Source organism: Erithacus rubecula (genome assembly GCF_903797595.1).
Source record: "Erithacus rubecula genome assembly, chromosome: 5".
Lineage (NCBI taxonomy): Eukaryota > Metazoa > Chordata > Aves > Passeriformes > Muscicapidae > Erithacus > Erithacus rubecula.
Genome location: NC_136687.1, coordinates 48824048 through 48896136, shown reverse-complemented (window position 1 = coordinate 48896136; position 72089 = coordinate 48824048). Strand labels below are relative to the sequence as shown.

The following is a 72089-nucleotide window of genomic DNA, read 5'->3' as shown; positions in this document are numbered from 1 at the left end:
TTGTGGATGTGTGCCTTATACTGTAGGACTATTACTGACTAGCAGCCCAATTGGAAAACATCTGTTAAGTTTAATTAAAAGTAATTTCAGCCTATTTTTACTACAGGTAGGAGGGAAGCACATTGCACAAAAAATGTTGTTTTACAACTGTCATAACTCAACAGTGGTAACACTACTCAAATTACAGGTTATAAACAAAAGACTATAACGCTGCACCAGGACCCCTGTAAGATATGTCACAGGCACACAGAAATTATGGTGCTTGTTCCAAGAAGTCTACAACCCAACTCAGAAATTCATCCCACACAGAGTAAGACAGCATGGGAAAACAGCTCATAGCAACAGGGACCACAGCAGAATACATACCTAGCCTCAGTTTAAATTGCAAATCCTATTCAATGGGCAAAGCTCTTTAAATGCTACTCTAGTAAAAATGAAGTTGTGTCCTAGGGACAGCATTCATAAGGAATGTTTTGTTGATTCTCAGCATCACAGTATCCATATTATACATTTTGCCTTGTTTCTTGGAAACTGTGGTAATTGTGTACAACTTAGCATAGGTGCATGTATATCAGTATATAAGTACATGGTAAGAAAGAAAATGCTCTTTTGTAACTGGGAAAGATATATTCTCTTTGTTGCCTTTGTTACATTTCATAATCACTAACAAACCCCCAAATCAGTGGTATGCAGATCATTAACAAACCCCCAAATCAGTGGTATGCAGCTGTCTAGGAGCTGGCAGAACTTTTTTCCCCCCAGTCGAATAGAAAGTTCATATTTCCTCTTTTTAAAACATAAAGTTCATTAGATGGATGAAAATAATGCAATGGTTTGGAAAGAAATCGTAATTTCATTCCTTTTCTAATAATCTGAGTAATATCTTACTGACACCTATAATTTTTCCTTGCGTATCACCTTTCTAAAGACAGTACATTAAAAATTGAGGAAATGCATTGAGATCAATAATTGACAAACTGAGTTTCTGCAAACCTGCTCCAAGCACAGGCATGAAAGCACTAACAGACTCCAGGAGACAAGTCCAAGAGAAGGCTGGCAGCATTGGGAAAAGGTCATTTTGCAACAGAAAAAGCTTCTGAGTTGAAAAATTCCCTGCTCCTGCACACCAAAACTCTATCCAAAGTGGGCAGCCTTCAAATCACACTAATCAAACCTGCTGCTTCTCTCCTGAGTACAGATTAGTAAGACTCTGCTCTGCCATATTACTCATTTATTTGGAAGATGTAACTCTGCCTAGGAAACAAGAACTACTTGTTTCTTTTCCTACAGAAAATACTGTGTGCTGCATACCATACTGCATAAATCATCCAAGGAAAACACTAAAAATAATACACAAATTGATTTCCTCTCTCAGCAAAGCCATATTAACCAAGAGGAAAAAAAAGCAAAAACTGAAAGTCCTGTAACAATGCAGTTAAGAGATTGTGGGTTCTTAAAGTGCAAATTATTCCAGGTTCAGACCTACTGAAATTTAAATAAATACCACACTCCTTTCATTCAAGATCTTCAAGGATGAAAATAAGTTTTATTTAAAATTATGGTTGCACATGTCAGAATGGACCAGTTTAGAACAAATTCTTTCCTCTGCTAGTTGAAATTCATATCATGCTCACCAATTCAGAGGCTGCACCTTAGGTTACACTTCTCCTTACTGGTATGGCAAATTGGCCCTGTGCCCTGCCTCAATCATGTCAGATTCTTAGTCAAGTCAACAAGAGCAGATGGAAGCAAAAGTGCTGTTTCATGGGCAGAGGACTCAAAAATATTTAGATTCTCTTCTTTCAGCTGAAAACTTTATTTCCCTCTCATATCCCCATCAGGCATCACACCAGACATTAACTTCCTGCAAACACTCCCCAGAGCTGCATAACTGGATGGGAATTGCAAGGAAAAGCAGCACATGCTGCTTACTCAAATCCCAGTAGAAAGCACAAGTATAACATCAACTACAAAAAGTTTGTGTCTGTTTTCAGTGGAAATTCAGGAACAGCCTGTCCTTAGGACTTCCAGTTTCTTTCAAGTGCTTCACACATTGTTATCCAAATGTCTTGTTTAAACTGCTTGCTAATTTTCCTCTGAATCATTTATCTTTTCATGAGATTGATAAGCCAAATGCTATCAGTAAAAGTCTGTTTTGCTTTTTTATTTTGCTCATTATAAAAATGAAAGGCAACATTTCAAATTTTTTAGACTTTTTTTTTCACTTTTTATGCAAGTAGCTGGCTTTCCATTACCAAAAAGGCAAATATAACTTGACTTTCTTTTTCTGATGCTTTGCCATAAGTATCTCAGAAAAATAAACAATGTCATTACTTTCTAGTACAGTTCACTTCTTGTTCTTCAGAAAGAGCTGATCTATTTCTGTAGTCAATTTTGAATAACTGGCAGAAATATTTCATCAGTCCACTTTTGATATCAACATTTTCAGGGAGAATGGGCCTAACACAACTATACCCTCAGTACATTTTTATTAATAGTATTGCCTCACAGACTTCATTTGTATTAAACAGATTCTGCTACAGAGACTGCTTCCATTTCTATTCTGTCAAACAAATGAGGAAGCTATGAATATTCATGTTTCTTTCAGCTAATGATCAATTCAAACATGGACTGCACCTCTGTGCCAAGCTGAAACACTGTGAATCACTGTGTGGTTGAAGAGCAATAAGGAATGGGAATGGGAAAAGGATGCTCTATTTATTTCATACCCTGGATTTAAGAGCATCTATATCATAATATAGCCCATTAATAACATTACTCTTTTAGATTCAGATTTTGCAGATTCCATGTCACAGATGCTATGTTCATATCATTCTCACTGCCAAGCACTAATATTATATTATTTTACAGACATGCAACAAGACAGCCTCAAACTTGCATATGAGATGTGGCCAAGAGTTTTTAAATGTTTCAAATTATTTAAAGAAAGAAACAGAATAATTACATCTTAGAAGGACAAGAAAGAAAGGCTGAACATGAGCAAAAAACATGCAGCTAAAACCAATTGAGCAGATTCTTGTTAAGACAAGTGAGACAAGCTGAAAAACTCCTTAAAAAACAACTTCACAATAATGCATCCAGAGTATGCCTTCATGTTGGAAGATGTGTTGGCAGCACATCTCAACTACAGCACAAAGACAGCCATGGTTTACAATGAACATTGAATTTGAAGCTACTACAAAGCCATGGACAAGGTGTTCCCAGGTACACGGAACAAGGATGCTGAACAATCTCCACTCTTCAGAAGTGAAGGAAAGCTGATCATAGGAGACTATTGCTTCCATAGATGTCTTTCCCTGAGTTCTCCCTACCTTTTTTTTTCCCCTTCACCTCACCTGCAAAAAACTATTTTCATATTTGTCTATGAAAAATTGCAGATAAACGACCAGCCTTTATGATCACCTTCATATGTTCCCTTTTGTCTTCTCATCATTTATTTGTCTTCTACTCTCAGCACAAGGACCTGAAACAGGGCTGATTCATTATTTCTAATCTCTCAAACATATTTTACCTTTTTTTACCTCTTTACTGTAGAACTAATATCTGAACTGATTTTACCCTATCAGGGACTTTACCCAGTGTCATGCAGACAGGGGAAACAGACTGAAGCATTATAACTCAAGGTTCTGTACTCTATTTATCTCTTCACAGGTGATCAGAAGTGCTTAAGCTGAAGCTTCCCTGCTGGATGCTTGTGTGATATGTAGTCAAAGTCAACAATGTGCAACAAGGTTGAATTAACTTAAAAAGGAACAAAAAAACAACCAACACAATTCTATTTTGCACCTTGCAACCTGAAACAAAAATATCAATGAAAATTTTGAGTTAGGAAACTATAATTTATGTTTTGTACATGTGCAGAGCACTTCTGTCTGTAAATCCCCAAAACACTACAGCAGCAGACTCAATCCTTTGGGAAAAACAAGAGAAAAATAAATATTCTTGAGCTCGAGGACCAAGAACATATCTTTATTGTGTATCTTTATCATATCTACTATAGCTTTATTTTATTCTATATCTCTCATATTAGAGCATGCTTTAAATGAGCAGGCAGCCATAAAGCAGCCCTGTTTTCCTTTGGAAGCATTTTAATACTAGCAATAAATACAGTACACACTTTAAATGCAGAAATACTGCCAATGTGCAAAGAATTTGTCTCCATTATAAACACAGCCACCTGTTTACTGTCTTTAATTCTAAACTATGAGTCAGTTGGAAAAGAGGAATTAATTGGCAAAAACTTTCTGAGATGTCAAATATTTGGCTTGTATGAAGTCAGTGCTAACCTGGAGAGAATCCCCCTCTCTCCTCCTGTTGCACTGGAAATAGGTACCACAGAAGTCACATACCTTTACACTCTTGGCCCAGTGAGGCATTATAGCATTTATGATAGAAGAAAATAGGTATAAAATCCAGTATCTTGTTGGGAACAAGACACTTTTTAGAATTACAGAATGGTTTGTGTTGGAAGATATCTTAAAGATCATCTGGTTCCACTCACCCTGCCATGGGCAGGACAAAATCACCTTGCTCAGGGTCCTATCCAGCCTTGCCTTGAACACTTCCACTCAAGGGACATCCACAGTTTTCCAGTGTCTCACCACCCTCAAGAAGACAAAAAAATTAAAAAAAAAATGAAGTGGAGGTTCAGCACTAAGAGACTCCAAAGCTCCTAAGGTTCTGATTCATGAAGTTAATTCTGCCTGCTTGGATTAGATCTGCTGATTTCTGTAGTACAAGTCACAACATAGGAAATTAAATGCTCATAAGCATGTTTCATAGTTATCAGTAACACTGGAGAGTTCATAATAGTTACCTTGCAGTGTTCCATTAAAGACATGTTTGTAATATAAAAATGCAAACAAGTGTATCTGCCTATAGAGTGACAGATCAGTTATGTTGATATTAGTCCCATCTTTTCCCTCATACTAGATCATCTTCAAATGATTAGACAATCATCTCTTGGCTGTAAAAATTTGATTTGAGATTTGAAACACAAAATTACATACATTCTTTAGATTTTTCTCAAAACCCAAATGAAATAAACAGATTTGTTTTTTGTCATTGCCTTAATTTAATGTTTTCTTGTAGTTCTGCCTATGTTGTACAACTGAACTGTGCAGGTGCCAAATTAAACCACTTTTAAAATTTCTCATCATTGAGAAATACTTAACTTGCTTAACAAGTTACTCATGGAAATTAACAGAGATTTCCTTGGGATGAGGTTATCCTTGCTTTATAATACTTTGCCTGATGGCTTCTAATTTTCATCAGGATAGTCCTGCAAGAGAAGGGGTGTTTAAGCAATATCATCCTTTGCAGGTTACTATTACTGAAAGTATATGCAAAGTAAAGTGATGGTACATCTGACAGGCAATACACAATAACCACAGACACTAATTAGTACTCCATTGACTTTGTTTTCCAAATACAGCTAGAGAGCTTTATATACATCCCACTCTTGTGTCCTCCCCTCTCCTCATTCCTCTAAAGCTGCAGAATTATCTCACTGACCAATCCCAATGTGCAGTTACATGTACACATATAGTCCATGGGTAGTTACAGACAGAGAATCAAACTCAGGATAAATCTGGTGCTTTTCTGTTGCCTGTCTGAGAGGTTTTTATTGACTTTTTACTGAGACAAGTGAGGAAGGAAAGGGGAGAGGAGGAGAGGAGGGGAGGGGAAAGGAGTAAGGGGAAAAAAAAAAAAGGAGAAAGGGAAAAAGGAAAAGGAGAAAGGGAAAAAATAAAGAAGGGGGAGGGGGGAAGGGAGAAAGGGAAAAGACAGAAGGCTAGTGAATTCCCAGCCTCTCTTCCACCAAAACTACCTGTCACACCAAAGTGTGTGACATTTGACAGTGTTTTTTGAACTGAACATATAGAGATTTGGACTGGTTAGAAAGGAAACATTTTCTTCATGAGAACACTCAAGCAGTCCCAGACAGGCTGTGCTATCCTTGCAGATTTTCAAAACCCAGGAGAATAAATCTGTGAGCAACCTGGACTGACTCCACAGCTGACTCTGAGGTTACACAGGATATCTTCTGAGGCCTTTTCCAATCCAAGTTATCCTCTAATCCCTGTGGTCAGAGGACAGTCATAGAAGTCTACTAGCTGAAGATTAAAGAAATTTTGAGGCAGTTATTTTAGATTTTCCAGTACTGGTAAAGCTGTAGTGCTCTGTCCAAATCTCCTCTTTTTTTCTGGTGGTTGCTACTGAGGGTAGTTTTTGCACATTTTCATGTGTGAATTACTGTTAGTGAGGCAGCAGCCCTGAGCACTCCCACTTAAGAAACAATACTTGTTCTGTAGAAGTAGTGACAACGAATTAAAAACCAAAACAATCAAAAATCCCCCAAAAATCTGCTCAAATGAATCTATAGAAAAACTAAAAGACACTTCTTCACTCTGTTTAAGATTATTAGCATGCTTCACAGAGAAAAGGAAAAAAAAGGATAGTATCCTACCTTCTTAAAATTGTTGAATAACACATTGTCTCTTTTCTTAATGTAGTCAACAGTCATATTTTCTACCTACTCTCAAAAAGCATTCTGTATGAAATAACAGATAATAAAGATATTTTCAAATAATAGAAGTTTCTTTTTGTGGTAATTCTGAGAAATACAATGTAATGTGCCATTAAGGGAAAACTACCAAAGACTAGAGATGCAATTAAATTTGCTCTCTCTGCTGAAACTCACAGAACACTAAAAAGAAAGAGTTTTCATGTTTACTCTTCCATTTAAAGATAAAATATTATACTCACCTCAAATATTCTCCTTTAAAACTCCAGCACAAGGATTGCCATCAGTAGCATTGTTTCTATTTCATGATCAATTCAGAGATGCAAGAATACAATATCCCAGCTGATATACCAGAGCCAAAATTCCCAGTGAAGGCATTCACTTGAAATCATCTCCATCTCTATAAATAGTGTGCCTGCAAGAGGAGAGGGCAGGGGGACTCATTTCCTTTCATTCACCATGTCTGCCTTGTCTCCTAAACTAAGCAGTTGAGATCAAAGGCTTTCTCATACTATTTAGTAACACAGAGCACAGCACATGAGCACTTGAATCCTATTTGGGACATCTACCTGCCACATCTTGACAAAAAAAATATTTAAAATAAAAAGAAAAAAACAGCTATAGAGAGAATACAGGCAGATTAAACAGAAGCTTTCTCACCATAGAGATGGTTTTGCAATGGTAAACAAAGAAATTTCTATCAAACCATGGGCCATTTTCCCTTGTTTCACTAGACTGCATAAAATGAGGATTTCCTGCACTTAGTCATTTTTAGATGCTCTGCTCAGAATCTCACAGAAGAAATGAACAGATTTGATGAGGTCTCACAAGTACTGTAAACAAACTTTGCTTCAGTGAAACTTTATGAACCACAACAGAAACAGGCAGTAGAATAGCAAAAATGATGATGGCTTTAGATGCTACATCCTAAGGCTACTTATTACAAGACATGGGAGAAGGAGTGGGAAAAAGGAGAAATACCTGAGAGCAGGATTCAGGTACTTGGTGAATCATTTTAAACCAACACAAGGAAATGCTAAGGAGAGGGATGATGCCTCATCCACATTTTAGGTTGACTTCCATAAGAAACTCCCAGTGATGTGCCTGCTTGCAGAGTTCAGCCCTTTGCACCCTGCAATCCAAAAGTGATTTCCTGAAGAAAAAAAGAAAAAAAATCACCCTTTCTATATATCCTTGTGGGGAATACCTCCACACCCACTGGAGAGATCCTATTTTCTTCCAGATGAGTGCTCTGAACAGCAGCCCTATGGGATTTCCTCTCTTTGCCCTAATGATTATACTGCAGATGTCCTTTACCGAGGGCTCTCCCTCCAGGTTATTAAGCAGGTGATGAAGGCTGAGAGGCAGTGCACAGCTCCACTGCAGCCAGCCCAGATCTGCAGATTTATCTGGGTTGTGTCTACAGGCACTGTGTGAGCATGGCTGAGCTGCTGGCAGGCATTGACCCAAGTCAGAGCTCTGCACCTCTCTCAAGGCAAGACAGGCAGCTCAAGAATATTTGCATTGCCTTCCAGAAAACAGATCATCATCATCATACACAGGATAGAGCAGAGAAATTCCACATAGACCAAGGCCAGATCTGGGCTGTTTGTCCTTCAGATGGAGCTAAAAAGTCTTGCTGGACCTGTGCCATGAATTGCAGAGGCAGCTTGGCAGAAGAAAGCACCAGTACACTCAGGGCTGCCTGAATTACCTATGATTCTCTAGGTTGTTTTTGCCCTCCATTTTTCCAGATATTAGTAATATATACCTTTGTAAGATCTCATACACAGTGAAAAAGCTTCTCCAGAAGAAATAAAGAAAACCCTTCCTAAAAATTTCCTTTCTTTTAGGAGCTAGGATTTTCTTATGACTGGAAAAGCTTGAGTCTTACCACTTCTCTAAGACTGGGTGACCAATAATTTTATTGTTAGTCTTTCACATCCTAAATGAGTTCCCTAGCTGTGTTCCAGCAGGAGACAGCAGTTATTCCAGTGTTTAGACAGCCCATGCTCCTCAACACACAGGTATGCCTCTTGACAGGCACAGCTAGACAATATATCCCAGACTACACTATGGATGATGCAGTAAAAAGAAAAACCTGCTTTTTGAGACCCTTCAGATATAAGCACAGAACTGCTTGCCACTATGAGAACAGGAGCAAATGGCTGGGAAACTGCATATCTACAGGATTTACTGGTAATGTAGTAAAGGCAAAAAATTCAAAGTATCAGAATTAAGGACACAAGACATCTCTGCCCCCTGGTTCTTTAGACATGGAATTCTGCTGTATAGTTAGGCTTCAGAAATTGACTGCTGGAATTATATAACTAACTTTTAAGAGAAAGAAGTCTATAAGTATGGTCACAGCAGTAGGGTTACTGAGTGGCCAAGCTCTTACTCCAGCTCTGATTCACATTGCCTCTGCACATACTTCTCATTTATCATTTATCTGCCTCCAGTTCCTTCATCTTTAAAGGGAAGGTAGTACTGTTTCATAAAGAGGTGCAGGAAAGTCAATACTCAGTACTTGTAAAGTTTCTGGTGCAAATGGACCACTTGCTTTTCCCCAAAGTCTACAGCAGGGTGGGTCCCATCTCAAATTGTGCCAGCACAATGCACCTGCAAAAGTTAAGGAGCTGTGAAGAGCTGGTGTGGCTTTATTTAAATGATGACCACCTGAGGTCAGACGTGTGCAGCTAACGCACTCCCTGCTGTTGACACCTTCACCAAGTTTCCAGAAGACAAAGAACTTACATTGGAACAAGTTCAGCAGAATACCAGTGAGATGGTTCCAGGTGTGAGAAAAGGCTGGGGAAAGCAGACTTGTCCAAGATGGAGAATAAGGGCTCTGTTGGAATGTAGCAGCAGCTTTACAGTACCTGAATTGCACTGTGACATCTTTCAAATCCCTTTCTAACCCTGTCAGCTGAGACTCACTGCTCACCTAATGCCCAGAGACAGCACTTCATAGAGGAATAGTGGATGCTGCTCCACAGGAGCCTCCCCTACAGTGTTGTAAGAAAAAATGCCACATCTTGAGGTGTTGGGGGAGGTGGAGGTGCCTGTCTTTGATCAGTGGCCCACAATATCAAAGAGAAGATTAAGCAGAGAACAAAACAGGGCCTCTCTCCAAACCTTAGTCTCATACCCATCACCAAAGCCAGACTGTCTTCTTACAGAGCTGTGTGTGTGCCTTGTCATATCCCTGCTTGTATCATACAGACATGAAAAGAAACAAATTCTTATGATTTCATACAGAGATTTTACTTCATAGGCTCCAGGCAAATGTCTCCTCAGTTGGAGGAGAAAAAAGGAAGAAGAAAAATTCTTCAAGTCATCAGCTTTGCACACATCTTATTATAGCAGCCTCTGCAGTGAAATTCATGCATGCTGATGACAACGCTGGTACACACATGTCATCTGAGCTGTTTATAGCCATTCTTTCATTTAATGCATCTCATCTGCCAGGTTTTCTTGCAGGTTTTGTCTGTTTTACCATGTTACCATTTAAGCCTTTATCTATAAATCAAACTGAACTATAAACCGCTTTGTCATCTTTTGTTTTGCAACAGATGTACAGCAAGCAGAGACTGCTCCTGAATAGGAAAAGATGTGAACACAAACACAGGCTGGGGTATGCACAGAAACTCTATACAACCAGTGTGTTTTTTCTTGCTGATAGCCAATGGTAGAGAAGGATGAGGTAGAATAAACCAAGATGATAACACTCTTTAGATCCTCCCTAGAAACAGGGCAAGGATATCAATCTGAGGGAGTGAAACAGATGATTTAAAGTGGAAATGTTTCCAGAAGGCTCCTAGAATTATGACACTGAAGTGACATTCAGTTGCATCAAAGAATAACCTGATATAGATTTATATTATGTTAATAAGCTTTCATTGGCAAGCTCTGATATTCAGCAGCACACTTTGCCCATTCCAGCATCCTGTGACACCATTACTACTGAGAAGGTCCTGTTGCAGCTACATAGCTTTTGCTCTCAAGTCAGTAATAGAAAATACACAACCAATGTCCAGTTCACAGAACTTCAGAACATCTGACTTTGTGCTGATGGAAAAGTTCTCCTCTGCAATACAGAGGTTTTTAGGTTTTCTTGCTGTGTTTTGGCACTATTAATTTCATTTATTATTATCACTCCTTCTCTGGTGACGTTGAGTTGATCCAAAATACAAACCACATATTTCTCCCAGAAAATGGGCAGATGCTAAGGTGCAGTGCTGTAGACAAAGAGCAGCCTGGCTGACTTTGGCACAGACAAAATTCAAGCCAAAATCATGCACACAAGGTTGGACATCTCAGTAGATGTCTTGCCTGAGACCCAATGTATCCCATAAATCCTTAAAAGAAAGAAAGGAAGGAAGGGAAGGGAGAAATAAAAGATATGTCTATAGCAAAATACATATTACAAAAGTAAATAGAAGCTATAAATAGGAATTTTCAGCAACATCCCTTATGACAGGAATAGTCATTAGGGATTGTATAGTCAGCAAAAATCAGAAGTGCTGATTAATTTATCATCTTTCTTTACTCTAGCAAATTGCTTAAAATAGAAAGTATAATAGCATGTACATTTTTATTTGTAATTTCAGGCCCGTCCATGTTCTAATCTTCTGTAAGACTGTGCCAACCACTGGAAATTTCCAGAACATTTAAAAGCCATCCTGACTGAAGATTTGGGCTAGACAAGTAATTCATGACAAATACACAAGACATCCATACAATTGGATTTCCATTATTCACAAAGCCATTAATTGCTATTCCCATATGCTTCAATTTGTACTAAGTCCATTAAATTGCTAGGAAAAAATGCCTAATTTCTCATCTCCCATCTTCAGCTGATATTCTCCTTAAAGACCTAACTTAGACGCTTAATTCATATGCTGACATTTTTCCTCCTCTACATGGGAAACAATTCAGCCAGAGATTTCTGAAAGAATGTAGGACACTTTGAAGTTTTTCAGAAAGCAAATCAAAACAAAAGCCCACACCTCCTTCTGTAAGAGAAGTTTTGTAACCTCCTCCATCTTCAAATGTAAGACACTTGACTTGCCTGTGGGATATATAATCATATTCATTATTTCTTTCTGCCCAGGAATTGTATATATGTTATATATTTTACTCAAAAATATAATCCAGTTATCAACTGGAAACATTCAGAGAGGTGTAGGGCAAGGCATGTATTTGAGAAAAATTAATCTTGGACCTAAAAATGCCATTCTAAAGTAAAATTGAATCAGTTGAAATTGTTCCACCAAAGTCTGAACTTTGACTCTATTCCCCAACAAAAACTTGTATTCTCTAAGAAATCCTCGGCAAGGTTACACAATTGTCTCCTCCCAAAACTGAAATCCAATGGTACACTTGGACTTTACTGGATTCTGATAGCAAAATGATGCTGGAAAAACTTGTTTTAGAGATGCATTAGTTCTAATATTTTTTATTAAATACTTTAGAACCCAAAATCTAATCTGGAGTTACAAAGTAGATCTAAAATTCAGCCTTAAGACAGTTCACCAGGCACAAGAAATAGGCCCTGGCCTGTGCATTCCTTTCTTTCACTTGAACAGGATTTCAGACTTTAATGCAGTGTTCTGGTTATCTCCAAAACCACAGACTGAGCAGCCAACCCATTCTTGCCTATGTGGGCAAGTGAAGAATTCAATCAGCTTTCCTAATTTCCTTGCTTTTAACAATACAGTCTTATGACTGTGTGACTGCAATTTGGTATAGTCTTTCTCCAAAATTAGTTTAAATACCTTCGTATTTCCTTCCAATTAAATAGTTGTGGTTTGGATAGATACAGTATTCTGAGATTTTTCAGTTCTCACACTGTATCAGTCTCACTAGGAGCAGAAGTATTTATTTGGGGCATTTTTCCTCTTCCCTGATTAAAAATCATTAGCGTGCAAAGGGGGGAGGAAGGGAACCATCAATATAAGATATTATTAATGTTAGTACTCATGAAGTTATATTTAGTTTTGCTCACTTAACACACTATACCTAAAACAAAAGATATTTCAGTCCTGAGAATTTTGTTTCCTTATTTATTTATTTTAAATTAGATTTTATTTAAATTTATTCAAATTTATTTATGACAACAGAAGACAGAAGCCATCTTTGCCATAGGGTACTGCAACTGGGGATTTAAATCTGATTCTGAATATTTCATATTGGTGGGTTTTAACATAAGAATACCGTATAAATATACTATATATATTGCAAAATATATACACTGTACAAAAAACACTGACAAAACAGTATTTATTGTAAATTAATTTCTCTGGCCAAAGTATTATTTATGCTAAAACAACCATCAACACCATACAAAATTTTGTAGTCCAGCTGATGCCTGTAATTTTACAGAACTAAAAGCTAATTATTCTAGTCTTACAGTCAGAGCAGTTTTTGAACAATTATCAGCAGTTTTGGGGGTTTGCATGTATTAGTACAGATACAACTGTTTTAACAACATTTGGTGCTTGCCTCCTACAATAAAGCTCTTAGGCAATATTTACAGACACTCTAAAGATGATTCAGGTTTGGACTAAAAGCATCTCTGAGTGTCCAAGTGAACAGATTCATAATGCTTATAATTTTACCCCAGGTGTTAATTTGTGTGTTCCTGAGTGCTGTCAGTGTGAAACACCACTTTGTAAAGTGGAGGCAGAGTTGAATACTTGGGGTTGGGACACGATTTAGGTCCTGCTAGAGAAATAGATGTGAACACAAGGCAAGAAGGCACAGATGGAGAAATAGCCAGCCTGGTAGGAAATCAGAACTCCAGTGCCTGCAGCTACCCAGGGCATGCAGCAGCAGCCACTGCACACCAGCCACCAGCATTGATCTGCATGAGAACACAGGGACTCAGGAACGAGGGGGAGATGAGACAAAATGAGAGATAACAACTAGCCTAATAATTACCTGGTTACTGAATGGAAAAATATCACTTAAGAAACAAGATGTTGTCACTGAGCTGAGAAACAGAAGCTGCTGGTCTCTGTAGGATCCAATTACAGCGCTTCAAGTTTTGCTTTCAGACGCTGTGAGATGCCTGCTGGTAACAGAATCTTGTTGGACTTCACTACATCTGGAAATTCTGCAACCAAGCCATGACAAGACATGGTACTTTTATTGAAGACAATGTTTTATTTAATTTTCTCAAAGCTCCAGAGCACAAGTCAATTAAGACACAAAAGTTTCTCAAACTGAGGGGTTATACTGAAGGGCAGCTTACATCACAGTAGAAAAGATAATCATCTTAAGTACTTTGCAAAGCCTCAAAACAGGCTTCTCTGGCTATCCAAAGATCAATACTAATGTGCCATCCCTCCACCCAAGCCAAGCACAATTCACTGGAATGTTATTACTCTGCAAAAAGGAAAATAAAACTTTATTAGGCTGAAGAGTTCCATTTAGGGATGCAGCTTTCACAAGAGCACAGAGTGCAGAAATACCACCCTGTGTCCTGGTTTCAGCTGGGATGAAGTTAATAATCTTCCTGATAGTGGTATAGAGTTGTAGTTTGGATTTGGGATGAGAGAATGAGGTTTGTAATACACTGATGTTGTGGTTGCTGCTAAGCAGTGATTAAGGACTTTTCAGCTTCTCATACTGAGAATAGCCAGGGAGGGCATAAGAGGTTGGGAGGAGACACAATGTGGATAACGCATCCAAACTGATCACAAGGACATTCCATACCACATCATGCCTTGTTCAGTATATGAAGCAGGGAGAAAGATGCCTGAGGAACTGCTCAGGAACTGGCTGGACATCTGCTGGTGGGTTGTGAATAATTACATTGTGCATCACATGTTTTCTATACTGTAATTATTTTACAGTCGTTGTTTTTCTTGTTATTATTCTTTATTCCCCTTTCTCTTCTATTCTATTACATTTTCTATACCTCAACACATGAATTTTTGTCTTCATTCCCCTGGGGTGGTGAGAGGAGCTGTGGTTTGCAGCTGCCTGATGCACACATCTGTATACAACTTATTCTATGCAGTCATCATTGTTGGAAGCTTTATAATATTGGTGTTTCAAGTAAAAGACTCACAGAAGGACATCAGACTGAGCTTTTTAATTCCCACACGTCCATAGTCTCTCTCACTTCTATAGGTTTTGTAGACCTATGCATAATCTTGATTACCTATGCACAACTATCACTGAAATCAATCAACAGATTTTGCATCTCTATAAATGGCCAAAGGCAAGAAAAAATGCATTAGTGCTGAATTTTTAGATGTATAAAATTCAGACTCCGTTTGTCCCATTGAAGACAAGGAGAATTTTTACATTGACTTTTTGGCAAGGAACACAGATAAATCAATTGCAAATGCTCACCCCTAATTTGCATGTATTGCTGGTAGCATAATATCAATATCACAACAGGGCAAACAGATAAAACTCTTGGGCCTGTTCCCTGTCCAGCATACAACTGCAGAAAGCTACAGCACTGGTAAAGAAAACCAGCAGGTTGAACACAGGCATCCAGCACAAAACCCTGGTTTCACACAGACTTTCCAATGTATCATAGCTGACAACACATGTAATCTTTTATAGGAATACTACTCTGCACCTTATTTTTCAGTATCCTTTCTTTTTATCAAACAAGGGGTTCAGCACTAACCCATGCAGACAGAAACACCTCATACCTTCCCAAGAGAGCAAAGCAGTGACATAATTGCTGTGTCTCCACACACCCTAAGGGAATCTCAAAATAAAACAATGACTGTTTCAACATGTTTTTTATGTTTTTCAGCTATTCAGTATTTCCTGAAGCTCAGGAATCCATGTGCTGTGAAATCTTTTAAATCTGCTCTTAGTATTTCAAGGTACATAATCATTAACACCTATTGTGAATCGGGCCTTAAAATCTCTAATACTCCAGTAACTCTGTTATCTTCTTTTAACACAGCTTTCAGATGCAGCAAGATTTGTAGCTTGAAGTAATTTAAATGAAAGCATTTTTATTTTTCTCTTGTTTTTTAACATAAAGTTTCCATTAGGTTATAATTTAATATGATAGCAAAGGAAACCACCTTTTAATTAAGCTCTAGCCAAGTCTTCAGCACACTGAGAACTGTCTAGGCCAAGATTATTGTTTACTACAAGTGTTAGTGCTTCATTGTCTGCCCTGCTTACAGATCTCCCTTGTGCTGAAAGCTGACCCAGCCTGGACACCAGTTCTGCAGTGGTTCATCCATCACTTCTTGTTAACCAGTGAACAGCAGTTTGCTGCTCATTGTGATCCAAGCTCCAAGCCCTTTTCTACCCAATGACTAATTCCACCATCAATCCCATACTGCCTAATGAAATGTATTTGCCTTTTCAGTGGTACTGTGTCACAAAGCCTCCCTGAAGTGCTAATACTTTATATCTTTTTCTTTACCCCTGTCAAGTCCCATTGACCATCTCTCCTTCTCAGAGAAGTTAATTGAATATGTGAAGCATGACCTTCCTTTCATTAACCTGCACTGACTCCCTGTATCTGTCCAGCTTTTCCCCAACTTTATTTTAATTAGTGGCTTGAATCTTTCCTAATTCAAAGGTTACATGTGCACATATGCCATTTTCTCATTTATCCTGTACTTCTTTCCAGCTACAAGCTTTACATCATGGTGAATTCACAACTGATAACTGATCACAACTTGAGGAATCTCCCTTTTCCTATGCATAAACACACACACTCTCCAAAGAAAACAAAGAGAAAATAAAAAGTGCCACTTTTTCTTTAAACTCAGGTACACCATTTAAGCTAAAAGAAATCTTATTTATCTTGAATTAGCAGATAATCTGTCTATTATTCTAAGCAGATCCACATTATGCTACAGTGCTGGCAGTTAAATTACCTGCTTGCCCAATTTCTCTCTAAGGCTTTCAAAAGTTCAGATTCTATAGCAAATCCTGTGTCACACAGGAGGGTCAAAGCTTCAGGGATTAAAGAGAACATTGTTAGGACCAAGTGAGCATATTTTGATTAAATCATACTTTACAGAAGTCTTTTATTACATTTTACCTAGAAGTTGACTCCTGTATCTATATTAAGGTACTTTAATAATACAGCTTAATTTACTTTAATGCTTTACAACCAGCAAGTCTAATTAGCTTCTGGATATTATACTTGTGGAACATAAATCTGAAATTTAGTGAACTTCAGTGCTGAAATCACCAACTTAGATATTTCAGTTTCTACCTTCAGCTTTCTGTATCCTGATCCAAGGTTTATACACTTGGATCACATCTCAATTCTATAATTTTATCTGGTTTTTACTGTCCTTTCATATCTTGAGATCCAGTTGACATTTCCAGGAGATTTACTAAGGTTTTATCTGTCTACAGGATTAAGAGGAAGACATCTGTAGTCCTGGGCTACTATGGCTGTAGAAGAAACTTGGCGAGTATTGAAAGCTTTGATCTAAGGACTGGATCAAATCTCTCTATTTTCAAAGTGAATACTCCACAGAACCAGCATTCCTCAACCCAGAGCTCCAAAACTATTTCTAAAATTAACAAAAAAAATAGCCAAAACAAAACCCAACTTGTCCTAAATTATACATCTGAATTCAAATTAAAATACCTTTACCCTGTTCTCTGCCAGGCTTTTAAATCCTCCTGAAGTAAAGGTGTTTTCCAGAAGTGGAGTTTTGCTCATTACTATTTCAACTTAGAAGCAGGATGAAGAAAAAGTCTCTCAATAAGTTTCATGATGTCCTCTGTTTTCATCAACTGATACTTGAACATATAAATCTGTGTGAAGTTATTTTCCCAACTACCCAGCAAGCCACATAAAATCATAGAGTCACAGAATAGTTTGAGTTGGAAGGGACCTTAAAGATCATGGAATTCCAACCACCCTGCCATGGGCAGGGATGACTTTCACTAAACCAGGCAGCTCAGGGCTCCATCCAGCATGGCCTTGAACACACCCACAGATAAGATATCCAGATAATGCTAAAAATAAAATAACGTGTATGATTCAAACCACAAAGCCTCCAAGCCTCCTTGCCAATCAGCCTAGTGAACATTGAGTCAAAGATGTCATTGCTTCATATAAATATCACCTCTTCTGTGAAAATTTCCTTATGGCCTCACAGTGCCTGCAGTCCCTCTCATCAACCTCTTGCCTCTTCTAATTTACATTTGTATATGACATCTTATGTAATTTTCCTTCTACTTTTGATCTCAGTTTTCTCGAAAACTTCCTTGTATTTTTTTTCTTTTATCTCCTATACCTTCTATTTCAGAGCTATCATTTCTGATTTATCCCAAAGGATTTCATGGAAATTAGATGTTAGCTCTCAGTGGAATGATTTTTTGTCAAAACATATTTTTTTAAACTTTATACATCTCAACTGCATTTCTTCTGGTCTTCATTTCCTCATGTAGTTCTCCAGTCATTGATATTGATCATTTTTGCCACTTCCTGAAACTGCCAGAATATCAATGTTCCATTTGCCAGTCTGTTCTAGTATGGGTTAGTAATTTATGTTGCAGTAGATAATGCACTTTGCACACTCTCCCCTTCTGTGTGGTACCAAATTCTGCCAACGTCTATGGTGAGATTTTACCAGTCACATTATTTAAAGAACCATTTTCTCCAGAACAAAAGATAATTTAAAAAAGCCAAAATTCTCCTTGGCGCACTCCATCTGACTACTACACACTATTTTTTATATTACATATTATTATTCTTATTTTGTGGGGGAGCTATTACTTGACCTTCACCTCCTCAGAGGGAGGAAATGCCACTGTAATTTTGTATTTCTCAATTCTTCCATGCGTTAAACTGGTGTGAAGAACCTCCTTGGCATTTCAGTGCTGGAACAGAGTATCATTGCAGTACAGGCTGTGCATTTCACTGTGTTGCATTCAACCCTTTCATGTAGAAAAAGAGTATCAAGACCTCTCATGAATTTAAGTTGTCTTCAATCTAAGACAACAGCACGGATTACTAACTGGAGCTCCCTCCTACTCCCCCAGCTACAGAATTTGCATCCCTACAGCAGGGAGTACTACTACAAACCCATGTAACTCATCTTGACAGCTGAGGAGAAAACTTTGAAAATGCATCAAAAATTCATGTACTCTGAGCAGTGTGGGATATCTAAAATGCCTCTGCTCTACATATGTTTTTTTCATACCTTTCTTATTAGCTGTGTGGTAGGTTTAAATAGAATGATGTATAAACAGGAGAGGTGGATACATGGGGACCATGTGTATGTGGATGGATAAATGTGGAGTCAGGAGGTGGAGAGAAGAGAAACACTTGAGTTTGTAAAGAAACAAATGTCATACTGGAATTTTCTTCAATATTTTGAGCACTAAAGGAGTGAAACTAGCATTTTGACATTTCCCAGAGAGATAAAACGCATCTGTATTGCACTCACTTGTATTATTTAGGTTCTCTTATTACTTCACTACTTTGAAAACTTGCCCTTTGTTCTCTCTTTGACTGCTGACCAGTACAGGGGTTTCTCTACAGAGGGCAGGCAGATGGAGTCTGCAGCCTTGTGCTATACAGAAAGACAAGTTCTGTCTGATCTGCTGTCTGATGTTGTAAAATGGTGAATACACTGATGAAGGCACTGCAGGTTCTGCTGGAAGTTGCAAAGACTCAATATCACTTAGATTGGGCTTTTTGGTCCTAGGATGCATTTTGGCCACTGCTGGCTCTCTCCCAAATGACATCCAACTCCTACCAACAAGAAGGGAAGTCACAGAGCTTCAGGTTCTACAATCTCCAGGACAAGGATGGTTGGGCCTGGGATTTGGGTTTGAATCATCCCAACAGACACTGGTGAAGCAGCCGTTATAGGCAACCAGTATAACCACAGTCAGTTAAAATATGAAGTGTGCTCATGCCCATTCCAAAATTTGAATCACTGAAAAGGAATGTTGGATTTTGGGGATGTTTTGTTTGGATTTTCCCCCTTTTTCCGTATTTGCAGCCACATGACCCAAGAGGGAGGTTTCTCTGCTCCTCATAGAAATAAGCAGAACAGTCAGCAATTTACACAGAGGTGGTTTTCACTTCTTCACAGAGTTGTGAAACTCAGGGTATTAATAATGTAACATGTCCTTAAGTGAAATGCACTGTCAATTTTGCATCAGAAATTTTCTGCATCATCACTGTCAAATAGCATTATGTTAAATGTCTCTTGAACTGGATAGTATGGAAGAATACAATGTGAATAATGTCACACTATTAAAGATTATCCTGTTTAAAGAATACCAAAATGACAACTAAACCAGAGCTCTCATTTTGACTAAGTGCTGTATCATCTTCACTTCCAGTAAAATATTTTTCTGTGCAACTGACTTATTCAAAGCCTACTCTAAGTTCCCCAAACAGGACTTCAGCACACTGTAACCACATTTAGTCTTTTTTGCCCAAAAAAGAATTTGTTTTCATATTCCTCCTTCCAGAACTGCTCATTTTTACAGAAAAAAAAACACCTCATTTGAAATGCAGTAAGTGGTAGGAGGCAGCAAAAAGATATCTGCAGAGAGAGCAACGATGTTTCAGGAACACAAAGTGATTCAAAGATACATTCATTTTTATTCTAATCAGGAATTTCTTGTTTTAAATCACTGTGGCCAAAGGTGCTTTTCATGTTGCAGCTCTGCTAGAGTCAAGGGCTAACATGGTTCTTTAATTTTTTTTTTTTTTTTTTTTTTTTTTTTTTTTTGTTACTAAGAAATGGCTGGTTTCCATGCTACAAAAGATTTTTAAAAATTTCTTTTCTGAAAAACAAAGGTGTATTCAAGCAAGTTGAATTTTCTGAATTTTTTTGATGAAGAACAGCTCATCATACTTTATGTTATGCAATTTCCCAACAAGAGTTTATTCTAAAAATATATCACTGCTCTAATTTTACGATGTATATACATGGGAAATTGCAAGTTCATTTAATTAAAAATCATTTTAAATGAACACAATAAATTCTGCTGGACACTGGCTGAGTATTGAAGAATTGCCCCTTTATGGACATTTATTCTACATGGTTTTCCTGGTACTGTGCACTTTTTAAAATACTTCCATAATGTTTTCCTTTGTAGGTATCAACTTTATAGGATGATAATTAAAGCTAAGAGTAATACAAAGGGAGGCAAAGACAACAACATTTGCACATTTGATGGCACTCTGCTCAATTCTACCAACAGTGTTAATATTGACAAGTTACTGGCACAGATCAGACATCCTAAAATACAATCTTAAATCTCAGTTTCCAGCTCTAGTAATAAATTGCAGTGTGTTCATTTTTCCTTTCCAACAGTGACCACAGATATCATTATAAATTACCAGTTATTTAAAAAAAAAAACAAAAATGTACAGCACATCTGTCTTTATACTGGAAATGGCCCTGTTCTTTATTTTAAATTCAGAAGGCAGTGGCTTTTGGCTTTTCTTCCAATTTAGGGGATTTTTAAATTTTTTTTATTGATTGGGTTGTTTTGTGGTTTTGTTTTGGTATTATTTGGGTTCTTTAACATAGTTTTTGAATACAAAAGAGGCCAAAACTTTTCAAGTAAGATTTTCCTGATATAACTCAATGAATCTGCCATGTAATAGTAATAGATGTCATGGTACTCACACCACTCAAGCAATAATTTGGGGTACAGCCAAAATTTCACATATTTTCCCAATTTTCATCACTTTAAGCTTAATAAACTAAGAAACTTACAACAATTCTGTGATTCTGTAAATGTTTGCTATCAGTTTTTTCCTCTCCTTTCAATTCTTATGACAAACTTTTAAAGAATTACTCATGTGTCTACCTCTGGTCTGAACTTTAATTTGTTGACAAACAACATTATTTCTAAATAGTCGAGATGTTATTTCTAAAAAGAAATGTTATTTCTAAAAGAAATATCATACTATAAAAGAAAATGTTATTTCCAAAATAACAGTCATGTTCATCCCACCTAAGGCATCATAATTGCCCCTAATTTGACACAATGTTAACCATTCACTTTTTCTGCAAATGTTCTACCCCACTATGAAAAATAATCACAGGATGATGCTCAGCTCACCAATGTTAGCCCACTGTGTGTATCAGCAGGAGGCATTTTGGCTCACATGGCCCCTTTCTGAGGTGAGTTTTTGATAAGTGGGATCTAACTGGCAAGGGCAAAAAACCCCAACAAAACTAAACAACCCAACCCAAGACATGAGAAACAATAAGCAGGAAAGTCAGAAGTCCCATTCCTGACTTTCCACAGGTGACACACCTCCACACAAGGTTTTCTGCAGAGGAACCAGTTTCAGAAGAGCCCCCAGGCTGTTGCCCCATCCCCAAAGCCTGGCTGTGCAGCAGTGGAGTGTCTGTGCCAGGCTGTGACCAGCAGTGTGGAAAATGACATGGAGAGCTCACCCCCACCCCAGCCACAGCAGGGCTGGGCTGAGCCCCCACACTGCAGCCACCTGCCAGCCCAGCACAGCCACCCTCCCTGCCACACGCTGCCCTGGCTAGAGACCACCCCAGCCTGGGAGGGGACACTGGGGACACCTGGCAGCAGAGCCAGAGGCTGCTCTGCTGAGTGATGAGACCAGACAGGGCACTGCAGGCCCCTGAGAGCCTCAGCTGTGCCCTTTTAATTGAATGTGGCACCAACAAGGACCTACACTTGTGCCACAGTATTTGGTCTGAGAGAAACAGTCATTCTGAAATAATTGCTGTGGCAGAGAGCTCATGGCCACTGAGGATAACCTGCCATGTGCCATTTGAGGGGAAGGCAGGGAACACACTTCACCTTCCTCTTCACCAGGAACACTTCATCTCTCCCACCTGCTTCACCAAGACCAAACACTGCTGTGCAGCTCTGGTTTGCCTTTTCCATTTCATTGAATGATTCTAAGGATGATTTTTGCAGTTTTCTATATTAAGTGAAAGAGACACCTTTTTTTTTGTTCTAAAAGAGCTTTTGAAATTAAGTGATCCATAATTAGATGAGTTGAGTGCAAATGTAAAACACCAGGCTGCATCCCCAGTGTTTTACTGTTGATTGTACAGCACAGTATTCACAACCTACAGACAAATGTGAAGTGGCTAGAGGAGAGCATAGGAGCACCACAAGCTTTTCCAGATTCTCCAGATTTCCACTGGACCAACTGCCATATTTGCTCTTTCCTCTTGGATTTTTGAAAAGATCAGAGCACAAAGTATGGCTCTGCTGGTTCTATAAAAGAGTCAACAGCACCCCTGTTCAAAGAGTTGCTCCTTCACAACAAACTGCTGTCAAAAGTAAGAAACAAATGTGGCTAGCAGCACAGAATGGACAAGATTGTCAGAAACTCAAAGATTAGAGACTGGCAAGGAGAAACTTTGGAAAACTCAAATAGGTACACAAGTATATATATATATACACACAAGTATACACCTCTATATAATCATACAGGCTTTGACTGTGAGATCACACGAGTGGTCTGAGAGGTGATGCACCCTTACTGAAATAAAGGGTTAAGAGAAGATACTCCCAAACATTGTGAGCTTGAAAGACTAGACACTCTCTTACAGAAAGGGACACGTTTTGCCAAGTACAAGACCATAGACTCCCACACCTCCTGCTCTCTGTGTGTCGTGGTGCATCCCTCCACCTCAGGCCACACTGTCATCTGCACCAGTCCAAAACTATGCTTTTCATTTCTTTTCCCTTGTCTTTAGCACTGATTTTTCTGAATAATCCACAAAATGCACGCACTTTGAAGGAGGAAGCTGACCCTGGAGCTGACATATTTTCAAGCCCTAGGGCCAAATTCTCACATTTATTAATGTTTTTCAAAAAAATATATGGTGCTAATCAACATAAAAGTGTATCTTATATTTTAGGAGTTTCCAACAATAATATAAGCTTTATTATTATTGCTGCTGCTGTTTGACTTTCCTTGTATCAATTACTCCTCATTGTAGTATGATGCTTTAAGTAGCTCAAATTATTTTTGTCTGATATCAAGGCTCAACACAAAATAAAGGCATAAATGAAAAATATAACTACAAAAAGGACATAGTTTGTACCATGTGAGCTCTTTTTTAAAAATAAAATTTCTTTATACCATATCAGATCCATTTATTGATGGTCCATTTTAATCGGGTTTCTTTAAATTATTTTAGTTCAAGTTCCCAATACAGTAATGTACATGCATACTCCCCTAACCTGAAACAGAACCCAAATACCCTCACCAAAAAAGACAGACAACACTCACCAATAACTGCTAAAGCAGAGCTCCTTTTTAAATAAGTTATGCTCATCTTACAGATAGACAATTTGATCCTGGACCAACATAACAAACAATGAAGCACAAGCTTTGGAATCAACAGGCATACACATTTTGGGGAACAGGATATGAGCTGCAGCGCTCTGCAGTGCAGAGTGTTTGATAAAGTGATTATATTCACACAGAGTACACCATAGACAGAGCTTTGTGCTGAAGATATTAGTTTACACTCTATGAAAGCAGAAGATGACAAAATTGCTTTTCTTTGTTCTTATGAGGTTTCTGACCAAGTGATGTGCATCAGGAGAGATGCAAGCTCACACAAAGCAGAACAGAAAATCTGTTCTGAATTCAGGTTTGACTCACGAGCTGGATTTTGGATCTCATATATAAGTTGGCTGAACAGCCTACAAAAGAGAAACAAGGTGGAAGTCATTTGTGTTTTCATTATGGGAATAGAAAAAATGGAAAAAGCTTTGAAAAATTCTCTCACAGCCTTCCTAAAAGATTAGGTTGGGGTTAGCTCCCTCATTCTTGAGGTGTGGGACTCAGCCCCAGGGGCTTCCTCATGCAGATTTGAAATAACAGCTGAGGCTGGTGCTTATATCCCAGGTCCCCTCTCCTTGTACTAAAGACCATCAGAGCCCAGAAATTATTACAGGGGGTTGTTGTTGGCTAAACACTGTGATTTCACAAGGAGATTTTAACTCAAGTCTTTGCATCAGTATTTTGTGTATCCCTTTGTACAGTTGCCCATGACACTGAAGTTTTAACAGGAGATTTTGCAGGGAAATCCTACAACAGCCCTTTCCTCTTCAATAAGAGCATGCACTCATTGTCCACTTTTACCCAGCTCCTCATCAAAGGACCCTCTACTGATCATAGAAGATACTCCAATGTTGCAATATCTAAAAAAAAGAAACCAAAAAAAAGAAAGAAAACCTTTCTAGAACAGAAAATACTTCAAAGCGATCTAAAACTATCAGCTACTTTAAAGGAAATGGAAGATATATAAATAAAGCAATTACCTTGCCTTCCTTTCATATTATTTTTCTGCTAGGCTTTTTTCTTTGCATCTGGTCAGCCTGTCATGACACTGTCCAATTAAAATTATATATTATCACAGGTATCCTTTCACTAGTGCCAATGTTCCCACTGGACAGAAGATTCTTCTGATAGCATTTTGATGCCCTCTAGTCAATGTTTTAATTTCCTGACAAATTTATCTTGTGTAATTTATCATCATGGGTGTTCAATCCCACTATAATAAAAGGCAGAGCTTGGTGTTTCCCACATCTTTTAATGTATAGACTCTTCTATTTTTATTTAAACTAGCATTAAAAGTGCAGATTCCAGTAATATATTCCTTTTTTTAAATGCCATGTTTTGGCATTTGGTGGTGTTCAGAAGATGTCATTGGTCTGTTTAACTAAACAAATGTAAGAAAATATTTTATTACTGTTTCCGTGCCAAAAATCCAACTTGTATGTAGTCCACAAGGACCACATCAATAAATTGAAGGAAGATGGTCATTTTAAAAAGTCTGTAACTCAAAAGTGTAATAGAAGTAATATTTTCCTCATTCTACAGTGTGATAACAGTAGCATTGAGATTAATAGAGGAAAGGAATAGATTAAAGGCATTTATAAGTTCAACTGAAAGTTTGCAGAAGAACCAAAAACTTGATAACAGTTCTGTACTTTTATGACAAAGCTCATTTGTCCTTTCATAAATGTCAAGTAGTGTTTAAAAAAGCAGGTGACTTTCATAAGATTTTATTCCTTCCTGACAATTATCTACAGCCAAAATCTGAAATTCTATAATTCTATCTCAGTGAATATTTCAGACAATTTAAAGAATTTCCATTCTCCAGAACTTCTTCAGAGCCATTACCTGAAGATTAAAATACTTTTTCTTTTGTTCCATCAGTAGTGATTCTTCTCTTTTAACCCAGAAGTGGGATAATTCCCACAAATGTGGGATAATGCACATTTTGAAACCCGACAGAGGCAAAAGACAATAATAAAGCCAAAAGAACCACTATGCACTGCTGGGATGGTGATTCACAAAGGAAGATGAGAGTCAGTGACTGCAGTTCTGGGTATTGTTCAATTCCCAGCATGCTTAAATTAAAGGCTCTTGAGCATTGAATATTCCAAACTTACAAAAAGTACCTGTGGTATAAGAGAATCTTGCCTTAAAGCTTCTGGGGATCAAGGCCCATGTAAAACAAAAAGACAATATGCCCAAGATTAGCACCAAAAAAAAAAAAAACCCTGAAGTTGGATTTTGCTTGTCTACACAAAAGTACATCAAGACACGTACAGACCCTTACATGAACAGAGACATCTGCATAATAAGTGTGTTCTAAGAAATTAAACTAAACATGTCAGCACATTATATTGATGCATTTCATTCACCATTAAAGATTTTACAGCCTGATTTGAGAAACACATGTGCTCCACAGTACTTGATCTTCTACAATTCAAGAAGCTATTTTAAACTTCAGTGTCCCAACTGTATGCAACTGCTACTAAACTTTCTCTGAAATTACAGCCTAACTAATACATAAACTCTTTACCAAACTTCTCAGTCAGTATTCACTTCTCTTTCCCCCAGTTATCCTGACCTGAGCCTACAGGATATATGAGGAATCTACACGCCTACCAAAACCCTACAGAATCATGTTTCCTGATTTTAGAGAAAAAATTTGCAAAGAAGGTGGAAAACAGCTTTATGCTGTATTTTTCCCGATTTTCCATTATAATTTTATGATGCTTATGAATTTATAATTCCATAAACAAGCTTATTAAAGTTGAAGGCCCATAGGAGATTCTTTTATGAACAACAATTTTTTACCAAGCTTTGACTGGAATGATTATGAACATTTAATTCCTACATGGTAGCAGCTGAGGCTATCAGCATATCCTTGTTTTAAACAGCATTCTAATGACAGAAAGAGTACTTCTGGGGACACCTATCGCGGGGTGCTGACACAAAAATTCCCATTGATGAATCTATAGATTTCCTTTTCTCAGTTCTGTGAGTTCAAGGTCTGATTGTTCTTTCCAATACATCAACTGTGCACCTTATTTATACTAGATTACAAAGTTCAGACCAAACACCACCTGCTTGAGGTTGTTGCTACTTTTAACAATTTATGGATTAGCCTGGACACATGCTGCCAAATCAGCCAGACCAGCTCAAAAAAACCAACCTCACCCCCTGCGTGTGTTACCTGGAATTTACCTCTGCCTGTACCTGCAAATAGCCTGGTGCTGCTCATAGGTACAAGCAGAGGAAATTCTGAGGATCTGCTTGCTGGCACAGAAATGTTTCCTGACTCATTGCACCCAGCCCTGCCCATAGCCTGAAGCCCACCTGCCCTCACACTCCTGTTATCCTGCCAGCCACAAGACAAGAAACCTGCCCCTAGAATTTCCTATGACATGGTTAGAAACAAGGTGACTACAAAAGCGAATAAGTGTGTGTAAGCAACAGAAAGGTTTCTGTTACAAGTGTGTCCACAAAAAGAGCAATTTCCAGACCTCCTAGAAGCTGCTGGATATGCCTTCAAGGTGCAGGCAGCTGTAATCCAAGTTGGGAAGTGCTTTGAGGAGAAAAATCCATAGTGGTCAAGAGATTTCCAAAACGTGTGGCAGAACAAAAACTGCTGATAGAGAAGGGGGGAAGTTGGAGAAAAACAGTGCCATAAGTATTAAAAAAAAAATTTAAAAAAATCCCAAACAAGCAAAGACTTTTTACAGGTTGAGAATTACTATTTCTGTCCTTCCCCAAGCCCTAACTGAGACACTTTGATCCTTTTTATTTTGTTTACAAATACTTTTACAGTATGTAGGTTTCCTTATCCACATTTTGTTTCTACCATTCCAATCACCTTTTCTACTGTAATTCGTTCTTTCCAGTCAGTCATGAGAGAAATAAATGCAAATGAAGGCAGACTAACGACATTCCTTTTGTAATTCATTACCTTCACTCAATTTGTTCTATTCCTCTTCTTTTGCCTCTCCCTTTGTTCACCATGTATTTAATATATCCTTCCCCTCCCTACTTTTTTCTGTATTAACTGCTACTTTAATTCTATTTCTTTGCCTTTTTCAATAGCCAGAGCCTGTCTCCTGATTTTTGGTCCCTCTGTCCCTGTTTCTCTCAGCTGTGTGCAATGCAAACAAGCATACAAGCCCTGCCTCCTCTCTTTCCCTTATATTACTGCCTCTCCATCAGCCTACAGGCATCTTCTCCAGCCTCACTGTCTCATCTCCATCCTCCTCCACACGTGAATCCAGGCATCCCTCCACTGAAGAGCCAATCTCCTTTCCTCTGGCCTCTCCCCTGATTCTCTTGAAGCTGCACTGCACAAACAGGACAAGCTGAGAGAGGAAGGAGTAGCCAGAAACTCACTGGCCTCCTGACTGTGCCTTGACCCCAACTATTGCCAACTATCCCAACTATTCAAATATGGAACAAATGGAAGGAACTGCCAATAACTTTAGAGGGGGGTTGGATTTTCAGAAGGCAAGAATAGCTAAACTGTAAATATGGCTTTAGCTTAGAGAAAAAAAAATTTGGGCCTTGTTACAAGTAAGAGGAGAAGAAAAAACACAGCCAAGACTCACTAACACCATTATCAATCTAGATAAGTTGTAGTGTGTTCAGTTACTCCACAGGGATTCCACTAGATAGCCAAAAATGTTCCTTTTTGTTAACATACTGCAGGGAGTAGTTACATGTTAGGTGTACTGAAGACAACTACACATGAATTGAGATACAAGCTTTTGAATATGCAAGCTGGCAACAGCAACTTAATATTCACAGGCTGACTTGTGAAACATGGGAGATGAAAAGAGGCAACAAAAGAAGCAGCACAATTTTCTCTTGACAACATCCTGACAGACTTCTTCAGTTATTGACAGAATCATTTCTAGAAAAAGAAAAAGAAAAAAAAAAAAAAAAAAAAAAAAAAAAAAAAGGAACAATCAACATTTCATTTTTCTTCAGCATTGTGAGAAATTTAAATATACCAAATATCAACACGATAATGAGAAATGGCTAATTCCTCTATTAATTTTCCAGAGGCTCACAGAAGAAATTTATTACCTACTGGAAAAAAAAAATATATATATGATAGTGGCAAAAGCTCGTTGCTTTTCCACCTTCATCTGCACTCAATTTTCCTTCTACCTGCAGTTTGGTGTTGCACATAATTCATGTGGTATTCACATCAGTCATTTAAGAAAAAAAGGTGTAATAAGCCCAGCCAGCCAGACCTCCTGTGAGAGTTTCCCAGTACTGTCTACAGTTCCCTCAAAACACAGACAGACTCTCTCCCTCCTCAGTGTGCCAGACCTTGCTTCAGTGCCTGATTAGTGGCAGGAGTTACAGCAGGGTAAAGATTTCATATTAATGAAGCTAGTTTGAACAGATTTTGTCCTCATTTTCGATGTAAGACTTCATCTCCTCTGAACTTTTGGCTTCTAAAATGTCAAATTATTAATTTTTTATTTTACAATTTTGGAGTACAAAATATTTAGTAGCACAGAAAAAAAAGATTATATCAGAGCCACGATGTCCTTACTCTACTGTTACACATAGTTATATATTCTTCAGCCCTGAACCTCCTTAAAACTGTTTGCATTAAGCAAAATCTACTTGTGGGAGTAGGAAAGAAAATGCCCTTCCTGCTTTGCAGAAAGCTTTGCTAAAATTCAGCCTGAGTATCAGATGGAAGGCATGGAGAGGGAAGATATCTACCACTTAGGAATCTTTTTTTTTTTTTCTGAAAGTATATGCCAACATTAAAAACCTTACTTTTCCCCCTCTTTTTATCTTCTTAATATTTCTTTCAGTTACAATATATTGGTTGTGTTTAATTAAGCAGCATATTGCATTGAATACCTGATTCTCACACACTCCTTTTTTTGGGCCATGCTATTCTTAGATGATCTGTGAACGTACTCTATTACATGTTGCATAGCACCACAGAGTAATAACAAATGATGAGATTTGCACACATATGGGATTTACTTGGGCCAGTGTATGCCCAAGTCTTCTGCAACACTCTGAAAATCTCTGCAAATCATTCTAAAGCCCAGCTTTAACTTAAATATGTAAACTATTGTATTTTTTACATATATATATTTTTAGATGATGTTATATACATAGGTGGAATGTGAATCAAGTCTGGTTAGAAATAATAAGCAAAGTAATGGTGCAGAATGGCTTATAGCTCTATTGGGAGCTGCCCAGGAACAAGAATCACTTAGGACTGGCGTTAGACAGAGACAAAATAAATTTTTTCTATTTAGCATCAGTATCCCACACCTGGAGAAGGCAGCAAAAATGTGCAGATAACAAAACACATCAGAATAACAAATAACAGCAGACAGCCACTCTGGACCTATTCTGAAACAACAGAATACACTTTAAAAAGCAGTAAAACCAATAAAAATCCAGTCATCTTGAAAAAGGAGAGTCTTCGCTGCAATAAAGGCAGTCAATAAAGAAGCTCTCTCATTTAAACATCAAATGCACATTGTTTTGCAACACCTGTTATTCAGCCATAATAGCTTTCTTAACCTGTCAAAGTGTTTAAGCTGAGGAAAAGAAATGGGCCTCCAGCTGTGCACTTGGGTGGAGAAAGTCTGCGCGAAGCGATATTAGTTTAATGAAATGTGTACAGACTGTAATTGTGGTAATAAGAGGGCAATTCCCAGAGGGGCACTAGGAAGGCAGTGAGTGCAGCCAAGCAGAAAACAGAAGCTGCAAACTGGAGGGAGAGACTGATACCCTGTGTATGGACCCTCTCTCTCCAACCTGCTTGCCTACTGTACAGCCTAGCCAGCTCTGCTGCCCAACAAGCCTCAGCACGGCCTCGTGTCCCATCCTTGCCCATCTTCCTGATATATTTCCCAGAGAAGAGAGCAAAGACAATCCAGCTCTCAAGAATAGCTGTAACACAGGCTCATGAATATGTGAGCACATGAAAAAGCAGGGCAAAATAAAAAAGTAGCACTGGAGAACTCTGGCATTTCTTCCACTGCTCCACTCTGCAAGCCGTGAGATTCCGCACTGGTCAGGAAGATACAAAGCATATTTTCCCAGGAAAATAAATTCAAGGTCCTGGAAAAATGAAAAACACCACTTAGGGAAGAGATGAGGAAAGAGCAACACCAAAAGCATTTGGACCTTTCCTTTCATTTTCTTAAAAGAAAGACAAACAGTCTTGTTTCAGCTTGCTTGCCCATGTAAGTACAGCAAACCTGTTTTTACCAGACAGATTCCTACAAGAAAGGTTCCAATGCCAAAGTGTATCCCAGGTTTAGTCTAGACCAGCAACACTCATCACAGCAAGCACTGTTTAGAAGGGCTTCTGAATGATGAAATCTTTGTCAGCTGAGCCTGCTGTAATAATTTGAGTTAAATTCAATAAATCCTTCCTGGTTGACTTAGTGGGTGTCACACAGATGTACCAGCTTCTACGAGTGTTTCCATTAGGAAACACCTCTCTGTGTCCCCAGACTGTGGATAGTCAGTAAGACCTAAGGCAGAGAGGCAGAAGTGAAGACTAACTTTCTTTTCATGAACAGGAAGGTATTTGTAAAATATGGGTCAAAAAAAGACAGCTTGACTCTTTCCACAATACAGAAATAAACAATAACTGGTGACGGTGGAAAAAAGGTGGAGGAAGAGTTGAAGAAGCAGAATTGGAGACAGAAAAAGAGAAATTATTTTAAGGAAGGATAAAGTGGTCAACAAGAGAGGAAGAACTTATTCCAAGGTGATCAAACAAAAAGGTATGTGAAAAGAGAAAAAAAAAAAAAATTACATTTTATACTGGAAAACATAAGCCCCAAAATCATGGTCCAGAAAAACACCAAAACAAGAAAAGGTGTAGAAAATAGGAAGTATTTTATTCTATTGGCATAAAAAATTACTTGAAAAGAGAAGGGAAAATAGCTGTGTTTGGAGTTGAGAGTGGTGAGAATTTTCAGCCAGGGTCATGATTCAGGGAAAGATAATGATTCCTCTAGTTTTTCCTAGCAGTAACAAGCAGTATGTTGCCTCCATTTTCTCAAAATTGCCTTATTTACCAGTCAATATTAGGAAGAAAATCCACAGCTTTATTAGGTGATTCACAGAATCATGTTTTTACAACATGGGCAGCTCACCAAGAAGTGCTGTATTGCTGTCAATCTGAAAAGAAGCTGAAAAACATAGTTTGAAAAGCAACTATTAACCTAAAAAAGTGGAATTCATGTAAGCAGAGAAACTTATCCTGCCCAGTCTTGCTCAGAGTCCTGCTGGCACCCTCTTACAGAAAATGTATGTGTATTTTACAGTGGGGAGAGCACTTCCTACAGCTGCTGCAGGTGAGCACAAAGAGATACTGCAGGCAGGGAGGGAATCTCTGGTATTTGTTCAGGATATAATTGGAAGGTTAACAAGGGCTATCATTGTTTCAGACATTCCCTTTTCCAGCTTTGCAACACGGACTGCTGCTCCTTTTACACAGGAACAAGCAGGAACTGCCTGCTGTTATTGAGTAGCTTTAGTGAGCTGTGGACCTCTGACAGTGCCTGAGGGAAGTTTGTGAGCTCCTAAATTCATTTCCCTGATTGCAAGGAATAGCTCACAACATGATGGCTGTGATTAGTTAGGACAGTACTGAGGACATGCTGACAAGGTTCATCAGACACAGAGCAGCTACAGTTGCCCACGGATAAATTCATGCCACCAGTACAGAAGCCACAAAACTCCTTTTTACATGCCTTCAAAACTTCTTCAGCAAAAACAGCTCTTGATCCAAGCTAACTTGGGCAGCACAGCAAAACATGCTGTGTGAAAAGGACTGGAGAGAAAGGAAGGGATGTAAGGCAGAGCTCTGCTGCTCCATCCCATGTTTCATTTAATGATGGATGAGAAAATTGCTCAGACTTCTCCAGCTGAGGCCTCGGTTGTGATGTGACACCATCACCTCTCATCAGTCACATCTCCTTCTGAGCCAGAATGTCACAGAAGACAACATGACTGATGCAACCTGACACAACATGTCACCATGCCAGGTCTGCCAGCTGGGAAACTGGGAGGAGGGAGAAGGGAAGCAGAGAGGAAGAGAACAGGCTCTGGAAAAGGCATTCCTCATCAGAGTTTCCATGTTGGTGGAGTTTTCTTTTGTTTTTAAGCAAGGTCCTATTGCCACAAAAGCCAGAACACCAAAGATACATGGAGAAAAACCCCAAAAGACTGGGAATAAATCAGTGCAATTGAACAGTTCAGAATCTACTGAAATGTCCTAAAGGTTTAGGTAGACCTTCTATGGTAAAGGAAGGGACACAGCAAGACAAATAGGTCTCTGTATTATTTTAGAAATCTATCTCTTTTACCCCTATTGAAAAATAATGCAATGAAACCCAGCCTCTCCTCAAAGGGAAGATTCAGGTCCCTAAGGACTGGTCAAAGACATTTGCATCAGATGTCTTCCCAGTTTTCAAAAATGGGAAAGCAAAGGACAAGACATTTATCTTGCCTTTAAAAACATTAAAATAATTTTTGTTCCAGACTATGCATAATTATGACTATAAGTATACACTCATAAATTTCTGCGTTACATTAATGCTAGGTGGGAGAGAAAAGAGAATTTGGGATGCAGCTCTCTCACTGTTGGAGACAACCTCATTATTTCTTCACTTCAAAATAGTAAAAAAGCTGTACAAAACGATGATTTTTCATTAAAAAAAATAAAAGAATATAAAAAGTGTCCTCCCACATCAGACCCTGTAACTACAGAACTTGGGAGCCACAGGAGCTTCAGTAAATGGTGTCTCAGCCAATGTCATTTCTGCCTAAAGTGCAGGGTTTGCCTCGCTACTTAAAACTGAGATGTCTACATAGACAATCTAGCAAAGAAAAGGCACAAACACTTTGAGCTAACATTGCCAAGTCAATTTAGAGCAAATTACTGCTTTTATTTTCTTCTTCATATTTCCAACTATCCCATAACTCCAATAGTTACAACTGGCCACGTATAAAAATATTGTGGCACCATGCAACCACATAAATGTGGAACATAGTGGAACATTCACATCAGTTTCCCTTGAGCTAAGCTATATTTTACACATTAACACAGATTTTACTAAATTTAGACCATGTTTTTGAACAAGAAGCTTTTTGACACAGAAAATGCTGTCACTGGGATGCCAGAGTAATTGTCTGCAGACACAATGTGGTGCATAAATTTTAAACTTTAAAAGTATCATACCTGCCAATAATCACAGATAGAAAAAGTTTAAGTAACTTGAGATCAGCCTGAAGTTCTGGCACATCACATGTTGTAGTATTTGCTGTTATTTTCATGGCTGAATGCAAAATTGAATATGCCAACCTGAACTTGGAAGAAATACCAATAGTGTGGCATCATCTATTCTTCAAATTCATAATATTTCAAGTACCAATCTTAACAATGGAAATTTCCTGATCTTCTAATATCATAATTACTAACATTAATTTTTTAACAAAAAATAGGTGAAAGTTAAACATTACTATCAGCACATCCCTCTACTTTTTTTCCTGCCTACAGAGTGCTGAAACATGCACTCAGTTGGAATTGCCCTGACCAGGCAGCTCCATGCTGGCAGATGGACATTGCTATCTAGTGCTTCTCACTTGTCAACTGGCTTTGAGCAGTTTAGCTGCTGATGCCAATCACTGAGTGAGAGGTTTTATAGTGACATCTGCCTGTCAGTGACTCTGACTGCTTGTGTCTACCTTCCAGGGAAATTTTTCTTCTCCTTGAATGTCAGTTTGTTTAACCACAGTCCAGTCACAGCTGCCAACTATGCACCATGGCAGCATTTCTAGTAGAAAACAAGGAAAGAGAAAAATCTATTAAACATGAAAACATTTAATTCTGGCTTAGCCTCAGGCTGCATTATCCTGAGGGACTGACCCAAGCTCAGTGCTGATATCAACAAATTATTTTTATTGCCTTGTTTCTCCTTTGCTTTAATTGATTTTTTTTTGTTTGTTTGTTTTTGTTTTTTTTTTGTTTGTTTTTGGTTTTTTGTTGTTTTTTTTTTTTGTTAAAAATCACACTGACCGTAATTTGGGGATGACACAGCCAGCCAGGGTGCGCTACTTCAGTGGTGATGTAATTCCCTTCTCCTCACTAACAGATTCCTCTCCAGGAAACATTCACTAGCCCATTTCAAAAGCAAGGTCTTGATTCCACTTCATGGAAATTACCATTTCTCTTTATAGGTAGACTAAAATTCCATTTTATGTGCTTTACTTCCTACTACAGTTGAAGTACTTTAAAGTCTCTTCCCAGAGCACCAGGAGTCAGCCCTGCTGCAGAGAACTGGTGGCCACACAGTGACAGCACCATATGTTGTGATACAGGGCAAAAGTCACTTACATGCACTGTTTTGTTCATATTTCTTATGCAGGTGACTGAGGGATCACGTGTGGCCACAGCTTTTACTCAGAAGCTGAATAAGAGGGTGAAAATACAAATATTCAGCAGGATTTTTAAAGAAAGCACAAATGCAAGTTTGCAAATTCAATTTCAGCTCTACATTAATTTTAAATTATTTTTTGAGCAATGATTTTTGCAAATGAATTTATGAACAAGATCAACCACCAACACTCAGTCTGTAGCTGTGATATTTTTAAATGGCAATCCTATTTACGAGCTAATGGTAAAAAGCATTTACTGATTGGAGAGAAAGTATAACCAAACAGAATAGAACACATTAAAAAATACTGAAAGTTCACAGTAATAGCAGAAAGAGGGAAAACATTTAAAATTCAGAGGCAAAAGACAAAATGTTGGTCATATACCTTTAGGCTAAATAACACCTCTTCCCCTGATCACATATACAAAAAAATACACGACAGAGATTAAAACTAAGCCATTTGCTTAAAAGAAGCTGAAATTCAGATCAGGTCCAAACATCCAGGTATCAGGTCCATCAACACTATCATCTTACTCTCTATCTTTACCACTGCCTTTGAAGGACACTGAAGTCAGCAGCTTGGATATGAAAGGCTGCCTCTACACAGCTGCACTGATTTGTGCTTCAGATTCATTTTCTCTTCTTTCTTTTCTGTTTATGCTTCTCTTATTTTTAATTTCCTTCCTTTTAAAACCATATACTTTATCTCAAGCTTCTAGCCAGTCAGCTAAGTTTCCTCTTTTTCTGTATATTTGGCACTGGACTGAAAGGAAAATTAATAATCCCTTCAGAAAATATGCATGGATGTGCATATAATGCTGGGGCCAGGAGATCCTAAAGACAGAGCAGTTTATTAATATTATGCAGTTAGAAAATTATCCCCCTTAAGAAGCAATACTTTGTTTTAGCTCTATTCTTTAGAAGACCCACTGTGTGCAAGCCACAGTCCTGAACTAGCACCGAGGACAAAATAAGAAGTGAAGCCATAAAGGGAGAGCTGACTGCCAGCAGAGCTGACTCGTTGCCTTCTCTCTCATTAATCTGCCTTCTCTTCTTTCAATTCACTATTTTTGTCACTTCCCTGATTTACTTCACTTTTTCCTTCTGGGACTTGGCTGTCTTAGTTTTAGTCTTCCTTCCCTCATGCTCCACTTTTATTTTATTCTCTCCCTTATTCCAACAAATGCTCCATAGCAGACAGATTCATTCATCTCTAGCACCTTATCTGGTGGAGCATATGTTTCTTTTCTTTGAGGTCAGATTAACTATTCCTTATAAACGTTACAAAGAAAAAATATGTGTTGGCAGCAAGTTCTGCTACTCTTAGCCATCATTTTTGTCCACTGCATTAAGCCCATTTAACATGCTTAAACATGCCTTTTGTCAACAGCAACAAAAGCAAAAAGCAGCTGAACTCTAGTTAATAAATCATTTTCTGGAAGTACAAACTGCCTGAGAAATATGATGCCAAGCAGCTAATGTACATTATTCTTACAGAGAGGGAAAATGGAGGAGAAAAAGTTTAACCAGCTTTTGTGAGTATAAAATGTGCTTTCTGTATATATTTGTGTGCATATTCATTGTACTATTTTCAAACAAAGATCACACTGAAGTGCAGTACATTACCTTAGACACAGATTCACCCATCCCCAGCTGGTCTTATTTCCTAATTAGAGATATAATTCACTACTATCTAAATTTGGAATATAATCCTCTATTACCATTAGGCCAGCTCCTATAACATTTATGTATATATATGTGTGTGTATACCTTAAAATAACAAGGAAAACAGTATGCAGTATGAAACTCTGGAATCACATAACAGGAACCGCAGCATTTTCCATTAGCTCACAGCTTTTTCTGTCCACAGGAAAGATCCAAGAACTATAATAACCAAGAAGCATTTTAAAAACAGTCAAAAAGTTTTAAAAGTTAGTATTTTAAAACCATACAAATCATTATTTAAAGGGTTGGAATGGACCAAATTTAAGTAAAAAGGGAATTATAACAATAAAAGCTGATATTGTAGTATAATATACAGTATTATTATGCATACATATATGTCTTAATCTACACTGTTTATCCAAGAAGATTGGGAAGAACAAACAGGCAGGGAGAAAGACACATTTTCCTTCTTCATCTTTTCTAGTTACTCTATTCTTGTTTCAGATGGTCAGTTAAAGCAATACTATGCAAGATGTAGATTTCATACCAGAAATACTGTTACACACCATGCAGGTAAAAAACTGTAGGAATAAACTATCACCTAAGTAAGCCTGGCCAGACTGGTATTACAAACTCCTGCAAGCTAGGACCCAGAGGAAGGCGCTTAAACATAACAAGAAAACAGAATTTTTGATCAGTTTATCTACCTTATCTAGCTCTCCTGTCTTCAGTGATGGCTCCTGCCTTTCTTGCTATCCATAGAGTGCATCTCACACACTGAGAAAAAGTAAGCAGGTTGTTTCTGAAAAGTCCCTGTTCCATTCCTCAAAACCAGTAGCTCATCCCTTTGTTGAAGAGACAGAGATAATTTGCATTTTTGTTATTATATATCATACATAGTTCTGAGCAAAAGACACAAGGAAGTTAGTGTGAAACTGAAAAATACTATTAATTTAATGACAATTCTATGTCTGCTAGACTGGTATCAAGAAGTGGAGAATATTGAGAAAAAATGCTGTGCTGAACTTCTAGCACAGGAAGCTTTGCTGGCTCCCAGGAAACTTTGACAGACTGGAATGTTCATACCCAAGGCTGTGACAGCATCATCTAAACTGCATGCAACTACACCATTGAAACAGTTTTATGTTACTATAGCTCCTTCTGAGGAATTTTTTTCCACTTATTTTGTTCCAGTGCTAACCCTTCTTTTCTTCTGATACTAAAATGGATTTAACCTTCCAAAAGCAGTTAGAAGGGAAATTGGAAATTTGTGAATATCCACTGGTAGAGTTCCACAAAAACAGGAAAATAGCAACTATCACAAAGTTTTTATAAGTACTGAATTGAATATATATATTAAAAAGTTACTAGTTTATGAAGACACATGAGAAAGTCTATAAAAGAACTTGTACTAGAAAATTGGAAAAATAAAAAAGTCATCAATGAAAAACAAGAATCTGGCTTTTTTCCTGTACAAAGCAATTTGGTTTTAACTGCATTTCCTTACATACATTGTGGCTGGTCTCTTCAGAATTTGAAACAAAGTTAATGAAAAAAAAAATAACCATCGATTAAAAAAAAAAGTTTAGACAGTTAATAAATTTCAAGCACAAAGCTTTTTCATTAACCACATCTTCTCTAATATCTCCAGCCCTCTTAACTGGTTTTGCCAAGGGATATGAAGAGGGAGCATTATTTCCTACAGTTTAATAAGTACTTTCTAAAATGCAACACATCCGCAACCAGGAGTGTTGCAGCTTCCAAGCTAAGTCATTATTTTTTGCCTTTCTTCTGCACCTCAAGGAATATCAACTCACTCTCAGGAAATAAAAACACATAAACAAACCCCTGGTATTTCCACAGATGCATTTGAAGGCTCTGCTACCGAAAAATTTTGATTTATAGTGGGGATTTCCCCTGGCAACTGAAAGAAGTTACGTTTGCATATACTAAAAATGAGTTACTGGATCTGGAAAAGACAGCTTGATCCACATCACAAGAAGTACTCAGTGTATTTGGTAAATAACTCTGAAATGAAAAGTGTGTCTAAGGAGTATAAGGAGTCTCGAAATATTTGGCCACTTCACCTCTGAGATCACTCAGCACCAGGCAGGTCAAATTATGAATCAGAGAAGTGTTTGCAGAGGGAGACAGAACTGTAGAAGTGATCACATAAAGCTCACCTCTTTTCCCTCTTCCATAGCCAGAAGTGGAAGATGGAAATGTGTGCATTTTTTGTCCTCCAAAATAAAGTTTGAAAGACTTTTGGATCTCTGAAACACTAACCAATATATGATAGAATCCCAGACATCATGAGCTTGCACTCTGAGCCTCACACCCCCACAAATTCATTATTAGGACTACAAAGATAGTAAAGTTCAGCCTCTCTCACTTCTGCTCTCACAGGACCTGAACACCTCCTTACACTGTTATAGAATTGGGTTTAATTTTCTCTACTAACCTAGGTCTAAGACAAAGGACAACTGGTTATTTTATCCAGCACAAATCTCCTTTGCGCAATGAAAGAGAGTAAACAGTTTAATGTTCTCGCATCCTAATGCTGTTTTTTGTGCCCACTGTTAATAGGATCACTCAAACCAATAAGCCATCCTAGAATAAACAGGATTTATTGAGATGGCATGCTTTTGGTTTTCCCACTCTTTCTCTACAGAGGTGATAGCTTTAGACCACACAGCACTAAATTTATTGATTTTTTTTTTTTTTTTTTTTTTGCAGGTAGCTGTCTGACTAGTACAAAGCACTGATACAGCAGCTTTTCCTCTTTTCCCTGTACCTCTGGGAGGATGAATCTAAGACTTCTGCAGCTGCAGCAGTTCTACTGCAGGAAACAGAAGGCAAATCCAACTCCAAGTCACAACTCTGACAGGAGAAAGCATTGAATGCAATCACAACAGACTGTCTTGTTTGAGAGCAGGGCTTCATTCAAAGAACAGTTGTATGTTTGGAGAGACCCATGGCATTTAATTCAAGCCTGATCCCTGCCTGTGCTGTCAGCAGCAGGGAAAGAGTAGGGAATATCAAATATCCCTCTCTCCATGCTGTCACACTCCCAGAAGGTATGAGCAAAAATTTGGGAAAATAAACAGTCAGTCACTCGAAAAATCTGAATGTGAAATAATACTACTATCTCTATAAGATTTGGTGAAAGGATTGTGCTTTCAGTAAATTGAGTAAAGTGAAAAAAAAGCTGCAAGCAGAGGCATTGCTTGCTGTGGAGCTCAAAAAAAGGCATTGCACTGCTTACAGCCAAACATGATCATGTCCAGAATCTTCAGGTGGAACTTTGTGGTGCACATAAGACAGAGGGAGAGAACCTCACGGGAAGAATTGCAGGACATAATGTCCTCTGAAACAAGGTACTGTAGCTCAGAGCTTTCATGTTCAGTGGAGGAGTTGAGAGATGGTGTAAAAGTCTGTTCTTATAAAGAGCAGAATGTAAAGTTTGAATCAACATCTGATGATGAGGTGGTAGCATGCTAACCCTTAATTAAAACTGAAACCACAAACTATTGCCAGGGTCAGCAAACTGCTACTAAAACAGCTACCAAGATATCCAAGACTCCTCGTAAATCAGGTGAGTTCCAAACCCATTCAATATAAATGCACTGGAATGCCAAGAAGCTGGATGTACTTCCCAGACAGCAGAGTTAAAAATCACCAGAGTAAACAGAGTATTATTTACCAAAATGAGAAGCTTAATTCATGTCTCCTGGTTGAGATACAGAAGAATGATGTTCTTAACCCTAAAAGAAATTGTATCTAGAGCTGCTTGTCTACTTCCCACAAACAGCCTCACTTCCTCCAGACATGAAATTAAATGGAGGAGACCCCCCTGTAAAATGGGGGAAGATGCAAGAACAGTGCAGCAAGCACCTAATGAAACAGAAATTAAAACTCCACCTGAGAGAAACCAAATAGAAGCAGTTAAACAACTTTTATCACTAAGGGGTAACTTGCAGGGAAGTTTGTGTTGTTTTCATTTTCTAGGTATAGCAGCACCTCCTTCACTGAAGATTAAAGGAAGCATTTCCAAGTAGGGGTGCTCTAACAGTTAATTTTTCATGTTTTATGAACTACCCAGCAAGGCATAAGCATTACCTATAAAATTCTTCCAACTCTAAGAGGATGTGGTCTAGAGAGAACTCTGTTTTAAAGCCTTTGAAGTATATGAACACACCTCCTTAACAAACCCATTCACACTTGTTTCACTGTGCAGACAAAATCAGTTGTATTATGGGGCCTGAAGATCCCCTTGAGGCTTGGTGTAGACACTCTAATGTGTTTTAATATGTGACATGTTGGGAAGCTCTCTCCATGGGATTTAAAAATCAAGACCTGTTGTGTAATTCAAGACTTATTGGGCCCATATCCAAGAGATGTAGCATTGAGGAATCCCTCAACACCCACCAACCAACAAAGGACATTCCAATCCTTGGGACTCACAGGATGGGGGCAGTGGCTAGTGAGAATTGGGTTTATAATTGCAATTGGCTTGGCATTTTAAAGACTAGGATAGTTATTGTTCACTGTATGATTAATCATGTTTTTACTTATGCTGTTTCTGTCTTTTCTCCTACTATCCACTATCTTCATCACCCCCATGGACAGCTTGTGAACTGAGGAAACATCCTGAGAAACAGTGTTTGAGCCGAGTGGTGATGCAAGAAGAGATTATTGGGTGCAATTTGCTTTTAAGTTTCTCAGGTGGGTATTTTTGTGGTTAGTTTGGGGTGTCAGTATTAATAATTTGACTCCCCTTGTACAAATCATAGTTAACATGGAGCATCTTTCCAGGATGGCAACGTGGTGTGAGTATGAATTAACAAATGCACCAAACACCAGATCATTTTTTGATCATTTCCACTAAAGTAGTACATTAATAGCAATATTCATGCCAAGTAGCTCATTTTTGCAAATAACAAGTATGCAGTTACTCTATTTGCATTAATTCTCAAAATACAGCTAAAAAAAATGAGGCATATCTTGTCATATTTTTTCACATGCTGATCTGTGATATGCTACAATCAAACGATTATTTTCCTTGACAAGTGTACTTCTATGAAGGGACAATGCCAAATATTGTACAAAACAAACCAGCTTACAACCTTCCACACCAGGTTAACCAAACTATTTAAAAAGATGAAATGCAGTTGCAGGCCCAAAGCCACAGTTCACAACAACCACTTTTGCTCCCCCATTTTGAATAAAACTACTAACAGTGACTCTCAAAAGGAAATCAGAGAAGCTTCAAGCGCCAGGATGTGTGATTAGACTGACTGTGTGAATAGCCTTTTTATCTCATTTTTTTTCCTTTTTTTACAGGAGCTTCAACATAATTTCCAATGTCATATTTGAATTCTCTTTACCAGTCACACCAACGTATCTGTAAACTTGATCCCACTCTCTGCACAAGTATTGAAACAGATGGTCACACCTCATTTAATTTAACACTTCTTGCTTTATCTTTCCTTCTGATGACCCTCTGTGAATCATAGCTGTTAAGCTAAATCACAGTATTTAAACTGCTTTTGAGCCATAAACAACACTCCCTTGAGCTTTCTATGACTCTGACCTTTACCAGACACCATCATTTTAATTTATATACCTGACCACAAACTCTCATCTCATCTCTATGAAACCTAATTGGTAAAAGATTACTGCCTTTGGACAGACTCGGGACTACCAGCAAATCAGAACAGTTGACATGCAGCCAGCATGCTTTCAAAATGATTGGGCATCAGAGTTCTATCCTCTACTACTCCCCATTACTGTTAGGGAAATAACCAGTAGCCATAAAACACAAATACAAAGAATTCCATTGAATTTTAACTGCAAAATTTTTAAGGGTAAAAACCATGGGGAAAAAAGAAAAAAACAAAAAACCAACAACCACTCAATTTATTGACTAGGATTCTGAAAATGCCTTTGAAATAACAGGTGATCAAATCCCTATTATGAAATTCCACAGAAATTTTTTACAGGAATATGGAGAAAGAAGAGTTGATTCTTACAGGGGAATCTGGAAAAGCTTTCTGCCCCAGAGGGAAGGGTTGCCAGCTCCCCAAAATGATCAGAAAAATCACTCTATAATTAAATGCTAATGCAGCATGTAGGATTGGAAGTTATTGGAAGGCATGACCACAGGTATGTTTGGGGATGAACCATCACACTAAATCTCTGGGTGGACCAGTTAATCAGAGCAGGGCAAAATCAAACTCCTGAGAGTTTCAGCAAGGTCCCATAGATAGATACTGCTTGCCCTCAAAACATCAGAAATTTTTCTAAGACATTTTATTCCCTTTTTAGTATTAAAGGAAAACACCCCAAAAGCCATTTAGAAATAAGGTTGATCTTGCATATTGGGCTGAGCCTTCTGTGGCTTTTCACATATCTAAAACATTCCCTCCAGAACTTTTAATGTAGAGTTCTCTACATTTGATCAAATGCAAGTATCAGAGAGGTATAGCCAGGGGAAAAAAATAGAATATAAAAACTTTTGTGTGGGAAATTTATATTTGAATCAATACATAAAGAGGTTCTTAAAATATTTTTTATATAATTCCTGGACAAGAACAAAATAGTTATTGTAGACTCAACGTGTTTCCATTGAAACATGTACAGTGTTTCAAAGCCTACAAAAAATAATTTCCCTGTCAAGCATTCAAGTATTTCTAAAGTATAAGCAAAGGAAAAGAGAGTAAGACAAAAGCAGAGATGTCATAAAAAAAACTCAACTGCCATACTGATGGAAAAAATTGCCTAAATTTTTTAGCCTCTCATGTTATAAACCTGCAGATCTGACACAGCTCAGATTTATTTAAATTACTCTACTTTACCAGTGAAATATGGGAGATATCTTACATATATTCAGAAATTTTTGCTCAGAGAAGAATTTGGCACTCAGCTTTTGGAATTATTTGTGTTGAAGCAGGTTGACTCTGAGTGCCACAGCTGTAGCAGAGTTTTCATTTACATTCTTACTGGATTTTGGTGCAATTAAATTTTGAACTCTAGGCAAGGTCTTCCACGTTGTGAAAAATCCAGAGCTGACTCTGAAGAGAGCACACAAATAGAAATGGCAAAACCTTCCTTTTTCTGTCCAATGTCCTTTATTTTCAGGCAAATAGGCTCATGCATAACACCCTCCTGTGCACCAAGTATTGGTAAAATACTCTTTTCATGTCAGGAAACAGATTTGTGTGCTCTAAAGATATTGGACATGCACAAGTGGAGACAACTGACTGAAAGAACTATTCTGTTCTCAACAAAGCCACAGCAAACTCTTCTAGGCTGTCTAAAAACGCATCTGGATATGAAGAAACATAGGTTATCTAATAAAAAAAAATCAGAGGGACAACTCAGAGCTCCTAAATTTTTTACCTAGGAAACAGAAAGTTGACATTTCAAGTCCACTGTCAAGGTGTCTATTTACATCCCATTAGTGAGAATTAGTTATGGTCAGGACTCTGAGAAGGGCCTAAAAGAGCACAACAATAATAGCTGCATGCTCCAATTCTCCCAAGTCCCATCCAATTACACCATAAATGCTCCATTCCTTTCAGAATGCACAGCCATGTGCAGCCTCTTCTCATCATCTAGACCCATGCACCAGTATTCCCAAATACTATTATTTCCCCACAAATTATACGTCTCACACAAGGAAAAAAAATAAAAAATAAAAAAAAAAAAATAAAAGGGAGAAATGAAACTCCATACATAAACAGTATTTATCTCTGAAAAGAAAACATCCAGTGTGGTTGTTCAGGGGTTACAGCTAATGTAAACCATTATCCAGAGGGACAAAAAATTCAAAGCACAGTTATATACAGAGGAATTTATGCTCATATGAATACAACAAACTATTTTCAAGGTCTCTATCCAAACATATCCATGTCTCCAGCTAGTAAACAGTCATATTTCAGGACAAAAATGATCCAACATGAGTTCAGAAATCCTACTTATACAGGTGGGAACTTTCCCAGTCATGGTGACAAAATGGCAAAAATTGTCCACAGACATATTGAAAAAGTCAATTTTAAGATAATACATCTAATGAGCACACTTTAAGTCACACTGTTTTAGCATTTGTGATGCATTTGGACTTGCTCTTTAAATCTTGTTTCTCTTGCTAGTGATGCTTCTTCATCATCACATTGAAATAAAACACATGTGATGGCATTTATGTGATGGCTTAAATATGTGAACAGCAGCAGAATTTCATAGCCAGAAATATAGTGCTAGCACTTGCATCTTCAGACTACATTAATTTAAATCATTACTACATTAATTTAAAGTTTCTACTACTTTTAGAAATGCACATTCTAAATGTAGTTCTTCCAGCTAGCCAGAAATAAAGGGCATTAGACAAAGAGAGCATTTTATAAGGAAACACCACTCAGAGCAATTCCAACCTGAAACTGACACTGTAGAGTACAAGATACATTTACATTCTTTAAAAATCCTACACAATTTTGAAACACTCCAAAGGAAATGTCACAGGCTGCAGGATCCCTCATACAAGCCTTGCAGTGTCCTCAGAGGGTGTGCAATGCACACACACACCCTGCAGCACATGTCCCATCTAGAAAACCACTGCTCACCCCAGGGGTACTCACCAAGCCTCTCCAGCTGTGAAATCCTGATTTCTGGGGTGCTCAGCTCACAGGGCCTCAATTCTTGCATCTTCCCAAGTATCTTTTGGAAAGTACCTGCCCAGGTGATGCAGATCACCACTCCTCCAACCAAGGTCACCACTCCTCTAATCAAGGTCAGCAGCACTGCCTGCCATCAAGGCTTGTTTCTACAACTCCAAGTTTCTAAATTTTGCTTTGTAACTTAAGGTATCATTTAAAATTAGAACATTTCAGCTGCTCCTGATTCAAACCAAGGAGCCAAAGGTGTCCCACACCACACTCTTGAGACATTCAGCCTCTGTGATTTTGCAAACTCATCCACAGACCAACCTAAACAATTTTTCCTGAAACCTGATGTTTCAAGAAGTACTATGATACTAATGAGAAACTGCTAATGTTTTTATTTTGCTTATAAAACACAGCTGAGCTGTTTACTTTAAAGCATAAGATGAAATATTAGTGGTAAAGTATTTCTTATTTATTGTCATAAGGTTTACCAGACTTAAACAATGTAAAAGATTCCATCTCTATGAATCTTTGTCACTGTCCCTGAAGACTGAGTAACATTTAGCCAGGCTCTACAAGTAACCTTTAAGATGCTTCTTACAAAGGTGCCATGAGAGATACTTAAGGTGCAGAGTGCAAATTTTCCTTGTTAATGCGGGGATGAAGGAGAGGGAAAAGGAGAACAGAGCACCCAAAAAGTATTGTTCTTTATTTGTAGTGTATTACATGCAAAAACTTGTTAAACTAAGCCAAGGCATACTATAGATAAATATTTTAATTATGTCTCTTAGGTATGTTTGGGCTCTCTCAAAATAAAAAAAAAGTAAAATAAAAAAAAACAAAAAAACAGCACCTTTAGAAACAGAAACAATCCTAAACTGAAATGAGACAGACAAGATAAAGATTTTCCTTGAAGAATTTACAGCCAAGCAAGAAACATAGGAGGTTACAGAGAAGAACCATTTGTATCTCCAAATCAGATGTGCACAGGAGGGAAAGATCCATCAGTCAACTTTCATACAGGGTGGAAATGCATTTGTTGCTGCATTTTAGTGGTGGAACCCCTAGATAATCCAGCCATTTTACTCAACTCCAAATTCATATGAAAAAAATCTGCCCCTGTAAATGTAATTCTAAAGGCTAACTTTTACCTAGAGATTGTATGCTTTCCCCATGAAAAATGTTGTTTCCTGATGAGGAGCTATTAATAAAAGCTGTTAACTTACCCCTCAAGGCTGGTAACAGATGTGAGGCAGTCATGTCACAATTCACATGGTCAATACACCTTACTTTTGAGTAGGCCATTTTAAAGAGAATAAAAAGTTAAGCCTTTAACTCTTACCAGAAAAAAAAAAAAAAACCACCACAAAAAAAGACACCGAAAACATGTTTACATGTCATTAATTGCCTGATAAGTGTTAGACCATTTACTGATCTTAAGGTTCCAACAGCAAGGCACATAACCTTAACTAGGAAAATTTAAAAAAAATTTAAAAAAAAAAAAAAAGCCAATGCCAATAACATTCTGAAAGTCCTGTTTAGCCAAAAAAAAAACAAAACAAAACAAAAAAAAAACCAAAAAAACAAAAAAAAGAAAAAAAAAAAAGAAAAAAAAGGTAAACTTTAAGATACAATCATGCAGAAAGCATCTGAATACCATGATCACAGACAATATGAATCATAAGTTACAACCAATGGACCAAACTCAGTTGCATGCCAAATTTTTTTTCTAAAGTCTACCTTAGGATGACTTTACTTGGTATTAATGTGTTGCATTTAAAATGTCAAAATAAAATCTGGCTAATTTTGGGTAAGCCAATTCACTTGCTATCTTTGCTGCCAATGCCTGCAGATCTTTCATGAAGATAAATTTGTCCTCTAAAAGTCTATAACAGTTTTATTGACACTGAAAACTGCAGAAAGAGCATTAAAATATTCAAACCATTCCACAAGTTCCAAAAATCACAGATGCTTTTTAAATTTTGAAACTGCACCAGAGTTCAGATATCTGGGTGAGAGGCAGAAAACAAATGAACAAGTTGGAAATACTGGGAATGAGGCAAATACAGCACAGCAAAGAGTAGCAGAACTGCTACAGGGATGCAAGTTTTATCTGTCACTTCAATGGAATTGATGAAAAACCTCCAAAATCCAAAAACTTTGTTTGAGAGTGAGGGCTGGAGAGGTACAAATGATCTGAGTGATCATGTCTTGGACATGAGCACCCATTGTAGTTACCATAAATGCAGTTAGAGATTTTCCTGGAGAATGCTGAAAATCACAATCTCTTTTTCCAGGAATAAGGAAATAAATGAGGTATCTGCTTCAGAATAACCCACAGACTCGCTTCAGCCCCAGATTCTTCTGTGTAGCTCAGTTTTTCTGCAATTGATGTCATCTGCTTCAGACTGAGGGAAATGGCATCATACTTGACATGTATTTATGCTCTGTGATTGCTGTTCTGCATAGATCATCAAGTGCTTTTTTATTGTCTTCTGGCAGAAGAGTGTAGAAGGTTCCTAAAAGTCTTCACAAATAGATGTGGAGGAGATCAAATATGTAATCAGAAGAATTTATGCCTCACAGTAGTCCCTAGACAAACATTTGTTCATATGGCACTGCTGTTAAACCTCATTCAGCCTACAGATACTACAGTAGTTCAAGTACAAAAGAGTTATTGTCATAATCAGTGTCACTTTTTAAACAATGCTTTGTGATTCTAATATTTCACTTTTCTTCTGAGCAGAGTCATCCAAACCATTATGTAAATTCTCATATGTTTGCTGTTGAGCTCCAATATTGCTCTTTCCAAGACCCAGCCAGGTCTTATAAAAGCTAGTGCTGGTAAAGACCTTCATCAAGCAGGCACTGAAGGAAAAAAAAAAACCAAAAAACATGCAGTCATGCATGTGTTAGTTCCTGCTGGAGCTAAAAAAGTAATCTTACACTTGCCTCTTTCCCTGGCACTTAGTAAAAAGGCAGGTCAGTCTGAGCATTCCTACTTGGTGTCAGTGGGTGGGAATTGTCCAAAAAGGCACACCAACATGTAAAAAGGAGCACACAATTGTAACTGCAGACAAGCAAAGCAGAATCTGGGCACAAGCTATGGCAGCAGTCCTGTGCATATCAGTCATTACTCAGTGTCACACTATTTTTTAGAGGAAAAGGAAAGAGATAATTTGAGTACACAGAACAGAGGGAAATATGAAGATGACTATATATTATTCATGAAAAGATCAAGCCTTGGAAAACTAACAGGGACAATGTTTACAGCCTTTCATTGTACTGGTGTCTAAAAACCTCACTGTCATCCAGATTACTTCACAAAATCAGTTTGAAGCATCTGGGCTGTTTATGTGCAGCTTAGTGTTGCTCCTTTTGTAAAACACACTCACATGCAGATGTGGCTGGAGTGACCCAGAGGGACTGACTTGCCTGCACCAGCTACTGCTGTAGCCAGAGTGGGAACAGAGCAGTCACACACTCTGCCTGTGTTTTCAGCCTGTCTGATATTCCCCCCTGATGTAGGCAAGATATGCAGCACCTCTATCTCCTGGCAATGAGACTCTGGCATGTCCTCCACTACAGAAACAGCCTTTGTACTTTGTGCAAATCCAAACCCACCCCCTGGTGTGGGGAATTTGTTTTATACCAAGGTCAATCATGCCCGTTCTTTTTGGTAAATGTTGATTTGTTAAGCTGCTTTCTCATGAAGGATATAGTCTTAATCCCTTAGATTTTTCTTTAAAATACAAAATTATTCTTAACCTTTACTGGTAAGGACTGCAGATAGCTTGGATCTGTGAAGCCCTCCTTTTTTCCATGGCCTATTTGCTGGATGCTGTCTCAATAGATATAAAATGCACACTTGAAATACCAGTGGGCGCCTTGAGTTCCAGCAAAGGGCAGGTTGGTGACATGGGAAACAGCAGTTTTGGCAGGCCAGCCACAGAGCAGCAAGCAGAGGGTCACTGTGTTTGCCTGGCAGCTCTAACACCTTTTGTCTCTCCTCATGGTTAACTCACCATTTCCACACTGTTTGTCCTGGGTCACATTCTCTGAGAAAACCAAGAAAAACCACATGGACCCCAATACCCCATCTCGGCAACAGAAATCCTACCTTAAAGCAGATTATGACATGGAAGTTGGCTGAGGACTCCAAATAGGGACTGAAAGTTGTTCAATTTACTACCATAGACTCTGTACAGTTCCCCTGAGCAGTGTCAATCATTTTGTATATCCCTTGCACAAGGCTCTGTCAAGGCATCACTTTATACTCATGCATGGTTTACTCTGTAATAATAGCTAATCAATTTGCAAGCCACATTTGAAAAAAATAATAAATAAAAAAGAGACAGGCAATCCCATGCTTTCAGCCTCCATGGGGAATAGAAATTGTCTGAGTGCAGAAAAGAAAGCTGACAACACCATTCAGGAAATTAAGAGTTCTGAATATGTTTCTCAAACTGCTTTTAAGCATCCTCAAGAAAGTCAATATAGACTAGACAGACATAAAACAAAAAAAGCAAGCCTAACCCTGGAGAATATAATAGAAAGCAAGTGGTCAAAAAACAGCAGGGAAGAAAACAAGATGTTTTCATGAAGGAATTTTGTTCACTTGGGGAAACAATGGGGAAGAAGCCATGGACAACTATGGGAGCAGGACACAGAACAGGGTAAGAGAGCACATTTATGTGGAGAGCTTCATGAAAAGAGAAGTTGCCATGGATGGGGAAGCAATAAAAAGACTGCATGTCTGTAAAGCAAAGCTTAAACATGGTTGGTCTGAACAGTATTTGGTACACACAGAACATGATGGAATGGATTTAAAACAGCCAGTGGATGTGAACAGTGAAATGGGTATTAATCCAAACTGGGAAGAGCCACCGTATCAGAGATGTAGTCCACACAGGAACAAGAGACATATAATAAGTAGGTATGTTATTATAAGAACCATGTGATGCAAATCAGTTACTTTGCAGCAATGCAGAGAAACATGCAGCTTTTTAAAGACAGGCAATTGGCATGTTCTGTTCCATTCTATAAAGTCTTGCACACCACCAGTATGAAGTTTAGCATACAAGACTGCACCACATAAGGTAATGGAAAAAAAAACATACTAAGTCCTATGCCCCAGTCTGTTTGATCCAATGTACTAAAAAGGAAGGCATTTCCATCACTCCCTTTTTAACAATTTCACAGGATGAAATATCACTATGCACCTATACATTTTAGGTTAGACCCTTGATGCCTGGAGAGGCCACCTAGAACAGAGGCTGGACAGAGTTAAAGGAATAAAGTAGGTACTTTAGGCCTTTAAATGAAATACGTTGGGCAGTACAAGAGCCTGGCCAAGGCTACACTCAATATGGACGAACGGTGAGGAGTTTTCACACTTTTATAAGTTCTGGTCCATTTACATATTTACATATTAATTGTCCAATTACAGATTCAGATTATGAAGTCCCATTCTCCCAAATTTCTCCCTTCAATTTGCTGTTGTTTGTACTTTTTGGGCCCAAAGCTGCAACGGTGTCCTTGGTTCCCAGGCTGGAAAAGGATTGTTTTGTCTAACTAAACCGTGAAGAGAACTTGACACTTTCTATGAAGTCCAGAGTTAAATACTAAAGTAGTATAGAATCTGGAAAATATGAAAGCTGAAACTTAAGGCATCACCCTCATTTGACATAAATAGCTGCAGCCTCACTGAAACCTGTAATTTTCAAGTAATTCCCCCTTCACCTTACTTCCTTTGGAAGGAGGCAGCTGAATTTCAGTTTGCTTGTTTGGCACCTCCACCCTCATGGTCAGCTTGGCCTGGATATATGTTTTCTTTTTGTCTTAGCATGCTATGCATTCTGTTTTACAGATAATTACGTTAAACATCTTCTAACTCCCCCCACATATGCACTCTGTAATGACTGAAGATTATAACACAGTAACTGCTTTAAAAGTGACAAAGCAAACAAACTGACTCACTCATCCCCTGATTTCCCTATTCATACAATTAGCTGTTTGAGTCAAATTTCTTTATCTTTTCCAAAACCCTCCAGAAATTATTAAGTGTTTATTATTATTCCCTAAACCCAAATCAATTATTCCACCACATCTCCAACCCAACCAACATGCATATAATGTCTGCTATGGTTCTTGCTGGGCTGAAGCTACAGTATGCCTTTGCATCATAGCAACAGCATTATCACTTACAGTTACCAGGCAAGAGCGACACACAAAGGCACAGTGGCTTCAAAGCATCAACAGAGTATCAGCACAGAAAATCTCCAAAACTATTATTTGCATTAGCAGCTGAAAGTAGCTTCTGTGAAACTAATGACTACTTTGTGTCTCTTCAATCAGTTAATTTTGGACAGAGCAGAACTAGCTTTTTTTTTTCCTTAGTTTGGTGGGTCATCGCCCTAGTGAGAAACAAAAATGAGCCACAGAAATGGGACAGATGAATCTTTACAGAAAGCTTCCAAGTGGGTTTGTATATGCATTGTGAATACTGAGGGCCCTAAGAAAAATGAAGGAGAAAAATAGAGTATTTCACCATGAAAAACAGCAATTCATTATCAAGCAATTAGCTTAGTAATAAGTTCCCATTTCTCACTTTGGGAAATTTCCATGGATATTGGTAATATAATTATGATAAAGGTTGAAGACATACTAGAGTACTCAACTATTAACAGTCCACAAACAATTTGTCTTATGACAGACAGGAGAGGATCCAATTACACTGAACATTTCAAGGAAAGATTGAATGTTTGCCAGACAACTCTCCATTGATTGCTTTTAAAGCATAGTACTGGACTGCTGAAGGGAAAATACAGAATCTTGGCTCCAGGTAATTAAGTTTCACACTGCTCTCTTCTTAAACCCTAATGAAGCTCCCTTGAAGTCTTCATTACCAAAGGGTACTTTTTAATAAAAAGCAGAGAGCCACACAAAGGTCCTATTTCCCTCTCCTTCTCTATAAATTTTTGACTATTATACATTTCTCAGGACTCAGTAATGTCTTTGAAGTGAGTAATGATGGCCTGTAAAGGGCAAAGGGTGAGGGATACATAATGATAGAGGGCAATATTCTCAGAAATATGAAAAAGCTGGAACCTGAAGAGAGTCTTAGAAGAGAGAATGGGGGCATTGACAGAGCAAAGAGCAGGAGGACAAGGAAGGCAGAGCTATATCAATATTTGGTAAATGGCCTTACCCTGAAGTTAAACTGATGAAGCTAAAAAGCAAAACCTTAGAAACAGTAGTTTAATCTAGATTTCATAAGGTAAGGAATAAGATTGCTTACTGCCACTGGTGGCAGTGCTTCCTTCCAGGAAGCATCTGTTCAGATATTTAAAGTGCTCAGTATATCTGGCACCGCTCTCCACAACAAAGATTTCCATCCAAGGACAGTGAATCCCTTTGCTCCAACCACAAATAAATACTGTTGAGCCAGCTGAGGTATATAGGCTACCTCAGGGAATGTGATCCCTTCTGTTGGCTTTGCTGAAGATAAAGTCTTTGGTTTGCACAGGCTGGGTGGTGATATTTCAATGTGTCCTAGTGCTATCCAACAAACACCAAAGTGCTTTAATACAAGCTCCCTGTGAAGTCACTGAAAAGCATATTTTGGATTACTCTTAATTCCCAGCACAAACATACAAGCATTTGCATAAATATTTTCCAGAATATTACAGTTGGAGATTTTGTTGACTCAGTACCTGAGTGCTGGAGGAAAGTCAAGATGTGCAGTCTGTTTCCTCTTTTGCTGTCCAGTTGCCTGAATCCAAGCCAGGACCCACTAGGAGAAATGAATAAATGTTTTTTTGTAATTTCATTTTCATCTATTCTGTATGTCAATATGTGCTTTCACTATATTAATCCACATCCTTTCCTGTGTCTAAAACCTACCTTAAAAACAGGAGCTAATCTCTATCCCTTTGTTATGCATTGGCAAGAGACTTTGGCATATGAAGCGCCTCAGCACCATTTGTTAGATGGTCTGTGCCCACATAAAAGATTTTCCTGGAGTTTACAAGTTTGCACAATGCATTTTGGAGGAACAGTTATCAGATTATAATCAGATCAGATGAATTGTAAATAGCACATACAAAAGCAGAACCTAACAATTCCTAAAAGGATTAAGACAATAATAGCCACTAGTCACTATTTGCAATTACTGAAATGACCTTTTTGGAACACTAAGCATCTGAAGAGGCGACAATGGTCCAAGTCCGTGAAAAATTTCCATTTCCCAAAACAGAAAGTGTTGTTGATAAAGTATTTGAGGGTTTGGTTTTTTATTAGGAAAGAAACAACCAGAAAACAACATATAGAAACCTCTCCACCTTTGATGATCTAAAACTGATTCTTACTCAAGCAATTTATTCAGCTTTTGGAAGCACATCTGAATTTTACAGAGCTATGTGTCTTACATTTCCTGAAGTTCCACATACTATTTAGATATAGAAAAGAATGCTAATAGTGATTTCCCTTGTAAAGCTTATGGCCATGGTTTCTATATCTTGCTGCACTTGTTAAGACTCTCTAAAGCTAGGATTTATCTTTCTAATTTCAGGATTACTTTTATTTAGTTGAGGCTGTAGCTGTCATTTATCAGTAGCTGCAAGAGAAGTTCATTTACAAGAAGGGGTATTTTGGAGCAGGTAGAGACTAGTATAATCTCTTGCTTTTAAAAGTACCTATTAAAAATACAGTCAGAATGTTGCATTAGACAGCTTAGATGCTAAATCTGCACTAGAGACATATTAGCTGAAATGTGATAACAGAAGTGCAAGTAAATCTGAACAACTAATGATGGTGTACAAAGTAAAAGCATTTCCCCAAAAGTATCATACATGAACAAATACCCTACCTATTCAGGCAAGGAGCTTGAACTTAGATTCTGCAGTTCAGGAGTATTTGTAACAGCTCATATAAATTATGAATTATCACAGAACCAGCCTTTGCATCCAAACCAGTTATTACTTTGCACCACTTCATTTGGCAGAGGAAATTGAGTTCTGTTTAGAACTGCCTAACCACCAGTGATAAGCCAAAGCATCCATTCCAGGTCTTTGACATTACAGATAAGGGAGAAGAAACTGATCTTCTGATTGTAGCCTAAGGAGCAAAATGTTCTGTAGTTCCCTGCTAAGATGAACAAGAATCCATCATCGATCCAGGAACAAACAATTTTAGATCAGCTGGAAACTACATTTTTCAAATGCTCCACTTGGAGAAAAATACTTTAAGTTTTACATTTTTATTCACTTATGACCAGCTCCAAGATAATGCTACAGAGTAATGTCATAATAATGGTGATCACCTGTGCCACAGGGCATCACAGCTGCTTCTATGTTCAACTGGCCTCTTAGTCCTCAGTCTTTTACATCAGAGACTCAAGACAGTGCTACTGACAACTAATGAAAAATCCTCTCTAGCAGCAGAGGCCTTTGCATTCCTTCACTTACAAGTCCCAAGTCTTAATACCCTTCCTCAAGCTGCAGTCTAAATGCAGGCTGTTATGACCTTAGGGGATTCAGGTGTGAAAATGAACCAGCTTCACATGCATTCTGGAGGGGCACATCAACAAGATTATACAAGCTGATAGGAGACATGTTACCCTCATAATCACACTTCCCAGTGGATGTATCTATGCCAAAACTCATTGCAGCAGGGATAGTGATAAGCAAATGTTCAGTCCTAGGGTGAGAGTAGGAAAAGCTGTTTTTTCATGCTATTGATAGACGATTTGTACATTTCTTCTGGAGTGTACTTTTATGGTTGTGCGTATTTTAGGCCCAGGACTAATGGGACTGGCATTCAACTTTCTATTCCGTTTTCTTCCATTAATGTCCACATCATCACTGGAATGCTTTCCAGTAGTTTGTGAAGTGACATGACTGACATCTGTCCTGGGTTCATGTCCTCATCTCGTCCTCAGGTGTAGGAGTACATGCAGTAGAGTTTTGGGGGTTATTGCCCTTTCTATATTTTTTTTTTTTTAATTAGGCATATACATGGACTTGTATACATTGTGTTAGGAAAAACAAGGTGAAACATGCACCTTTTACTCACCACAGAAGTTGTTTTCATTTGTATGGTCCTTCTGGAAGAACAATCCACAGTCTTAAACCATTTCCAAGAAAGTCTTTGTGGTGCTTCATACCCTGCTGGAGTGACTGATCTCAGAAGCCACCTGCAGGTCTCTGATCAAACTCTTTCTTTTATTGCAGTAAAGGGACACTTGGCCTCTGGTGTTATGTTACCACAGGAAAATATGGAGGGGAAACAGACAAGAGAGACTAAGGATTATTATCTTCCTACTAACTTCAGCATTTGGCTCACTCAGCATATACAAAAAAAGTCAAACTTTCCAGAATAGATCTTTATTTTTTAAGACGTTGGTGCAGGACTTGATTCTAACACACTTCATTACAAAACAAGAACAAAATCCAGCCTTTTCCTAAGGGTTTATTATCAACACAAAAAACACGGTGAGATTTAAAAACAAAGACAAGAGAAGCTGACCCATTTTTGGATGTTAAAATAAAGCACCAGCACCCTCTATCAGGATATTTCAAACACTGGCAAGAGAAGTGTGATTTATCCTGAATAGAAAATATGCCTTTAGTAGATATTTAGTATGTATTGCAATCTCTGTAAGTCTGCTTTAATTAAAAGTTCTGTTTTAAAATTGACATGAACTACTACCATCCAGAGCTCTGCTTTGCACAGATATTTTTCAGAGCTGTAGAGCAAGTTGTTATGCAGTATCACTCAGATAAAGGCCTGCAATAAGAAAAGTGATAATGAAGACAGCAGCTGTTACTAAATTACAAAAACAAGACAGATTTGTTGGCAAACACTAACAATCTGGGAAACTTTTTTGCAAGTTCAACACTTCGGCAAAAACATCCTTTTTGGGTTCCTTCAATGGAGTGTAATGACACCAGAAAAACTGCTTCACAGGAGACTTATGACCTTTCTAACAAGACCTGCTGCTCCTCAGACTGATCCCCTTCACAGGGAAGGTAATTACATTCATCTTGACCTCTTGAAATCCCTTTTTTATGGAAAGGACTATAGCACACAGCAGAGGTTCAGAAAGGACACAAATGCCCACCCTTTCCAAATAGGTTCCACAGAATCAACAGCAGACATATTTGCCTATCATCCTCACCAAAGTCCTCAGCCACTAGAGAAACAAGTCTTCTCCAGTACAGAGTTTCATCATTCCTTGCATCTAAACAGTTGAATAACATCAGCTTACAGTCACTCACAATTGTGTCAGATGTCAAGAGGAAATCTAAAGGACCAAGATTTTATGGCCATTCTTCCAGCTTGTGGCTGCTAGGCTAATGCCATTCTCTTTCTTAGAGCATTGGCAATCTAAACAACTGGACAGATTCGTGAGTTTTCCAGCACCCTCTGGTTGTGAGTACCTCACCCTTCACAATGACTTTACATGGTCACAGAATTCCCACCTGAAAATTATCAACTCATGTTTTTCACAATGTGCTAAATGAAAGGGCATAATGTAGCACAACTACTCATCCATGAGGATTAGCAATCACTTCAGACTTCTATGTGTGTGCAGGTGTAGAATCCAGATTTTTAAAAACGCTTCATTTGCTTCTTCTTCCCCTCTCAGATCTCCCCAGTAGGTGGCCAAGTACATTCTTCTCTCCTCAGAGGAACCTTAACGGCAGCATAGTTTTCTTTTACTTTTATTTTCATTAAATTTCTCAAAACTAAGATAGTGTCATTCAAGTCCAAGAAACCTTGCTAAAAAAAGTTGCAGTTGCATGTTCAGTGAAGTACTGGAGGCAAAGTTACCAGGGCTACTGAAAGGGAGAGTGCTGCAATGTACTTTGAGCAAAGAGGCCAGAAAAAACTCATCTCAAAAGATTTTACTCTTAGTTGAGACTCAGTGAAAAAAACAACATACAGGAGTTATGGAGAACTTTGTCATGTGTTTTTTAAACATGCAGATTAATTTAGGATGCAAATTCTGTGAAGGATGCATTCTACACTGAAGCATGCAAACTGGGGTTTTGTCCCACACTTAAATAAAGCCATACTTCCTAGAAGTCAATCAAAAGGAATTTTAAATCTATTTTAATTTCTAAAGATGTTTCATAGGGGAGGCTGCTGTAACAGCTGTCATAATTGCCTATGAATGTTCTTTGCCTTTTTGCAGTATTTTTGAAAGCTTTGATATGCAAAATAGTGCTACATGGAAAGAATTTGCTTTGCCTCAGTTTCTCTGTGGTAACTTCCCAAATGGATATTACCACCCCACTGACCCCCATCAAAGGGAGCTTTGCCCTCTCTCATGAAGGGAACTCAAGTGCTCCATGGCACACTAAGCAAACACAGCCTCTGCAAGGCATGGAAACACTCTTCTCTCCAAATCTCTAGCCTCTGTGACTGTTTGCCTAATCAACTCAGGTCTTCTAATCCTAATGCATACACTGAACCTCAAAAGCAAAGGAAGTACATGGTGCCATAGAAACAGCACCAGTTTAAGGGACAACCACCTATCCTGGAACAATGGGTTTATTGGTAGGATTTCATGTACTCTTCTGCATAAAATCACAGAAAAAAAAGAAAAGGAAAAGAGTAAACCAGGACAGGTCTCAGATTCAACTAACAACTTCAACTATCAACTACTTCATTGATGAAGAAGATACATTCACTATTGGTTTCTTCTGTGAAGTTGTTAGTTGAATCTGTGACCTGTCCTTCACACCAATCATACTTAAACAGATGATTATCAGGGGTCTGACAACATGGAAATGATCTCCACCTCTGCTAAAAAACTTTTGATATAAAATACACACTAATTTTCTTTCATGCCAACTTCAATTAACAGTGGCTACCTATACAAACTTAAGTCAGAAAAGTCAAAATTGCATACACTGCAAGTTTCTCCATCAGATAATTTTTAATCAATACAGAGCCCACACAGTCTGGACCTCAACAGCTTCAATGGGAGGATTATTTTCTGCTGGGGATATAACACAAACTTGTTCTGGCATCTAATTCCTTGATAATCTTCTAATTTTTTGGGGAGGTAATTTTTTTTACTAATAGCTGCAAAGAACCACTGACTGCCATCACAGACATTCATTCATTCCTTACAAAGTTGAGACGACCTGTGCAGTCCCATTAGAAGAATAGAGGAGAAGGATACCAGGGTCTGATTCTCCACACATGGGCAATATACAGAGATCACATTAAGTAAATGCATGTTTTTCTAAATGCCTTACCCAAATAAAGCACAAAGGACTTAAGCAGCAGCTGCAACTGTATGAAGAGTAAAGACAAAAATTTCTGGTCCTGGTACCTCTAAAGACACTGTATAAGTTGAGATTTGTTCCATGAACATTTACAATTCAATTTCCCCAAATGCAACGTGAATTGTAATGAGATATTCAGTACTCTCTTCACATGGGAGATATATGCATTTGGACGGATATCAGGGCCCCCAAAACTGTAATCAGATCTGACTCTTGCGATCATGTGACACTCAGTTAATTTCAGTAGAACTTTTACTAGGATCTTCCCAAATAAATTCTAGATCTGCAATGAATACATATAAAAATAACAAAAGCTTGCTGAGTGCTTAGAGTTTCTGGGATGACAAGTGCTACATAAATAAAAATAAAAACTCTTACTGCTACATAATATCTATCTTGAGAGAACAGAGTGACATTCCTGGAACTGTTCTGGGAGCTGAGGTGAAAAATAGACTTTTCATAATTTACCATAAGATATTCATTTATCTTTGAAGAATAGCAACAAGAAAATGCAATGCTGGGGGGAAAAAATGAAATAAAAGTACATAATATTTATCTGTGAACTGAAGAAAGCTGCTAGAAGCTGAGCTAGTCCTAAATCAGGCAGCAACTGGAGGTGGAAACTGATCAGCAGGATTTGATTAAGTAACCAGTGCTGGAAATAGGGTAATAGGCAGAAATAGCATTTTAAAAAAGAATTTAGGGTGGTTATACAAATGGTGTTCAGAAAGGAATAGCTTCAGGAATAAATAGCTTTCACTCAGTTCTCTGGGGAACTGCAAGGTGGTTTGTGGCTCCTCAGAGGGGTGACCCCAGCAAAGAACTGCAGGGAATCTGACTGACAGCAACTTGCCTTGGAGGAAGGCACAATGTGCCTCTGAGCTTCCCCTGAGCTGGAATACCCAGCACAAGTGAGACCTTGTGTTTTGTAAGACTGCTGCTGCTCACCTTCAGTTCCAACCCTGCAGTCCTTCACCTCCCCAGGCACAGACCCCAGCCAAGGCAGCAAGATGACTCTGTGCCTGAGGGGCAGAGAGCCCATCTCTCCCAAAGGTACCTGGTTTGTGAGAGGAAACTGGTTGTGTCTAGCATTGACTGGAATTAAACATCATAAACCCCAATCTTGGCAGATCTCTGACCAGCTAACTAGTTGCTTTGTCATTTTTTTGAGAAGCAGTTTCATGTCTGTAGCTCAAATCAGTTCTATCCTCCCAAAACACTTTTTGCCTCACTGCAAGTACTGAAATGAGCTGTGCCAGCTACCCATATACCTGGTCACAGAGCCCTTTTCTTTCTGTGTGAATGTTCAGCAGGGGCAGCATTTATTTACTTATCTCAAAGATCTCCTAAAGGTCTATAAGAACCCTGCTCTGGAGACAGCAGGTGAAAGTCTCATTTCTCACCTTTGAATGGTCCTTATGATTAACCACCTTAGATGTTCAGCCAGAGAAAAGTGATTTTTCAGGCATTTCTGGCTGAAGCAGAGCAATGGAGATGCTGCCAGGGTCCACCTGGGCAGCACTGCTGCCCCACTACCACTAACATTTTCCACTGCCCTTGTGCTGCTTCTCTGGAGTTCAACAGCATCAGCCCATTTGGAAATAAGTCTTGATCCTGCAAGCTGTGGCAGTGACCAGGCCTGTCTCTATGAGCTGAGGAATGAGTTTTGCCCCATGGGCTGCCAGCAGAGCTGCCACCCTCTGGGACAAGGCAGATGACTGTGCTGCAGTGGCAGCGGAGCAGGGAGTCAAGTGCTGCCAGCTGCAGGAGTGCTGCAGCCACAGCCCCAGAGGAGACAGGCACTCATCAACTCTGCCTTCAGAAAACCCTGCAAAACCTCCTTCTGTCAAACTGCTTTCCCAGTGTAGCAAGGATGACATTCATTCCCTGGTATCCCAGTGGTATTAACCACAGGAAAAACACCCACTGATGTAAGTGAATGCCCAGAAAAGTAAACTGATCTCCCAAAGTACTGTACAAGAGACTCAAATACTGCTGTAGCCCAAGGCCAGGATTTTAAACCTTTAGAAAGTCCAGAGGGTTTATGAAGACCAGTTGGTGTTTTATACTGGATACTGAATGCAATATAAAATTTATTCATATACTGCAGTAACAGGTTTCACAGCTGCTGACACACTGCTTCAAATATTGTGATCTGAGAGAGAAAGCAGCTGTGCTACCAGGTAGCAGAGTTTATTCTCACTTGTGTAAAGCACACACACAACTACTGTGAAAACCAGAGGGGTTACTTTTCCCTCCTCTAGCACACAACATTGTCAGTGTAAGGCTAAATCCTAAGGCTTTTCACTGAATATTCATTCTGTAAGAGTGCCTGACAAGCTAAGGGAATGCTGGCTCCTGTGGTTATGGGGATAATAGAGTGATGGGAATCCCTGCTTTAGGAAAAGGGGTGGGAAGTTGTCATTCCTCTCCAAGCTCCTTTTAAGACACCATTTTCCATCTGGGATCATTTTCATCAGCGTCTCTTTTCCCTCCATTTTCCCATTAGAAAGAACTAGGAACAAACAAGAAATTTGTTTAATCGTCTTCTGTGAGATCAGCTGAATTCTAATGCTGTTTGATTACAGCTAGTCACAAAAATGTCAAGTGCATTTCCATTTAGAGTGCTTGCTTAAACAGCCGTGCAAATGGGGACCACCCGAAAATCAGCATACATCATGAGAGATTTGAGCTTCCTTATGGTGTATACTTGTTCCAATCCACTCTCTTGCTCTTTAAAATTATGCATTTTCACAGCACATCATTTCCTTAAATGAGGATGATACATCACTGCTGCATATTGACTCATGAGGCTCATTAATAAAGGCTAGGGTTTTTCAGCAGCTTTTCTCATTGGGAAGATGTTATCTTACAATCTAAATTTGTAATGAATATGATGCTCTTTGCCTATGCCCAGCCTGGAGTTCCAGCTCCCCTCATCAACCTGGTTGGAGGATTTCATTGCACATGCAGTGGTATCATGTTAGAGAACAAACAATGTATTGTTCTTTTCCCTAAGTAAATAGTTATTCATTTCAAATGAACCAAAAAAATGCTTAAAATGAAATGGTTACCCTTGTCATATGGGATTCATTATGAAACATCTCTGCCTGGAGTTGTCCAAAACACTACCCTATTATACAATTCCTAGTATTATGCTGTTGCATGATGCACTATCAGTACAAGACAAGAAATACTAATATCCAGAAAGACTTTGATCTTATGTTTATTGTTTTCCCACCTTCTTTTCCTTTCCAAAAGAAGCAGGGCTGATCAGAAAATTGGATGGGAGGCTACAACATATGGGGAAAAAAACCCCTAAGATCTCTGTTTGATCAAATACTGACTTGACAATTAAAAAAATGCCTTAAGAGTGTCATTTTTGTTTAAAAAAAAAAAAAAAAAAAAAACAAAAAAAAACCCCAAAACTGAGTTTTTATAACAGATACATAACATAACTGATGTTATGTTTAAAAATCTAGAGATTGTAGAGTTTTTTAGACAAAATATTTCAGAATCAGTCTGGAATAGTAATGTGTTAGATATTAATTATCTGATTGGGATTGAGAATTTCAGAAGTCCCTATAGGGATCAAATAAACATGAAGACATTCTCTGAGTACTGGACACCTGATTCCCTGATTGTTTAAATTTAATTATTAAATGTTAAGCATACTCACTTGAACTGATCAGGCTCCCACAACAAAAGATTTTGCAAAGGACACAAAATTATTGGCTTTCAAGATCTCTTTCAACTGCTAGGTTTGTGGTCTTCTTTTCTTTTTCAGTCTGTGTCTATGTATTAATTTACATAATAAATTATCCCTGCTTTGGAGCCTAGAAAAGCTTTCTACATAAAGCTTCACTAAATTTTGAGGACATAGAGTTGTACAAAATTCTGTATTGTAATCTCAGTCAGCTGAATACTGCTGTAGGAATGGTATTTCACATGATGGTACTTCCTCTTCTGGTCAAAATTAGGAAGTGCATAGATATTTTTTCCCATCCTTTTGAGTCTAACATAACACTTTTGAATACTCAGGCAATTCAATGGGCTCGAGCTGTGGTCACTCCCCACAGGCTCTTCAGCATGCAAACTAATTTTTGTTAGTACAGGAAGAATATATCAGGTATTGGTCCTGCACAGCACACCTTTTCCCATACAGAATAGAGCCTCCAAGGAATTCACTGTCCAACTATAAAGCTGGAGAGATATTTGGAAACCTCACTCCCCAATTCATTTGATTCAGTATAAAGAGCAGCGTCTCAAACCAAATCTGAACAGGCTTAGGCTCCTGTTAGGGCCTGATGCATTTTTTAGCAGTTTTAGCTGGTTTAAACACAGCTTCTGTATTTATCACTGAGAGGCACAGTGTAGAGCTGTTGTTTCAGGAACACATTTTGTTGTTTGTTTCTTATAGAAAACTCTAAAATAACAAGAGAATAATAGCCAATTATACTACAAGACTCCTTACAGCTGTAACAAACTAGTATGTTCTCTTCTGTACATTGGATCCAAAGAATTAATTAAAATAGATATTCAGAGTCAGATTGCCAAGATACTTTGGAAAAGCCCAAAAGCTTAAGATTTACCTATTTAATTGGACACATTCTAGGTCTAGATAAGATTCTCCAGCCTTACTCTCACAATTCCCTGTACTCTGCTAAAGTTTCACATCTAGCCTTATCTGATGAAGTTCAAATTAATAACAGTGTCTTGAAGACACGAGAGGTTTGGCCAACTTTGCAAAAGGCCAGTGTAATAACTGGAAGGTACTAGGTCAGTCAGACCTGCTAGCCACATTGCTGTGCACACCTGCAGGCTATATGTGACCCAGGAGAGGAGTAACCACATAATTAGGTAGAGTGACATTTTACTGTGGGTTGAAGTAATTAGGGGACTGGAAAAACAGGAGAATGACTTTCTAAAGCTTACACTGTTGCATATATTGCCTAGAGTTTAAAATTAATAGGGTAAAGGAGAGGACTTGATTACCTCATACAAACAAGCCCAATAAGTAACATTTCAATTCAGCTCTGAGATATTTTAAATTTGTAAGGGCCAGAACTGGTGTCCTGATTTGAACTTGCAAACAAATGAGAGTCAAAAATGTTCACAACAACCAACAAAACAAAAGTGAGTATAAAATATCATGTATATATGCATTATAGCAACTCCCAGTATATCACCTGTATATCAGCTGTAAGACATACCTGACAACAGGTATGCTTCAAAAGACAGTCCATGTTCTTTGTTCATGCAGAAAAAGGAAAAGTGGACCACAACCCAATTTGGTCTTCTATCATTATGCTTCCTAGCCTTTCTCCATAATGTTTTACAACCATGCATCAACCACAAGTGGTGAGCATATTTCCCATCTGCTGGGGATAAATGTGCTGTGATCAGTACCAACAAGAAGAGACAGAGAGACACTGAGATTGTGTCCAACTAAATTAAAATCTGGAAAGCTATGTTATCCAAGGGATGTATTGATTCTGAGGATATCAGCAGCATTTTATGTTGCAGTTCCACAGCCATGAGCTGAACCATGACAAGTTGGCTCCAAACCTGAATCTTGTCTCTTTAATCAAATATCCAGTAAAAAAAAAACAAAACAAAAGAAAACAAAAAAACCAGATGCAATAAAATTGAATAAAACAGACTCTATAAAAGATGATTAATTGTTTGCTAAGTACTGCCATCCATAGGAATGGTGTTTGCTAAACAGCATTCCACATATCTTCACATAAAACCCCTCTTGTGGAATTGGAATAAAATGTAATTGCCCAAAAATTCAGTATATTGTGATGAAGCCTCTCTTTTTGTTAGAAAGTACAGATAATACCTCTTCTCCTGGTTAAATTACTCAAGAATTGATCAAACTCAGCATGGATGGACAGATGTGGAGTTTTTGTTCTCTTAGAGATTTTCCTTACTTCATCTTCCTTTAAACTCCTTCAGGATAAGCTACCATCCTGTGCTCATAACCAAAACCCTGAGTCAGATGGTATGACAGACACTTCAAATGGGCAGCTCATTTCCTTTAACTTTTCTGTACTTTTGGCTGTGAAAAGAGCCTGAAATACCACCTTCATACCAGGGACACCTGTGTGGAAGGAGAAAGCAAGAGCAAGACCCCCTGTCATGTGATTGGTTACCCTCGATTTGTAATGCAAAGATCTGTAATAAGAGCCATCTGTCTTGCACAATGCCTCCCTACACTGAACACTTTTACCAGGGCCCCCAAACCACAACCAACTGAGACTTATCCCGAGGCAGATTGCAGATGAAAAGAAAAGACTTGGATTAAAGAGGCACTTCCCAGGGATGCCTGCTGAATGGTTTTAGGAAGTCAGCCAAGGCGATGAAGCCATTACTCACCAAAAAGTCAACCCAGCTGACAAATTTTTAAAAGAACCAAAGCTTACTAGTCAAGATATGTCCATTCCTCTTCTACATCAGTCATCCTCTCATTATACTCACACCACCATAATCTGCTGTAACAGGAGGAATCCCTCTGTGGCAGTGTGCATTAAGCAATCATACTTTCATGTATATATCTGTCATAGCAAAATTTCACCATTCCTGAGATTCTACACTTTAAAAACAATGGTGACAATGAGTAAGAACAGTGATTTGCTTCTTATAATATCCCTTCAAATTACCCTTACATGAAGAGGCCATTTATAAGTCTGATCAGTGCTATGTGCTTTCCTCTAAAGAAAATAACAGTGTCTTAAAATGGTTTAAATCAAATGCAGATAAGCAAAGTGAATTTTTCACTTCAGCTGAATGATCAAAATTTACAGTAGCTCAGGATTCCACCCACTAATTCTATAAAGTTCATGAAGATAATCAAAAGTATTGCAGAGATTTGAGAGTAACAAAAGAAAATGAAGGTGTATTGGTAGCAAGATGGGGGTCAGCCTCTCTTCCCAGGTAATTAAAGACACAACACATGGATTTAATCTAAGGCTGCACCAAGAGAATCTGAAGAGATGTTCAGGTTGGACATCAGGAAGAGTGTTTTCACTGAAAGGCAGTTAAGCCCTGGAAAAGGCTGCCCAGGGAGGTAGTGGAGTTTCCTTCCCTAAAAGGAAGTATTTAAGAAAGAATTGGATGTGGCACTTAGTGCCATGCTTTAGTTGGCATGGTGATGATCTCTCAAAGGTTGTACCTTGGAGGTCTTGTCCAATGATTGCTGATTGTATGTTTCTATTATTCTGTGATTAACACAGGACATGAACAATTCTAGGTTACATTTGGTTGCAAATGCAGCAAATTTACATACTGACATGGGACATGATGTTTCAGTCACATGCTCTAGTGCACTGCATCTCGCCATCCACTTAGCAAGAACATGTGATGTTGGACTGAGGTGGCATTTATAGGCAGCCCCTTGGCAGCAATGTTTATGACAAGCCTTCTGTGGTCAGTGACAGCTTGGATGAAACCCTCCCTACACTAGCCCTGGAAAGGTATTTGTGTACTCATACTGCAAGGACTGTCTGCCTCTCATCTCTGTGTGCTTGCATGTGTTTACTGACCTCCTGAACAACTTGTGAGCAAAGTGCCCTTAGAGGGAGCACAGGCTAGAGCCTGGCAATGGTCCCACAAGTGAGAATGCAGCTGCATATTTTTCCTGAAGTGGAAAACTTGTTTCCTGTTGTTTGCAGAGCAGTGGGTATGCCTCCAAAAGCAATGAAGGAGCTATAGCTTTCTGCAGCTGGTGCTGTTGCTAGTTATCATCTGTAATAACAAAGATGTCAAGACTTAGGCTCGTGCTGTGACAGCACAAAGGACTGGTGACAGGGAGTTATGAACAAAGAGAGGGGAAATACCAAGAGAGGGGAAATTTCAGGGAGGTGGTGATAGTGGCAGTGGTCACTCTGATAAAGAAGACAATGATAAAGAAGATGATGAGTGTATATGTGCCACTGTGTCTTAAGATGCCAGAAGACTGTCATGTTTATGTGCCTACAGATTCCTGGCAGGAAGGCAAACCTATGACAGGGGGTGGCTGGTCCATCCTCTGGTGCTAAGGAGCAAGAAACCATGGTGAAAAGAAAGGCTGCAGAGGGATGATTAGAGCAGAGGAGCAGTGAAATGGTGGGCACCCATGCCAGTCTCTATGTAGGGCAGTGTGTTTCTGATTCACATCACACACTGTCAGTAAGAGCATTTTTCAGAGTAGCCAAGTGAAGCCGTGCCAAGGGTGCCCTGATGCCATTCCTGCAGGAGACACACTCAATGCATGAAGAGAAATTTGTGCAAGTCTGCCAGGAGACCTCCCAAGCTGGTAAATGACAGAGGATTGCTGTTTGTATCTGAGAGATACAGTTCAGTATTTAAGGTTCTAATTCAAAAGCTGAGAATCAGCAGTTGAGGATATTTTGAGGGTGAAGTTGGGGGAAGAAAGTAGCAAAGGAATGATAACTGCCTGGATGACATTAATTCAGTTCAAGAGAAAAACTGATCAGCTGAAAATTGTTCAACATTACAAAAGATAGCACAATCGTGTCCAACATGTGGTTTCCTCCTTGGAAGTTTGTCCAGAAAAGACCACTCAACCAAATGACAAATAACCTGAACCCCCACAGAAGACTTTCTTATATGACTCTCCAGTTATGTTCTGCATTATAGGCATCTTCCTCAGCACTGGTTGTAATGTGGGATTCACTCAATCTTATTCTGTTTAGATACTCACTACCCAGGGTCCTGTTCTGTTAAGATCCACTGCCTAACTCACATTTACTGTAAGAAGCTGTAGACCTGTTGTTATTGCATTAACATGTAGGTAAACGTCTAGGCAAGTGTTGGTGGCCTAAGAGTAGCTAAAGAGAAAACTACCATCATGAAAAAATATAAAACCCTGAGGAAAAAGAAAAGAATACAGAAGGCAGAACCTCAACACATGGGAGGATCAGCCAGCACATTTCCCATGCTGTCATTTTATTAATCTGAACTGTGGATCAGAATCCATTATGCTTGGTTCCTGTGGGAATTCATATGGAACAAAAATGTCACCTTCACTCCATGTTTTACAACTCAGTTACCTGTTATGTAGGGGAAAAGAATTCTCAACCACTTTTGGAAGTTTGTAAATACTAATACATATCTATTTCTTTATGACAACTAGGTACCCCCAGGAACTGAAACAAAATTGACACACAGGGACCTGGGGAAAACATTATAACTGATTGCAAATTCCTGCAATTCCCAGAGAGCAGCAGATCACTGACATTTGGCTCCAGGGTATTCTGTGATTTTCACAAAATATTATTGCACCGCTTTTTATCAAATTCATATGCTCATGATACCATAAACTTGAGCAAATATAAATATAGCATGACCTTTTACTACCAAGGCATAAATGACTGTGATTAACTTTTTGCCATAGTCTGCCTTTAAGTCACAGGCAATTATATAATATAATTGTATGAAAACTAGTCCATAAATGTTTAAATATTACACTTTAACCAAGTTTCAGGAAGGAATAACTGGATAGAATTGCAATGATATATAATGCTGGAGCATAGATATTGAAACTTACCACTTACTTAGTAAAATTTTTCAGTTTTATATTTATTTACCCATATATAATTTTTATTATACATATGATTTACTTTGGTGCTAAGTTTTTTCTTTTAAAGTATTATCTATATACAGAGGACATCAATATCCACAAGTATGGTAAGTCTCTACTAGTAGGTACAAAAGACACTGATTTTCTTACACACTGCATAAAAAAGCAAAGGGACAGTTTGGGCATAGGATCTCAAGCTCTGGCACCTGAGATGAAGATCATGGGGGCTCAATGGTCTTCAATCAGTAGCAGCCTTAGAGGATCACTGAGGCTGGAGAATTTGTCCACCAGCCCAGCTCTGACTGCAGTCACTTGAGCATGACTGAATTATATTTCACAGAAGGCATTTGGGTAAGATTAATCTCAGCCAAATTTTGACACTTAGAGAGGCATATCTGAGGCGTGATTTGTCTCATTCAAGGATAATCTGTCCAGTGAATCACTGGCTGGAAGTGCCCGTTTCTGCCCATTGACCACAAAGGCAATTAAACAGAGGGAGGATGTTTGTTATTTAGACACATAAAGTTATTTAAGACATGCTGCACCTTAAGTCTTCACCTAAAAACCAAGGACAGAGAAAGCCTTGTTTATGCAGTCAATATATTACACTTTTAGTAGACTGTGCCACTCACTGCAAGAGATAGGTGCTACCTCTCAATCAGACTGGCTCACCTGCAATTTCCAGCTTATTATGAATTTCTCTGGCAAATGGAACACCAATAATTTTCACAATGAAATGCCTTCATATCTGTCAATCATATCATCACTCTACCTTCTGTTTAATCTTTCACTCAATTTAAATTTTGATTTCATATTTACCTATGCAGATGAAGTTTCCTTAGAAAACACAGCTCAGCTATGAACTGATGTGTTCTGAAGTGTTGATATCCCACTGAAAAGTTGGCAGCTGTGTTTCTTTCTCCTGCTGAAGGATATTGCTAGTGCTTACTAATTACAGGAGGGCCTTCAGTAGCAGAAGTGTGTGAGTATGATGCAGTAGGGAAAAAAACACAGTACAAGCAATAATGAATCAGTCAGCTTCAAAACAGAAACAAAAATTCATTTTAGATGTCAAACAGTATTTCTAAGTTTAATTGTAAAATGGTACAGTAAATATTTTTTCCAGTTAGTTGATTTAAGAGAAAAAAAGAAAGACTGATTTTTAAATGCTAGATTTTGCAGGGAGATGTCCTATTACCCTCTGGAATTATATTAGTGGGAAACATGTGAAACAGTTACTCATCTTTTCTATTCTGAGCTTAATTACATTGTTTTGGGCATCATATACACTTTACTGAAGAAAGTAAAGTGAAAGAAGATATCTTCTTCCTATTCTAATAAGAATATAAAATTCCCTATGGCATGTGTCTTCCTTGCAGAAGTTTAACAACTAAGGATAAGACAGCAAGTATAGAGCACAGCATCAGAAAATAATACAAAGTTCCTTCTAAAACACTAGTAGTTCTAGCTGTTAAAATTTGTAATTCAAAATTTTAAAAAGTCCTTGGGGAAGAAAAAAAAAAGTATTTATGACTTCATTATTCACAAGAATCTCAGAACAAAACTCAATATTCTGAGGGGCAGAAACCTATAAATTTCAGTAGACTTTGGATTAGGTAATAAAATAAGAAAGACCAAAACAGTGGAGAGGAAAACCTATTAATCATCTGTTCAATTATGAAACACAGTTGCAAAAAATATTCTGAAAAAGCCTATTATCTGAGAACATTTACATTATTAAAACATTGAGCATATTTAGGAAAAGCTTATAAAATGTGGTTAGGCTTTGATAGTTGAGTTAAGAGCAACTTCCTAATTTTTTCAGAGGTCACTCAGCTGTGCAAATTGTACCATATAAAAATTTATGTTGAAACTACTGCTGATTAAGATGCTTTTGTCTTACCTCAAATGGATCTCAAAGCACTGTGCACAACACAAATAATTTGCTATCCAGGCTTAAATGTCCCCAACAAACCTGTCTCAATATTGTACCAAACCACTTCCTGGCCAACCTCTCCAAATCAGTTCAGACTTGGATCCAAGCTTACCAGTTAACTTCTGTCTCTGCTTTATAGCAAAGCAAACACTACCCATGAGAGCTTATGAGTGTGAAAAATTTCGAATGCCATCTCTGATTTTGCAAAACAGACCAGCATAACACTGGCTAAATTTTTCTAAAGTCCTACTAGAAATTTACTTTGGAAAGGAAAATATTTTTGATAGATATTAAGAATGTGAATTTGGCTTCAAATTTGAGACATGATAATATGACTGAGTTCATTTTTCATTTTATTCCTGTGTAAAAGAAATAATCCTACAATTCTAGAAGTTGTGAAGTTTTTCAGAAAATAACTTAAGAGGCAAATTAACTTCATGCAGTTGTATCCTGGTTTCAGCTGGGATAGAGTTAATTTTATTCCCAATTTTAATCACAGTGCTGGGATTTAGGTTTAGTATGAGCATAATGTTAATAACAGAAATATTTAGCTGTTGCTTTAGTTGTGTTTACTCTAAACCAAGGATTTTTCAGTTTCCCTTGCTCTGGCAGTGAGGAGGTGCACAGGGAGCTGGGAGACAGCATGGCCAGGACAGCAGATCCAAACTGGCCAAAGGGATATTCCATATCATAGAAAATCATACTCAGTATGCAAACCATGGGGAGCTGGCTGAGAGCTGCTGATCCCTGCTCAGGGACAGGCTGGACATCATTCAGAGTGTGGTGAGCAATTGCATTATGCAATTATTTTTCTTGTTTTATATTAATCTCTCTTCTACATTATTATTACTTTATTTTCATTTATTTAAATTATTAAAGTGTTCTTACCTCAACTCACAGGTTTTACATTTTTCTAATTCTCCTCCCTGTTACAGGCAGGAGGGAGGTTGGGGGACAGTGAGTGTGTGGGTATCTGGTACTTGGTTGTCAGCTGGTGTTAAACCACAAGCTGTTTATAATGCGATCTATGCACATGCACAAGAAAATTTTCTTGAGAAATTACAATTTCATTAAATGAGATTAATATCTCTTCCTAATCATACAGAAACATCTATGTCTCCAGGCAGGTACTGTCTCATCCACAGATTTCATTAGTATTTTTGCAATTCAGGGAAGCCTTTAAATAACACTGATATCTAATTCAGCAAAATTTGCTTTAGAGACTGGCAAGGAAGACTCAACCAAATGAGACTGTTTTGCCTGGGAAAACAGAGATCTCATAATCTTGAGTTCTTTGAAACTGGATTTCTTTTTTTTTTTCAGACCATAATGGAAAGCAAAGTACAAAATGATGAGATTATGATATAATAACAGGAAAAATTAAGGTGTGCAAAACAATGCAAAAACATTCTCCCAGTTTTTGTTCAGCTACCTGTACCTTGTTGGGTTGATGATATGCCTTATCAAAGAGAATTGTTCTGTTATACCTTTTTAAGTATTTCTTTTTAAGCTGTGGCCTTCAAGAAGGCTGTCTGATGACAGCTCAGTTGAAGCTCTTCATGCCCTCAGTCTCACAGTCACATTAGGAATCCCTTCACGTATTCACTCCCCCAAAAGATTTAGCACAGGTTCAGAAACTAAAAAGAAAAAATATTTTAAGTCTTTACAGCTGTATAAT

At 38.2% G+C, this 72089-nt stretch overlaps 1 long non-coding RNA gene across 1 annotated transcript; it reads right to left on the bottom strand.

Annotated features, from left to right (window-relative positions):
• Nucleotides 1–24616: 24616 nt before the first annotated feature.
• LOC306802863 lies at nucleotides 24617–55029 on the bottom strand. Its single transcript, XR_013774497.1, has 3 exons — nucleotides 54911–55029; nucleotides 53304–53383; nucleotides 24617–24697 (listed from the first exon to the last, which is right to left on the bottom strand). It is a non-coding gene; the product is annotated as an uncharacterized lncRNA (long non-coding RNA).
• Nucleotides 55030–72089: the final 17060 nt, after the last annotated feature.